General features: G+C 40.4%; 2 protein-coding genes across 2 annotated transcripts; one reads left to right on the top strand and one right to left on the bottom strand.

Annotated features, from left to right (window-relative positions):
• Nucleotides 1-30,846: 30,846 nt before the first annotated feature.
• On the bottom strand, nucleotides 30,847-46,787 carry kcnj19a (potassium inwardly rectifying channel subfamily J member 19a). Its single transcript, XM_061090165.1, has 3 exons — nucleotides 46,122-46,787; nucleotides 34,643-34,859; nucleotides 30,847-31,514 (listed from the first exon to the last, which is right to left on the bottom strand). Exons 1-3 carry the CDS (start codon nucleotides 46,785-46,787, stop codon nucleotides 30,847-30,849), a joined length of 1,551 nt encoding a protein of 516 aa, XP_060946148.1.
• A 5,602-nt stretch (nucleotides 46,788-52,389) lies between these two features.
• On the top strand, nucleotides 52,390-61,611 carry znf281a (zinc finger protein 281a). The gene is made up of 7 exons (XM_061089989.1): nucleotides 52,390-52,498; nucleotides 54,018-54,468; nucleotides 56,785-56,886; nucleotides 57,355-57,481; nucleotides 59,487-59,570; nucleotides 59,702-59,820; nucleotides 59,947-61,611. The coding sequence occupies exons 2-7, from the start codon at nucleotides 54,067-54,069 to the stop codon at nucleotides 61,519-61,521; spliced, it is 2,409 nt and encodes an 802-aa protein (XP_060945972.1). The 5' UTR covers nucleotides 52,390-52,498; nucleotides 54,018-54,066; the 3' UTR covers nucleotides 61,522-61,611.
• Nucleotides 61,612-72,089: the final 10,478 nt, after the last annotated feature.

Raw genomic sequence — 72,089 nt, 5'->3', positions numbered from 1 at the left:
GACAAAGGATATATTAGTCTAATTTTCTCCTCATACATTTTGTTAATTAAAGTGCCTTCCTCTGTTGTTATATACACTTTCCCCTAGGCTATTTGATGATGCCATTTACAGTGATGTTTCGCGGGCAGACAGATGTTTCTTTGAAATCCACCTGGCTGGCAATAGACAATCTACTATTATTGCTTAATGAGATTAAGTCTGAGCCCACGCACACACTAGATTAATTTGAAATATCTTCTCAACTTCCACATTTTGTGTGTTATTGAAGAGGAAGCTCACCCACCAGCGACAGAAGCAAGCCAAAATGTCCCGAATCTTCTCCCCTCTCCTTTTTTAATAACATTTCCTTTATTGTCAAGAAATTATTTCCGTGGCTAATCTCCTTTTGAAAGGATAGAGAGAAGTCACAGAGCGTATTATACTTTTTTAGAGTTTGATTTAATTGGGGAGCCGTGGCAGGATTACATTTTATTTGGTCCAGGGCAGCAGCCTGTCCTGGTGAGGCGACAGAGGAAATTGATTTTGTGCCCCACATCCTTTCCTGCAGCTCCTGGCTCGCGTTCAGATGGCACAGCACAGTGCCATGCTGGGGCGGAATCGGATGCAATAGTCTCTCCTATGTCTCTTTATCTGTGGAGAAAAGCCTGAGTGTCCCACTGTTTGGAGACATGAGGCAGAGGGAGTCAAGATAGTGGGTAGAAAAAGACCTGCACTGGATTTCTTTAGTGTAGGTGCAGTTTGTGGACTTTGTGGATCTGTCTGAGAGTTAAGAGCCTATAAGTGAATCAAATACAAATACAAATAATTTTTTGTACATCAGCAGATAATTGGCTTTCTGAACATGCAGAAAGTGAAGGTCTTGCATCTGTAATGGCCAAGACATTTTTTTTTACCTTCGTGGCAGTAGCTTTCTTATACTCATTCTCTATTTTATTCCTATTAGAAAATATACCTACAGCTTTTAGGAAAAAACCCACATTATGGCCCAATGCAATTGTGACCAGTATCAATCCAACTGATGTTGTTTATTTACCATAAAAAATATTTCTACTCTGTCAAAAACGGGCGAATACTTTTCGATTATAAATTTTAATTAACTGGACTGAGCAGCGTCCTACATGTATTAAAAATCTATTAATTTGTGCACTGGTGACTTTAGGTTTCCAGATAACACAAAATGCAAATGTGAAAAAAAATTCATACATAAATAAAGCAATTTTAATAATTTCCAACAGCCTCTGATGTAAACCTTGTCCCCTTGCCGTAATTATCCAAACACAGATTGTGATGTAAAAACACTTTTTAGCGGTGTGTTCCCCCCCCAGACACTCAGTTAGACCGTGGCATTTAAAGACCTTTGCCACACTTAACATGCTTTACAACTGAGCTCCATCATCATCTCAGCTGCTGTGCATCCAGTTTTGCCATGTTCAGATGGCCAGAGGACTCGTTTTGAATTTCAACGACTCCTTTCCTCTGAGCCTGAGGGAACTTTGGGCAGGGTAGATACCTCAGGGCCTCTTGGCAGGCTCTAAATATCGCGGCCAGCGGTCACCTGGGGCGTCGCTGAAGGGCTGAAATGTGCTAAGATGACCTTTTTGCATCTAATTAAAGTGTGTTTCATGTAGCCAGATGTGGCTAAAGGCCTGTATTCTGTCTGCGGAGAGAGGCTCCTGCTCATGTGGCCGCTCCTCGCTGCAGCTCATCTGCTTCCCTGTCACTTCTATCACACCGGTGTTTGCTACTTTAATGAGGTGTGAAGTCCTGTCACCCGTCTGATTACTGCATGGGTCGCCATACAGGAGGAATGTTAAGTGCACCAATAACACCGATCCAACATCCAACAACGCAGAGATGCGTGGAAAACCCTTCGCATAAGTTGCGTGTGCAAACCCACACGTACGGTGCACATATTTCTACACACAGGCTGAGGTCATTGTGGACGTGCTCCGCTTCTCTTCCCATTCACTTTTCTTCACATCAGTGGCAGCTTTGAATTAGAAAGACAAACCATTTCTCACCCCATCACACCGTCAGAGCAGTTTGCCTTGGGAATGATCTGTGACTTCGGTATACGGCTGCACTTAGTGACGGATTTGTCATCGTAAAAAAAAGAAAGAAACAGGATGAAAGAGCAAAGAGAGTGGAGGAAAATGATACCCTCTCATTTAGCATATGTCGAAACATCAAACAAAGCTGAGCACCTGTCAGAAGTTCTTTGATTCAAACTGATGCGGCTGTTCTTCTCCACTTAATACCCTATATAGCAAAAGTGGCATCTTCATTAGTTCTTTATAATGACGAGCTCATGTAAATTGACTTTTTCTACTAAGGCCGTCGTATCTCATGCTGTTTGAAGAATCACAGCGAAAGCTTTGATATTATTCTTTTAAATTGAGCTTATTTGCAGCCCTTCAATCAAAGTCAGGATCTGCAAAGAGAGTGAAACATGTCTCTTTTTCTGCTTTCAGACGTGCACTGAAGTCTGGAGGGGAGGGGCTGCATGTGAGAAAGAAAATGTCCGAATTAGTTGCTCTTGACATTTTAGGGAGCTTTTCCTGCCAGCCCCCCCGAATAAAATTTCTGGAAAATGTCAGAGTGAGCCCATGTGAGAATATAGCAGGAAATTGTCAGGAGAATTCGCAGAGAGTAAACAGGTGCGTTGATAATGTTTCTGACACGCGACGGAGGCAAATCTGCCCGAATACAAACATCTCTGGTTGAAAAACAATGAGCCGTACACAAAGCAGAAGCAAACAAAGATGTCAGCTTGAAAGACAATGACATACAAGAGTTTTTGTTGATAAGAACCACCTCTGCTTTGCAAACACAATGTTGAAACGGTTTTTCCCTGCCGCTGCGTGTGAGATTTATAAAACCACCTTATCGCCCTGGTTGCAGCAGAGAGCAGGAGGGCTTTGGTAAGCACTTTTACAAGGAAACTATCTCGGTGCTTCTGCTGTGGTCGTGTTGGGACTCGAAGGCGTCAGGAAAGAAAGATTGCTTTTAAGAGCGCTCACACATTTTACACAGCTGTCACTTGCAGGAGTGTTGACAGCTGACGGCTCGGTGGGAGTGTGACGCTCAGAGAAGCAGAGACTGCTAAGATTGCGCTTGTCAGAGAGGTTGAAGGTGGACCAACTTTCCCACTGTCCCATTAACAAGATTCCCACGTGTGTCCTCCAGCGGCAGCTTCTGACACTCCTCAATGTGCCGTGACTCTACCAGACGTTAATATCCATCCAGGACCAATGGATTATAATCACACAAATCCTCTACAGCTTCTGAAGTTCAGGCATAAAATCACCAAGAAGATGTGATTATCCATCATGACCAGGGGTGACGATCAGAGACACACGGCACAAATTGAATGAACATGTGTAAATGTCTCCAAGTTACACAATCACACACAGACTCTTCAGTAGATCCATTGCTACACCACATACAGTACAATTTGTAGAATAGTTATTAATTATTGACTTATTATAAATTATCTCCGCTTCCTAATCTCAGTGAGAGGAGCTACAGACTTAAAAAGCTAAATTCTTCTTCTAGATAGAACTTGATTTCCTTGAATCACACAGCGATGTGCCAAAGTGCCTCTTTTATATCCTTTACTTAAGCAGGATATGGCTGATGGGACAATGAAGGTCACTTTCCTTTCAAATATGAGAAACGCAGCAGGAGATTGTGTGGGTCAGACCTGTTCACAGCTACAGGAAAATGTCCAGAACATCGGAAATCACATCAGAGAGATTCAATAAGTGCTTTTCTGCTTTTCTGAAATAATAATGCCTGATAGGGAATCCACAGGTTTAATATGATATGAAATATTGTCAATTATTATCTGGTATTGTCACTACAAAGATGGAATAGATATTTTGCGTGGTTTCATCTTTTAGTTTGACACCTATTTGATCCTGTGTTCAATTCCGGCAGCTTTAAAATTTTCTTCTTTACCATTCTCTCTCTTATGCAACTATTTTATTTTACCTTGAAACATTCCTGGCGAGTCATAAAGCAGTCAACTTCAAAGTATGAGACAGAATGTTGATGTTGTATATTAACCTCCCAGCAAGTCATCCCAATTAAATGACAAAAATGGAGCTGGTTCAGGCAGCCAACTTGGAATGCACTGCTCCAATCATGTGACATACCTCCCTCTCCACAATCATCTATAATGCACACCCCCCTTATTAGGCTGTCTATTTAAGCAGAGAACATTTCCCATCACTCCCCTTGCTTGCCAACCCTTGCGGTGTCAGCCCCTCCAACACCCCAGCATCCACCTGTAGGCTCTGACAGGGTGTTATAAGTATTTGCTTATCACTCCCATCATATCTATGTAATCATATCTGGGGGAGTGATTTTGTCGCAGCCTTGACGCCAAACACTAACATGTTCCTCCAGACATCACTACTTTCTTGTCTACTGACCCTGCTAGCAGGACATCAACTGTGTGTTTCTATATGTTTGTCATGCCCTCCTCCTCACCTGCCTACTAGGCTCTCTCTTTCTCCCTCTCTCTATCTCTCTCTTGGTGTGTAGGTGGCGTGGCTTATTGCTGATGTGAACATGGTGTGCTGGAGTTGGGGTCTTGCTTGACCAGCTGCCTTCAAAAGCTCCACTCCTGCTATCAGTCTGCGCCGGACTATAGACTCAGTTTATGTCAGTTCCAGCATCCGCTAATCATACTATTAAGATTCTGAAACGTCCTGTTAGTTCCGTGTCCTAACCTTACCTGTCTTCCTGCTCAGGACCAGCAGCTGGATTATTGCCCGACTCCAGCTCCTGAGTTCTGCCTGCCTGCCTGCCTGCCTGCTTGCCTACCTGCCTGCTTGCCTACCTGCCTGCTTACGTTATTGGACATTTCCAATAAACCTCAGTTCACTTAACTCCTGTCTCAGCCTCTGCCCTTATGTCCAAAGCCTGGCCCTTAACAATATTAAGATGATATTCTCAAAAACTGTGTCCTGATGTCACATAGCTATGGTTTAGGTTTTGTTAATTTAAGAAGATATTTTAGGTTCGGTTCAAAATAGCTGCTTTATTAAGTTTCGTGATAAAATAATAAGAATTGAAACCCCAAAATGGGACCAAAGTCTACGCAGAACCGTGAGATCGAGGTCCCGCCGATACACGTGATCGACCAATCGCAAGTCAGTCTCTGCTGTCAATCACGATGTATCACCTCGGTTCTATAGCATCAAATAAATAATTTCAAACGAAACTTATTTGAAAAATTGGCACTTGAACAAACATCAGTGTGATAACAACTAGAATGGGAAATGGTTTGTAATTTAAAACTTGATTAAGATAAGAGATCGTGTTTGTTGTCAAATCAGAATAATGGATTTGTATTTGTATTTATATAGTGCTTTTCTAGTCTGATGATGACCACTCAAAGCGCTTTACAGTACAGTTTCACATTCACCCATTCACACACACATTCATACAGTGCATCTACTTGCAGCACTTTGTTATTCTATGGGGGGCTATTGATAATGTATAATAATATGTCAACACTGTTAAATTATTAGTTAAGAAAATCACCCAAACATGTTGAGTAAAAGAGTGAATAGTGATGAGTATCATCTGGATTTTTTCAGATACCGGTGAGAGCAGAATTTAAGGCGAATTTGAGGTTTGAATTTAACATATTAAGTTTAAAGAATACGCAATTTAAATATAAAAATAAGTGTAAAATTCTTTACATAACAAAATCACATAATTAACGAAAAGAAAGTGAATAAAAAAACTACTGGATCTGCCCCGAAATATCATAGACTCTTCACCCATGTCCCATCCTTCCACTGAATTATGTGGAAATATATGAAGCGTTTTTTTTGCAACTCTTCTCACAAACAAACCAAAACAAATCAACCAATGGTTAAGGGGAAAACTTTCTGCCCCTTGAACCGTGGACGCACACATTTCCCCTCTTGTCTGCACGAAGGGTCAGATATCGTTTTGATCAGTTCTGAATCAAATTGATCACTTGGAAAGAAAATAGAGCTCAACAAAGATCTTACGGCAATTAATAGCCACCTTTACACAGCACAGGCACACGCACACACACACACACACACACACACACACACACACACACACACACACACACACACACACACACACATGCATTTCATTCTGTCTGGGACCGTTGTCTCACCATCAGATCAGTGTGCATGGCCTTTCTGTTATTATTAGCTGTAAGGTCAGACTGTGTCACACCGTGGCAGCCAATGGCAGGCGAGGACGACGTGTTCCAGGTTGTCTGGAGGCTCAAGAGTCTGACAGGAAGAGCAGAGGACGGGGGCATCACTCACTCCTACACAGACACATCAAGGATAACTGGCTACATTAACTCTGTCCATTAGTGGCTGTCTCTCGCAGACAGGAAGTGACTGATTGAGGCAGATGTGTGGGTTTTATTTATATCTCGGCTTATTTAGCCGCTCGCTTGTCAGGCTGTGATGTCCAGGCGTTCTGTGGCAAACAGGCATATGTAATGAGTGTGTGTGTGTGACGTGCATGTTAATAACATCTGTGCGTATGTGCTTTTCTGTGCGATTGTCTGTGTGAGCCAAGGATGTTAGTCAACTCTATCTACAATATGCAAAAGAAAACAAACAGACGAAGGAGGAGAAATGCAAACAAACCAAAGCAGCCATCAATACATGCATCTATTATTTTTAAGATGATCAAAACCAAATTATTGACGGGGAGTTTTGAGCTGTTGGCGACTGTGAATGTTTTTTCCGTATTCGGGACAGAGCCCCTGGGTTTCTCTGAGCGACACAGGCTGACTCTGTGGTGTGGTGCTCTGCTCCACTTCAGGAACCGGAGATGTGAAAGGACTCCAGTTTCTCCTGGGTGCTCGCAGCACAGCACAGTGGAGCCGATAAACAGACCCAGATCGGATCAGACCCAGCACTGCCTCCCATTGACCCAAATACAGGCTTACATCAGGCAGGACTGTCTCAGCTGAAGTTTAGTGAAATTTGTGTTTTTAAATTGTAGAGGTACACCATGTGCTCTTGGAGATGTGGTAGTCAGATTTTCCAACAAAGTCTTTACTAAAATATCTGAAACATTCTGAAATTCCAAGATTTGCAAGTAGCTCCAAATCCTAAACACAGAGAACATGATAGATTTGATACATAGGATGAAAATGCTCTCACTAATTGTATTTTCCTTCATTTTCACTCAATGTTTAATGCCTGTGTTTATTGTTATTTGTCTCTATTCTGAAGTCAACATTGAATCCATTAACTGAATAATTTTAAACTTAATTTTGAATGAGGAATAAAGACTTTGATTTAACTCAGTTGACACAAAACGAAAATACATTTTTAGCTCTTGTATAAAAAACTTGATTTTAAAGATTTTATCTTCTTACAATCATGTAAATAATAACAATGAGAATAACATATAATACATTATATGTATACAGCACCTTTCATGCATAAAGTACAGCTCAAAGTGCTTCACAATTAAATCAAAGACATGTAATAAGATCAATAAGAACACATTAGCAATAAAACAAATACTTAGGATAGAAACATTACACTATCAAAAGTGATTCTGCGTACAGAGTCTGAGCAACAGGTCTTAACTTGTTCATTTCCTGCAGATCAGTTTTACAGTTTCCAAAATAAAACAGAAACCAGCATCACCACAGGCCAAGATCAAAATTGAACATGCTTCTCTGAAGTTAGTCCCTTACCTTCATAAATAAAATAAACTATTGTTAAAAATATAGCAACACTGGAAACACATACATTTAGAAATATTTAAGACATCGACACATCTGTCATTAGTCGATATCCTCTTGTTGACAGGCGTGTTGTATTGAGTTCTGTTTTTTAACCTGGTGTTAATATCCGGAGGACGATGCTACAATCACAGGTTCTTCTGTATGATATAAAACCACGTCTGCATCTGCTTCTTCTCTCTTGTCCCGTCCGATTCCTCTCACTCTCTCCGCATTGACAAGCATCATAACACACTGAAAATTTCATGCCAGCAGAGAAAGAGCCAAAGCAAATATGACAGGCTTTCGATAATATTACAGCTACTTCCCTCCTCGCTGCCTGAGGGCATATCCGTCTCTGCCTCTCTCTGACTCTCATCTCTCTCTGAAAACTTTATAGACAACGGAGATGCCAGTTGCTTAGTCTTGTGCTCAGACTTGTATGGTTTAACAGATGAGACGCATGTCAAACTAATCACAAAAAGAGAGACTGCAGATTGATGACTCAGAGCTTTCCTTCCCAGCTCTCCTGAAACATTCAATCAAGTTTATTTGTATAGCCCACATTCACAAATAACAATTCGTCTCATAGGGCTTTAACATTGTGTGACATCCTCTGTCCTTAACCCTCAGCAAGAGTAAGGAAAAACTACTAAAAACCCTTTTCACAGGTAAAAATATGTAGAAACCTCAGAGAGAGCCACAGGTGAGGGATCCCTCTCTCAGGACGGACAGAAGTGCAATAGATGTCAGGTGTAAGAAAACATCATCAGGATTTTTAGCAGCATCGATGAGGGTAAACATTTTTCAATACTATGTGTCAGGCAGTCCCGCTGCAATCACAGTCTCTGGCCAGCAGCCAGCAAGACCACGATCCAGCATCAGGATGGGATCCACTATAATCCACAGTCATTGTCCACCGCCGCCAGTTAGAATCCATTATCAGCTGCCGCCTCGGTCGTGGTCCCTCATCATCCGATGCCAACGCGACAAAGGATCCTCCATTACAACGACGATCAGCTGGCACGATACAGAATCCACCGAACTGGATCCACCATTGCGACCTCTGACGCGCGATCCACAATCGTAATCCATGGTGTGGCCACATTACTTTCTATATTTGTGACATTTCAGATTTTAAGTTGTTATATAAAGTTGAGTTGCACTCAGGGAAGATGGTGATCTATTTCTTTAATCACAGCAGATATAAATCTTATTTTTTCATCATAAAAGCGTTGTAAGAATATGTATCATTGGCCATATATGTAAAAGAAAAAAAAGTCTATATTTTCCCTATGCTGAAATTGGCCTTTATTAGCCATTTTTATTTTGCCCCTTAACTGCGGAAACAAGCAGCAAACATATTATTATTCAATATTATAAAGTCGAGATATTACAACATTATAGAAACAGTTCCCACAATGAGCAAACATAGATATAAATCAAAGAGCAGAACCAGACTCAGTGTAGGTCTGCATCTGCCTTGACCAGTTCAGGGGAGAGGAGAGAAATAGGTGAGATAGGGGAGACGGGTGGCAAGAGGGGGGGGGGGTGGAGATTTTGAACCTCTGAAGTTGTCTGTAACACGTTCGATAGACAGAGCAACACTATGATTTATTTGGAGGCAGGTCCAGTAATCACTCTCTTTTTGTTCTGTTTTGGGTTTCAAACTGTTAAATGATCCACTGTGTTCACCAGCTAGTTGTTAACTTTGTCCGCTTGCTGTCTGGTGCTTATTAGGTTACTTTTTAAAGGAGGAGCCAAGAATTGATAAACATCCACTAACATTTCCAGCTCTGCTGTGGTCAGAGAGACTAACTCAGTTCTGCGACCGATTTTTTATTTGTCATGGCCATATCTCTCTCTCTCTCTCTCTCTCTCTCCTTCTCTCTCTCTCTCTCTCTCTCTCTCTCTCTCTCTCTCTCTCTCTCTCTCTCTCTCTCTCTCTCTGTCCCTCTCTCTGTGTCTTACTCTCCTCACTTCGAGATGTATTGTTTCCAAATCTGGAGTTCTGATCCGACCATGACTAAAAAGCTTCAGTAAAAAGCTGTGTTTGTTGTTGTTTTCCCTAAAGGTGCAAGAAAAGTGACACCTTCCCAAAAAACCACAGTGTAATTTGAACTGTGGATCAGGTAAAAAGTAAAGTGTTATTTTAAAGTTATTTTACTACAACTCAAAATGCAGGAACAGTCGTCCTCTGCTCTGGGGTGTGTGCAAAATAGAATTTGATAGTTTCAACACTGAGGTCAACTCTTTCGATCCACTAAAAGCTGCTTGGAGGTGTGTGTGTGTGTGTGTGTGTGTGTGTGTGTGTGTGCGCGTGTGTGTGGTTTTTACGTTGTAAAAACATCCTCAGCATCACTTTCTCTTCTGCCAACGGCTCACGACCTGATTCCCAGGATGGAAACACGTCCCTCCTCTTCATCCTCCTCCATCAGTTCGTCTGATTGGAGATGATTGAGCCTTAATCCTGTTGTTGTCAATTGTTTGTGTGTTGGGTAAATAGGTTTTGTTTATGTTTGCAGATCACCATGAAACTTGATGAACAAAATCAAGCATGTTAAAGGGACTGATATTTGTGAGTGTGTGCAGTTTGGTGCAGCTTGATTTGATTTAAGGGACTACTTGTGCTTGGCAGAGGATCGAGCTGTGATTAATGCCATCCTAGTTTTAGTTGTGGGTAAAATGGAGTCCGCCACAAATGTACACGGAAAGCCATATTCCAACAAAATGCTTATCATATATAATGTTCACATGGCTGTGTCTTATTCAGACTATTGTCAAGGAAGCGGATTTCATAAAAAGGCTTTCATTAGTGTCCATTTTGCCGTCTCTTGTCCCACCTCCCAATAAAGTGAATAATAAGAAATGTAAATCTACTCACATATCTTGTATACTGCAGACATATTGAAATAATAAGAGGTGTTTAGTAAATACAAGCTTTTACATCTCTGTCTGCTCCACCGCCCACTCTTGCAAACACCTACCTATACTTTCACTTACTTCTTCCTCACCGCTGTCTCTCTATACGGTTCACATCGGGAGATGTGTCCCAGCGCCTCATTTACCCTCATTTGTATCTGTCAAATTTTAATGAATGCTTGGGCCATGAATGTTGCATGACTTGGAGACTTAGAGACTTAGCATTTGCATACTTAGAGACACATGATTGATTAATTATTTTTGCAACACGGCGCTGTGTAGGCTTTTGTAGTCCAGTTAATAAAAGGGTGCACAATGCTTAAATATACACCAACTCACATTATTTGGATGTTCTGCACACACAAATACAACCTCTGACAGTGCGTCAACTTAATTAGTGTTTACACTGTTTTGCCGAAGCAGCTTCCACTCCTGAAATGATAAACAAATGTTAGCAGCGGGGAAAGGTCTCTGCACACAGTGTACCCACTGTGCTTGACAGGGATGAATGCAGGAGACCTGTGGTTTTGCCTCTTTCCCCACAGACCTGTCAGGATTATTAGGAACCTGACTCTGGTTTTATGGTGAGACACCTTGACATCAACTCAAACGCTGCATTTAGTTTTCTCCCAAAGCGAGGACCCTGCCACAAAAAAATAAGCAATAAAGAAAAAGAGACAATAGCTTGTTTACTTCAATCAGGCACCAGGTGTACAGTCGCTGGCAGAGGTTTGAGCCTCGCTAAATAGATCTGATAAAATCAGGGATTGCTCCGATGCTACGACTCTACCTGAAACTCTATTTTCTCCCTATGAGCACACATACAGTATATCAGGTCAGAATAAATGAAAAGAGGGCATCACTGATGAGTCTGAGATATTCACAGTGGTGCCTTTCCAGAGATAGAATAGAAAATGCATAGTTTCCTGTCTAATGTCAAGACCCTAGGACCCCGGAGACATGCTCTCCAATCAGTTCATACTGTCCTGGAGTGTGCGGATGTGTGCAGCGAACAGAGAAGCCACTCAAAGCCTGTATTTCTCACAAAGCTCTTTTCTTCAGAGTTGATAGTGGAACTGCTGTTATTATGTTATGTTTGGTTAAAGTTGCTCTGAAACTTGTGGATTAGGTGTAACAATGTGGAGATCAAATTCCTCTGATCTTTTGGAAACAAAAATGTGTATATAGCATATATAAAAACTAAAACATAGACTTTCAGATTTCTGGTTCAGTGATATACTCTGGTCTGCAGGTAAGCAAATTGAGAATGTAAATCTATAGAAAGAGCATTCCATATTGTTGGGATACCAAAAAGCATCCTAATTTTTAAAGCTGTGACAACAAACATTGATCCCTGTCATAAAATGAGGACAGAGTTATATTTAAGTCATTTTAAGGCCATTAGGGGATTTCATGAGAAACCTTTTGATTATGTTAATATGAGGAAGAAAGAGTTTAATGGGGGTTTAATAAGCTACTGGACTGGGACTTTAGTTGTTGATCCCTAAAAATCTGTTTCGGAAATATTCACCTCAGTCAAGAAAGTTTCGCTTTAATTGTCATCTGACTGTCTGGACATGACCCAAGGAAGAACTCATTAAACTGTTGTGCAGACCCTAATACAATTAAGGGATCCAGGAATTCTGGTCCACTGTCTTTCAGATTGCGGGTTGGGGCTTTAGCCTTGGCGGAGGTACAGCCTCTCCGAGTGCCCTTTGAATCGATTTCACTTTCGACTCTCTGCAATTTCATCTTTACTGATTTGTTGTATAATTCGTTGTATGTGTGATCCCCTGTCAACCTGACTTATAAAGACCAATAAACCAAAACATCTATTTCTGACTGTGTTTGCATTACAGCTTATTTTTTATTACAGGATCATCTCTAAAGCTACAGTGAACAAAATGCACCAGCAACAATTAACGTGCTCAAATGAGAGCTGACAGCAGTCATATTCACTCATTACTAATCATTTATCATGAGTCTGTCAGCTCATCAGAGGCAAAGATTCATACTAATATACGTAAATCCATTCTGACTGCTCTCCAGCTTCTCATGGAGAGGCTTATTAGTCCTGATGGGTGTCGCACTCTCCAGATTTTCCATTTGCAGGATGAAGGTGGTCACTGAATGATTCGATGAGCACTGTGATCAAATGTCGCTCATGTCGTAACTTTCTTCATCAGCCTGACGAAAATGTATCCACTGCTTTGCTACATACAGCTAACCCAAAAAATTTTGATGATAGCAGAACTCACCGAAATTCAGCACTTGTTCAATTTCCACATTTTAATGAACAGCTCTTTCTTACTCTCAGAGCGATGAAAGGTCCATAAAAGCACGTTTTTAAAAGTGGCCTGAGACGAATGTAGTGATCAGGTGAACATAATATCCTCAGGCAGGCCATTACTGAGCCTCAAGACTCTCACCACGTTTCCTGTCACCTCACTTTCGTGCTGTTTCCATTATTTCGACAGGAACACTCTGTTTACTTGGAGGGAGAAAATCTGCTTTCTCGACACTCGCTGTAGCTCAGTGTACGTTTTTTTTGTCTGATCAGAAACTCTAGGCAACCCCAGGAAAACTGGATTTTTCCCCCCACAATCTGTAATCAGCTGTTTGGAGAAACAGTAAAAGAGTTTTCTTCATTCTTCTTGCTTGGATTACACACTGTACCTATTCTCCCAGGGGCTCATTATGAATCTGAAAAGTTGTGTGTCTGTCTGTGCTTGCATGAATGTGTGTTTGTGTCCCTGATGGTAAACATCGGGGATGTCTGGGAGAGAAAAATGATCACCTGAAGAGCCATCTGTCTGTCTGTCTGTCAGACAGCAAATGTTTTTTTGTGTGCGTAAAATGCCAATATGATTAAAGGACTGCCTGTCTGAGCTGAGGAGGTCCAACCCCACAATCACGGTTCTTCTGTATATTTAAACAGGAAGACAAGTAATTTTTTAACATTCATGTGGAACAAACAGAAAGGAAAATAGCTCATGACAGATTAAAGTGACATGGCATTCAATCGCTCTCCTTCTTTCTCAGTTTTGCTTTTGGCAGCGTTAGGATTTAATCAGGAAGTGTTTTGTCCACTAACAGCTTTTGTTTTCTCATCTCACTCAAGCGACAGAAGTCCAGGGGAACTTTTCAAACTTTGTCTTCAAACATTTTGTTTGTCCTGAAGGTATTGTTGTTTTTTTTTAGGTTTGTCACCTTCAAATATGCAAATGTTGGAGGCATGATATGATTCCTTTGTGTAAATCCCATCATACAGCAAGAAAACCGGTATCGTCCCTTATAAACAAAAGCTTTGAATCCCGTTTCCAAGTGGAAGCCGACATTGGGGTCTTCTACATTGGGGTCTTCTACATGTACAACATCCATTTCCATACCCAAATTATAGCTGTGCATTCTGTTGACATTTCCCTGCTGTATACTTACATGGGCTCACTCTGACATTTTACCAGGGGGCTGGCAAGAAAAAACTAATTGTTCAGTTCACAGGTTCATTGTCGGTGACTTTGTACTTCCATTTATTTTCTAAAGTTGGGGATTCACTGGCAGGGACTGTTGATCTGATTATGAGTCTGATCTGGCACAGGGTAGGTGAGGGGTGGTGTAAGGTTGAGTCATCCCTGGCTGGGACTGCACTGGCCTCGGGAGTGAGATGTTTCTTGTGGCCCCATTACCTGTTTCAGGTTCTTGATCCTTTGGCACTTTTATATCCTGGATGTTGATACCCTGTCATGGTTTACGAGTATTTTACTTTCAAGCATTTTACTGTGTGTAAACAACTGTGTACTTTGTGTATGTCACCATGTTGTTATCAAAGAGAATAGTTGGAGGTTATAGAATCAGAATCAGAAAGGATTTATCAGAAAGGAACATAGTACATGTTGATCCAAAATGAATCCAGCTGCACTACATCTTTGTATTTTCTATGCAGTGAATCATACAAATATGAACACAGGCAAAGCTCTTAAGCTTCTGCTTGACGGTTACAGGGGTTACTGATTAACATGTCAGAAAGTTTTAAACACTCTTCATTTGAAGTCTACTGAGACCTTCAGCTGTGTTGTTTGAGGAACAATGAGTCCCTGCAGTGTCATCCTGCTGAAAAGATGCATGTTTACCAAAGCAACCCGAGGTCTTTATGGTGCAGAGAACACCCCACCGGTGGGATTTAATTAATCCGCCTCTGTGATATTTCAGAAAATTTCTGGGGCTCCTTTTAACAAGCGAGTTGGCAGACTGACAGAGGGCCAGATGTTTGGAGTGTCTGTATTCTTCTTTTGTTGGAAGGGGCGGCTGCTGTGTTTGGCTGCTTTTAGAACAGACGCGGTGCTATGCAGATTAGGAGCAAGCTGTGCACTCGTTGTGTAGTGGGTCAGGCAGGCAGGCGGACAGATTTTACATATCAAAGCCAAGGCGTGGTGATCTCAACTCGGCTCTATATACGTTGAGACACAAGGGGCCAGAAAAGAAAGGTTCTGTTGATGATTAGCAATGCACTAGGAGGAGGAAGGATTTATTGAACAGGAGAAAAGTGACCCTCTTTATCTACCGTTGACTTATTCAGATTTGTTCTTTATCTTTTTGTCTAAACACCTTGTTCAGCATCAGAAACTACATTGTGTCATTGTTTTGGTCACCATATAGGAAACCAGCATTTCCTGATGGGGACCTTTTATGGCTATAAAACTGCTGTCTCTCTGAAGCAAAGACACTAGTACTCTAATGTTGTGATGGCACTGGGGTAGTTGGATTCTAACTGTCCTTGACACGGCAGACAGCTGCTTGCATCTCATTACCATGGAGCATAGACCTTGAGCAGCAGACTTAAGGCTCCTTTATGCTACTCCGTTTTTCACGGACACGGACAGATAGGACCGCCATATCTGCCGTGGAACGCCCTCTCCGAGCGCCTCGGAGAGCTTTTCATGCACCTCTGATTTTTCTAACTGTCCGTGTTTATTTCGGATAGCCTACGGACAGCCCTTGGCTGTGATTGGTCCGCTAACGACATCATTCCGTACGACGTCATTTCCGGACCTCAAACTTCCTGCTTCTTTCCCTGTGTCACAACAAACCCAAACACAACTATGATTCTACGATTAATGTGACGTGTGTGTTAAGCCAGCGGAGTTGTCCGGCTGACGGTGGCTGCTGAGAGCACTGACGGCATTTGTACACGGTCACATACGGTTATAACAAGCTTTCATAACAGCGCTAGCGGGCTAGGCTAGCCACCATGCTAACTGTGGTGGTAACAGTGCAAAAACACGCTGTCACGACTTTAATTCCACTTCTATCATGATACTGTTTCTACAAGACTGTCAGGTTAGAAGCAAACACTGCGTAGTAGTTAGTGTCGGGAGTCCCTGCTGACTGTGTGCTGAAGCTGGGGTTGAAGCTAGCTGGGGGGGAAGCTAGCTAGCTCCGTGTAGCTTCAAGATACATGTAGCCTCAAGCAGCTTCAAGCTGTGGGATTAGCAACACAGTTCGGAAACAAGACCGGGGAACCGCTGCGCTAAGAAACAATTACATCAGCATTTTGACCTGCTAGGTGTCACTTTATTTTATTTAGTTGCCATCGTAGCCTACACTGTGTGTGAGGAAAGTGGGGAGTAAGTAAATAAACAGCGTGGACTTCTTCTGATTACTGGTGAGGTAGGCTTCTCCAAGCTTGTCTTCCGTTGCGCCACCTACTGTTCTGGCGGTGAATTGTTTTCAGCACGTAGAAGTATAAATGAAAAAGTGTCCGTCCGATCCGTCCGATCCGTCCGTTCGTCCGTCCGTAACGGATTCGGAGTAGCATAATGGAGCCTTTAGGTTGCAGCTATAATCCTATTGGATGCAGTGATACCTTGAAAATGCTTTGTTAAACATTAAGCTGTGACCTATTCGCGACATTAATTTCTGAACGGTATAAGCTTTAGACTGTCTCTCTGGCCCTATTATTTGCTGAGATGATTGTGGAAAATGTGTTTTTCAGTTCATATTGTTGTTGACCACAAACTTGAGCTTGACTCTTGACTGGTCAGCTCCCAAAGCTAATCATCCAGAGATACCCTCCGTTGTAAGATTCCCACCAAGATTGGTGAAAATCCATCCATGCATTATTTAGGTATTCTGTACATGCACACACTCACACAGTCACTGTCTGGTAAAAGCAATACCCTTCTTTTGCCGGCACACTGGGTAACATGGTGGTTAAAAAGAAAACAACACTACAAATGCGAATTGGTCTGCTGTGTTTTGTCTACGAATCCGTCCACCCCCAACCTCTTCCAACAGTGGACTTTGTTATTCTATACATTACCTGACTTCCTCCTTTGCTCATGTAATGGAGGCCATCAAAGAAACATTTTTTTAACAAGCTGCTTGCACTAATATGGGGTTTTTGAGGTCAGAGCTTTTTCAACGGCTGCTGCAGCTGAAAGCAACAAACTGAGAGGTGGTTAGAGTGAAGCTGAGGGCTAAAGAGCTTTTTATATACAAATCTCTAGCAATCTCCCTCTTGCTGATGGTCGCTCCAGATGTGAGTGATAACTTTGTAGGGTTCATAACTGTGAGGTTTCACATCCTCATTTGATACATTGTCATAAAAATCAATACAAATTGTAAAAATATTGATTATAGCTGGAAATGAACACCCAATGGAAATCTCTGGTGGTTTAACTCACCTTGCTGCAGTGATGTAGAAGTGTACGCTGGGGTGTGATCAGTAGACCATAGAATCACATTTGTTCAAAAGAGCTAAGTTATGATTGCACCTTTAATGATTTGAGGGCCTGAGGTGAAACTTAATAACCTCAATAATACTGTGTAATTCATATTGGAAGGCAATGACCAACACAAAACTAAACACCCGAAATAAAAAGGCTACTGTTCTTCGACTTTTTTTTAATCAAAGTCATAACTCTGGTATCCCTTGTATTTTTTTGTAACAAATTTGCTGTGCCTCATCAATTTTATGGGCATAAAAAAGCAAATATGAGGTCTGCAGTTAGACAATTTGTGTGAAAAAGCTGCTGCTGTGATCTTAAAATGTTCCCCACGGATAGACTTAAGCCTTGTTTATTCTCAACGTTAGATATGTTTATGGAAACGGGAGGAGCATTCGGTCGCTACACTGTGCATTTCATCCATATTTGTGCAGGTCTTCTGATAGCTTCCAGATACGGTGGTATCTGGAAGGTGGTACGGACCCCGTACCACCAGGAATCATGGGGAGGCAATAGTTAAAGGCAATCAAAGAAATTTCGACAATGCTGGAACTTGGTAGCAAATTGCTGGCATCTAAATGATGTTACTTTGCCGCGGAACAGGGAAAAACTCTTTCTTAAGAGGTACAGCATCGCAATGTTTGTTGTTGTCAGGTACTCTGACTCTGCGCTGCCCTCTAGTGGATGAATTGCTAAACAATAATGTCAACAAAAAGATGCATGGAAGTATGTGGGCAGTGACAGTGACATTGAAAAGGACATATCTCTTTTCCTATGTAAAGGCAGCGCCGATTAGCCTTTTGGGCGTTTTAACACCTGAACATTTTTGTTACATTGTTTACGTCTGATCCGGTTCGTTTTGGCTTCACATTGTTATTTAGGGAGAAGACTAAAGAATTATATCACATACGTACGTCCTGTGGTCATCCCCTACGCTTGACATTGATTGGTCTGTAGTCAGAAGTGCATCTTACATCAGTGTGTTAACACTTCATCACGCATAAAAATTTATGAATTATTTGATTTCTTTAATTTAGTTAACACTCTAATATTATGATCGTATTACGATCAGTTTTACAGACTGTAGGTGCATTTTTACACACTAGTTACTGTCTAGTTAAAATGCAATAAAGGACTTCCCTCGTTGTTCAAACATTCTATTATTGAGGCGAACACAGTACAAAATCCTATGAGCCAAGGAAACTGTTTCCTCTTCTATCATTTAATGCCGTCTCAACCTCCTGCAACTGGTCTGAAAGTCTGAACCATCCAACAAAGAGTTTTCACACTGCAAACAAACAGAATGGTTCAGTTTGATCCGGACAGAGACCACCTGTTTGAGTCTGACTAAGTCTCGGTCCCTTGGTCTGGATTGTGGTCCAAGGCACGTTTCACACCTGCTTTTTTGGTTCAGACTAAAATGAAATGTCTGACGGTCCGGACCATAGCGCATTACATGTGTAATTTATCAAAATTGTGGATGACTGAATCCAGTGCAGAACAAAAAACACCTTAAGGTATCCTATTGACAGGATTTTGCTTGAATGAAGACAGAGCTTAAAATGGCAAGTTGAAATTCCAGAATATAAACTACTCAACTGTTAAATTTGAAAATGTATGAGATGCTGTATATGAATTATGCGCCCCTCATGCATCAATAGGGTCCAATTGGTAATTTATTGCCGAGGGCCCAGTTTAATGCAGCAATGCTCACCATCACCTGCCTCATTATATGAATAAATCTTTATTTTAATTAAAGTGATTAACACCACCTATGTGTCAAGTATTACCAGAGGAGGAGAAGCAATCAGACGGTCCAAATGAGCGATGGGTTGTTCGCCACTTTCTTAATAATTTCATCACCTCATCCTACTTCCATCCTACGAAATTGGCTTCATCTATGAGTTGACGCACCACAGAATTAATGTTATTATTCTCCATGCAGCGATGCAGTTATGCTGCAATGACCATTAGTGGGTGACAACAGGAATTATTATTTCCCGTGGAGCCCTCACCGACTATTTGCTGCAGGGGTCGGCTGAGCTGGGCAGCACTGGGAAGAGACGGAGCAAATCAATTTAGGTCCTAAGAAATTTTCCCCCTGACAACCCAATTAAGTCTCTGTGGGGAAAGACAGGGTGATAAGGGTCGTTTTGTTCCTTCTAATGGAGCGACAGAACAGATGCGTGCAATGATGGAGTCTCTTTTTAATCTCTCGGCTTTCACTCACTGACCACATCACTGCCAGACTACTCCCTTCGTCTGTGGGAAAAGTATGATTAAAAGTCCAGTGAAAGAGTGTGATTAAAAAGTAAGAGACGTTTCAGGGTCTGAAGATTGATTTCAGATAGAGCCTCAGAATAAAGTTCTCTTGCCGTCTCAGGGGGGCTGTGAGGTGAGGTAATGAAAAGTGAATAACAAGGAAAGTCAGGGGGAGGTGTCCACTCCCTTTGCATTCGAGCCTCCCATGTGGAATTGTGTGTGCGCATTTGTGTGGATTTGTGTGATCATATTTCGTTTACGCTCACCCCTGCATGTGACAAGTACAATTTCACAGAAGAGGTAGCATCAGACAAACGATTTGTCCGGGGAGGAAAAGTGCTTATCCGGCACAAAGTAGCTTGGACAATACAGCCGTAGAAGAGCAGAACAGGACCAAAACGAAATGCATAGATAAGGAGAAAGAAGTAAAAAGATGATTGGAGCGTGGAGGACATCAATTGCTCAAGTTTAAAGTTCTGAGGCTCCAGGTTTTCATTTATGACAGACAGAAAGAATTCTAGTCTTTACATTCTAGTCTTTAACCAGACCTCTAAAATGACGATGTTTTGGCAGAAAGTTAGAGGGGCCTTGTTAGAAGGTTTCTAAGTTTGGTGTCGTTGAAGCCTGTAAATGCCGATCATAGAATTAATCATAGAATTAATCAGCCATATTTAAGGGACTGATTTCTCTTTGGAATCCAAATCCCAAACATCCTGAAATTTCATGCAGAAAAATATGATTTGCAAAGCAGGGATATAAAACTGGAACCCCAGTTTCTTCTTGTTTTAAGCTTAAGTTCATTATTGGCAGTCATCAAACCTGGAGATATTTTCTCAGTTTCTGCTGCCCAGGCCAAACTCACATATTTTTGCCTGAACTGATTTTACATGTATGTGTGTTCCTGCATCCTCTAAAATGTTTCTCATGTTCAACATTACCACATTTAAAATCTCTCAATTGTTCTTTAATTATTAAGTTGTGTTTACATCCATGATACAGTATTTTATGAATATCTGTTTAAATTTGTCCAGCTGCTTCTTTTGTCGCGGATGTGTACAGAAAGTCTTTTTGTGTCTGTAATGGAAAATTATTACATATCATGACACAACAAGCAATTATCAATTCTGGATGTTTAATTCAAACCGTCTGCGGACGGTTTACAAAGGTCAAGTCACGACAACAGACTTGACCTCAATGGCACAGAGCTCAAACATCACGGTGACAGATATGAGGGCAATGGCGATGAGCTCTCAAAAGTACACTCCATTTATACAATCAGATCCCTCCTCTCCACAGTAAAATACATTTGTCCAATCAGCTTCTCTCCATGTCGTTACAGGAAGACCAGACATTGGTCTCTGGCGGTCTCTTTGAAGTTTGAACAAGATGCTAAACGCATCTTGTTCCAGACCCTGTGAGTTTCTCAGAGATCTCCTGTCTCTGCAGGTCACACCTATTAGCCTTTGAAGCTCCCTGCTGCAGAAGACTTAATTGGCCCCTGTTGAGAAACCTTTTGTTCACACTAGACTGAGAAGGCCACGTCTATAAGGCCCTTCAAGAGTATTATGCATAGTGTTAACTTGAGCTAAACTCTGACTATGAGTCTTGAACCACCAAAATACATCTTTCAGTAAACTTCTTTCTATATAAATGTAATCTGTTACATTTGAACATGTCTAAATACAAAATTCCCATCACAATTCCTCCCTTTTTATCCATCTGGGATCAACATCTTTATAACATCTCATCATTTAGATTGGGAATTTTCCAGGATATGTGAATTAAAGAAGTAACACTAGTCTTAGTGCAAAAACAATACAACAGAGTTACACAATTGAAAATGATCAGTTTCTACAAACTTCAATAACGTATTTTACAATTATTAACATGATGATCATCATATTATCAAAATGTTCACTGTATTGGTGCCACACTTCGTCCTGATCGTGTGTCGAACACCTCCTTGTTGAAGAACATCTTGTTTCAGAGACATCTTGTATGCTCTGACTTTGATGATCAGAAATTTGATGTTGTTCCTGCCAAGCATTCGTGAGCAGGGAAACCATCTCTTTTCCCTTGAATGCTTCTCAGTCGTATAATCATGTGTTGCTGATCTCCTGTTGGTGCGGTTGTGTTCAGCGTGTAGCTCTTCAAATGTGTTGCCTCTCCTTGCAACACCTAAAAATTTCAGACTGAAGCTCACACACTGGCACAAAGCACTTCCCGTCCTGTAGATCCACCCCTGGCTCTGGAAATCCTCCTGCGTTGGCCCTCATCTCCAGGTTGACCTCTGCGACCTTCCTGTCATCTGTGTTGAGAGGCATTTGGCTTGCACTCGTTCCATCGACGTCGTCTTCTTCTTCCATCCGCACGTCCTTAAGCACAATCCAGTCTCCTGGTTTCAGGTCACGCAGTCCTCTCTCCATGGATTTAGATAGAATCTCCTCGTCTGCCTGTGGATTTTAAAGAGTACAGGAAACAGTTTAAAACAATATCTACCAGTTTGTTTTTCAATGTGTTTTTCAATGTGTTTGTTATGTTTGTTTTTTACTTCCTTCTCTCTCCACTGTCCCATCCCTGGCGGGATGTGGCATGATGTTGCCTTGTGTTAATACTCATACTCACCAGTATCCATAATGCTATACTTATGAATATGTTACCCTTGTCAGCGGACATCCTTTTGAAATCTTCCATCATGGAATGAGTTCTCCGAACAGTATCTGTTTCACCGCTGGAGAATCCTGTTTAGATGTTTGGGAAACACTTCTGCTTGCATAGAAATCATGTCATAAAACAAAACAGTATTTATTTATTTCCCTAACCTACTTTATTTAACTTAATCTTTATTAAACCTCTCTATAAATGATTAAACCGTTTGTTTTGAGGTGGATGTCAATCTTGTAGAATCTGGATGTCCTTATTTTATTTGTAACTCAAATTACATAACTCTGTTAAAAAAGTTTTATTGAATATTATTTAGAGTGTTTCTTGTGTACACCCAATAACCCAATTCATCTATATCCAGCATATGTTACTCCTCTCTCTTGACACACTGACTCCAGTCATGTGTCAATCCAACCTAATGAGAAAACATACACAGGTTGAACAAAATCATCCATATCCCACATCAAAAGTCCATCGACCACCAAACAAAACACAGTCTATCAAGACTACTTAATTCCTAAACTAATAAACCCAAATCTGCATTCTAAAAAAATTTAGTTTGATGTAGTCTTGCTAACCGCTCCTGTAACCCACATTAAATGTCAGTGTTAAGAATCATTCAAATGCCTTCCATGTCCTCTACAGACTGCATACTGTTTGCAACCAGTAACACAGTCAAGGCAAGACAATGGTGTGAAGTCAATCTCATGAATTTCTTCTTCAGCCCAAATCACATGCAGAACCCCCATGCAAACAAGCTATCAGTGTAAATCTTGACACTCTCGCCACTAGCATATTTGCATCTCTTTGGTCCATGCATGTAATGATGGGGACGGTTTTCCTTTGTTTCAAACAGAGTCGTAAAACCCCTCTGTCATTCGTTATCACACTGTGATGCTGAAAACCTGTCATCAAACACTTCAGTTTCACAATATTCAGCTGTTAACCATTTAAATCTGCTCTACTGATAAAGTTAAGAATTTCCTAGTTAAAAACTTTCTATTTGTAAATAGTAATGTCTATCATCCAAAACAATACTGTATCATAGCTGAACCTCCTAGCTGTTGAAAAGTGAACGTTATTTTCTCAAGCAAATATCATTGTTACAGCATATGACACTAGTAGAGTCTTATTTCAAAGTATCACACATATCACATTACTCTGTTCTCTCAGAAGCTGCCATTGCTCTGAGACTTGCTTGAAACTTTGCATCTGTTGCTTTTCCCCTAAAGGAAAAAGTTTTTCTGTTTAAACAAAAGATTACTCATATTCCACAAGAAGATTTCAGATATTCTTTTCTATTGCGTCTGCTCTTCTGATCAGACCAAAATCATATATGTGTCCGTTTCACAAACATGATAGTACCTGTTATCAACTCAGAAAAATCAATAATGTTTACAACAAACTAAAAATGTCAATCAATTACATCAAAGAAATACATTTTCATGCAGAAATGTGTTCAGAAACCCCAATGTGATTTAGCATGAAAGAAAATCGTTTGCGATTAACTTTAAACCTTCCTTTTAAAATCTTTTAATTTGATTAAATGTATTTTCTTTTCTTATAGCCAATGTATCTATCAAAAACTACTGAGACAACACCGTATTTACTATTGTAAATGCAACCAAACTTATTTTATCCTTAATTTACTTACTATATAACCTTTTAAACTAAATTTGTCTTACCAAGTGTTTAGATAAATCTAAGTAAATACCATTTGTGCTCTAATTTGATCTCTCCCCTTGCTCTTTGCAAGAGGATGTTAATTTAGAGGTGAGAAATTTGTCTCGGATCATCCATTGATACGCTTGTGTCAGATCCCCCTTTCTCGTTTAAATAAATGCAGATGTTATTCAACTCTGTCTTCCACTACTGCCCTGCTGTTTTAAAATTTAGCATACTATTCTATCTTCCCCCTAAATTTTACCCAGCAGTAAAGTGACAACAGAGATAAATGTTTGTCTTGCATTTAGCCTCTAACCACATTATTAAACCCCAATGATAAAAATGGATCTATCTACAACTTTTGCATATGTTTTTCTATCATTATGAGCTATATAACATTCATTCTAAAAGTAATATCACACTATTCACACATGTTTACTGGTGCTTTTAGTTCCTGAACCTAAAAATAGATTTAATTTGTGTGTTTTTAGCAATTAGTTTTATTGATTTCTACTTTAACTATAATCATGTTAACCATATGCTTTATGTGTAACATTAATTCACATGGTGTCTGCAGCTGTGTTCTTACTTATATGAAGTTTTGTTGAACTTCTCTCTCTCCATCATGGTCTGCTCTTATGTTGACTTCAGTCAACCAACACTCAAATGCTCTCCAGTCTGGCACAAATAGCTCCACATCTGTCCCTGTGTCTTGTTCCTCTTTGCTTCGTTCTTGTTCCACGAGCAATTTGATCTTAAGCTGCTTCAACTGATTTAAAGTTATGTTCCCTGTGTTTGGAAAATCATAGTTTTTTACCCACAAGCCAAACTGTGTAACACTATAATGACCATACTTCAGAACCATATCTTGAACTGTAGGAGAAGAAATCTGTGGTAAATTCATCTCTGTAATGGTTGTTTATCAATTTAAACTCTGATTTATTCAGTAGAATACGAATCTTTTGGGAATTTAAGTTCTACTGATATGGAAAAGACCCTAATGTTTCAGAATTAATTTCTAAAGCCAATTATTTTCCTATTTCTTAAAAAACGTCTATTTTCAAATTCGTTTTAAGATTGATCTGAATCTTTTTCTTTTTCTTTTGATATAAGCCTTTAAAACTTACACATTTATCCCAAATATGATTGAAATTATACTCACCTTATTCCAGTGTTGAGAATTCCAAGAAATCCTCTCTCACTCACTCCTCACTTTTTCTTTTTCAGCTGTAATTCTCAGATTAGTCTCATCAAATCATGCATGTTACTTGTATCAAATCATCAACATTTGTGTAACGTTGACAGTAACCTTTCACCTTCAAAACACTTTTTAAGAGACAATGAGAAAAACCCCTTCAGTTATAATATTGCCACTGTAATCACCTCTTGTAATTACTAAGTTTTAATTTTAATTCCTCTAATACAATTCTAAAACTCTGCATGAATCAAATCGCCTTAGAGAAAACTTAATTTCACATTTCTCTTAAACAAGACACATGCAGGTATAAAATGTATGGGAATTTATCAGATTTTTCAACAGATAGCTATGCTGAGACGATACAGACCTGGCCTAGGTCTCTCTGTCACAGCTTTTCCTCCATTTCAAAATAATAATACTATGATATATTTATATTCTACTCTTCTGCTTGTTTACAATAACTATGAGCATGCCGCAGCGCCCAATATTAAAGTAATTTAGCATTAAACTCTTTCGCTAAACCCTGTTTAACATTTTGATCTTTTTTTGAAAAGAATCTTAACCTATTAAGCTTATTGTGAATCCTACACCGGTCTCTAAGACCTCCTTAGTATATACACGTCTGTAACTCACTTCCCTGAATGAGTGAATTTCTTTGGACCTTTTTCCTTAAAAGATCTAAAAACAAGAATTATACTTTACCAGAATGAAACTGCTTGCCTGTCCCAGTCGGTTCTTTAGCCCACCTCAGTGAGCACTCCGGATTCTCAGAACATCAGGCCCACTGAAATAATAAAGGTTTAGTTCCAAACGTACTGCCCCGGCGCAATTACCTACCCTCAGCACCGAGAGCCAGAGTCGCTCACGTGGATGTCACTGCCAACAACAGCCAAATGTAATGGAAAATTATTACATATCATGACACAACAAGCAATTATCAATTCTGGATGTTTAATTCAAACCGTCTGCGGACGGTTTACAAAGGTCAAGTCACGACAACAGACTTGACCTCAATGGCACAGAGCTCAAACATCACGGTGACAGATATGAGGGCAATGGCGATGAGCTCTCAAAAGTACACTCCATTTATACAATCAGATCCCTCCTCTCCACAGTAAAATACATTTGTCCAATCAGCTTCTCTCCATGTCGTTACAGGAAGACCAGACATTGGTCTCTGGCGGTCTCTTTGAAGTTTGAACAAGATGCTAAACGCATCTTGTTCCAGACCCTGTGAGTTTCTCAGAGATCTCCTGTCTCTGCAGGTCACACCTATTAGCCTTTGAAGCTCCCTGCTGCAGAAGACTTAATTGGCCCCTGTTGAGAAACCTTTTGTTCACACTAGACTGAGAAGGCCACGTCTATAAGGCCCTTCAAGAGTATTATGCATAGTGTTAACTTGAGCTAAACTCTGACTATGAGTCTTGAACCACCAAAATACATCTTTCAGTAAACTTCTTTCTATATAAATGTAATCTGTTACATTTGAACATGTCTAAATACAAAATTCCCATCACATGTCTGAGGGCATCACATGACCTGCTTTTCCAGATGTGGGCACGACATCAAAATCCCAAGGGGGTTGGGGGAGGGGGGGTTGCTAGTTTGTGTGGAAAAAATGAAAGAACAAATAGATGTATAAAACGAGCAGCCATACCCAGCACAGCCTAGTCCATGTGGGAGAGAGTGACACTTATAATTCTGTGTGACTTCACATACGTTTGCTGTTGATCCATGTGAATCCTAGAAAATGTTTTTGCTGATGGCGTGACATTGATTTCTGCTGTGTTTCCGAAAGCTCTGTGGCTGAAGATTATATTTGGATTATTCAGACGCTGAGGATGTTGGACACAAGCAGAAGCTCAGCCTCTGAAGCTGACAGGTGTACAGCTGAAAACAAATTACCCTAAATCTTCTACTGTACAGCAATGATGACTTGTAGGTAGCTGAACCGACAGATGCGGAATTCCCTGTCTTTTATCACTACACCCTGGAAGAACCGTAATTCCTAAAAGATGCTGTATAACACAGAGGAATGCTAATCTGAGATGACATATGTGTCCAGCATGTGTCCAGAGCTCAGCAGGAGCAATCATTCAAATCAAACCCCCGTCCTTCTGAGCATGGAGGCTGTTATTGAAGGATATAGTACGTTTCTGTTACTGAGAGTCTCTTGCGAGTGTCCGCTGTGATGAACAGAGATCACAGCTATTGATTTCTCCTGAGGGGATGTGAGGTCATTGTTCCAGGTTTGCACCAACTTCTCTCTGCTGGAGATGTAGATCTGTCCTACAATCCCTCCTCACACAGCTTTCCCTGGAGATTCCATGTGATTATGCGCGGGCCTTAGCATCAGACTGCATTTCCAGTCAGGGCCCCGGTTTGCGGCGGCGAGACAGGTATTGATTGGTCCTTCGATCTTTAGCCTGGTTAGGTTTGGCAGGGCAAAGAGAGGGGCGTCCCCAGAGGATGTACCTTTTATACCTTTTTCCCCCGAAGGTGAACTATTCATTCCAGCCTTTCAGTCACAGACGCTGTAGCTTTAAAGAACCAATATTTAGACATTCCCCCCAAATAGCCACGGGCAAATATTATGGTAATGTAAGCATGGAAAAATCAATGCAGTCAGCCATTCCTTATTTTCAAAGCATGTCACCAGTGTTTACCTCAATTGTAAAGCAGACAAGTTGAAATTAAAATGCTACGCGCAGAAAGATGAGCGCCTGATGTTATTTGCCGTCTTTCTCTTTCTCGATTCCCATAGGATTAGTCTCCTCGGGTAAGTAGGAATAGGGCTGCGGATGAGACGCTTGATATCTGCAGTTTAGATCAGCTGTCCAACTCAACTGCAAACACCACTACCTATACATACACACACACAGAAATACACACTCACATTTTAAGTGCTGTGGATGAATTTGCTTAATGAGAGTGGGGTAAAAAGAGGGGGATGAATAATACAATCATCATCTCTGTCACAGACACACACACACACACACACACACACACACACACACCTAAGCTGTATGTTTATCCCCACTGCTGCAAGGCAAAGGGGTTTGCGTGTTGCCGTGGTGACTGTGGTGAAAGGAAGTGGCTCGCTTCTGATTGACAGCTGCAGTGTGTGTGTGTCTTGTGTTTTTGTCTGTGTGCGTGGGCACACATGTGTGTACAGTATCTCAATTAGGTGGATCAGTCCGGCACATTTCCCTTTAAGACACCACAAGTGGCCTAATTAGCCACATTCACAGTTGTTGCAGCTCAGCACAAAGACATGATGAACTGTGGGTTGTAAATTAATCTCTATGTCAAAACAACAACACTCATCTATCTGGGGGGAAGAATGAGAGATTGTTTTGTTTGTTTTTCTGTGTTTTGAACAGAGATTAAACTGACTTTCTTTGTCATTTAGAACTTTTTCAACATCATTTATAAGCTTATATTAACACAGTCTGATTTGAGATGGTGAATAAAGAAGTCATAGATTTATGATTTAAGAGATTCTCCATGCTTTGTCTTCTGATTAAGTTTCCATATTCCACGTATTATTAATCTGTGGAGATGTCAGTGTCAGGGTTGGTATTCAGGTATTTACATTGTTGAGATTTGAATTAGCCTTTTCCTAAATGGTTGTCTATATGTGTTGTAGTTGTGTTGTATTTGTGTATGACCTTCTTCAGTTGATTTTTGAATATGCTATTTAACCACACACACAAACGGGTAAATTAACATTTAACCATAGTGTTTTCCAACTGTTTATGGCACAGTGGGTGGTTGACAATTGACAGTGGGAGCAATAACGCCCTGTATCAGATCCTAACCACTTCATCTTTATTGGTGATTTAAATAAGTAGATCACGTAATGAAAGCAATGATTAACTTCGAACAAATAGGTGAACATATCCAGTTTCATTACCATCTGCCTGTGTGTGGTCTGAGGTGCACTGAATTGCAATGAGCCCATTTTGTTTCATTGTCATGTAATTTGGCAAATCATACACAGCATGAAAACATTGACAAACCATGTGTGTGGTGAGTAAGTGTAGAAAACACACACAGCACTCAGTATGTGGCTAAATTACAGGGATGGAGTGTGAGGACCAGTTAAGACAATGTGTAAACTGAGTGGGTGGTCGAAGCTGCACAATGGTAATGGGGGAGGGTCTCTGCAAGTGTGCAGTTGAAGCAGGGAAAATGCCTCCATTGATTTTTCTGTTTTTGCTGCGGTGGAGGTGAATTAAGGCTTCGCTGCTGTAGACACTCGAGATGCACTGATCCTGTGCTGCTGAAGAAGCTTTTAGTTGTGCTGAGGTTGAACCTGGATTTAGTGAAGCTTGTGTTTTCTGCTTTTGTGTCTGTAATCGGTTTTCGTAGAAAACAAGTTCTTGCCCTATACTGTAACTATTAAAGTTCCTTTGACTGGAGATACCATAGACTATCTATACAGATGGATGACACATCTCCTCTTCCTCCCACTATATATTAATGATATTAAAATTTAGTTAAATTATCCCAAATACGAACACCGCCACCTGGTGCATTTGTAGTCAGACTGATACACATGCTTGTCTAATCCCGAATCAGTCAACCATGAAGTTACAGAAAGTTGAACACTTGAACATACATCAGTGTGATAAATAACTACATAAAATGACCGAAATAGCATCTACCTTGAATTTGTAGATTGGTCCATCTCCCATGCACTGCCATGGAGGAGGCAGGGTTTATGACTGGTGATGGAGATGCTTTGGCTTCACTTTTGGGGAACAGGACCTCATCTATGCTTGTATACAGTCTATGGTAGATAACGAAACTGACCAATAGTTAAAAAGAGTATCACTGCGAAAAGTGTCCATGTGTTTGAATATGCATTTGAGAAATGACCACATAATACATTGATTGGATGTGTTAGTGAGACATGATATCTCAGTTCGCACTTTACTCTGTCTGGAGCGAAGCTTTGACTCTAATCAGCCTCCTTTCTCCAGTAAACACCCTTCACATTTTCTCTCTCAGCAGCAGCTCATTGCACCCCCCCCCCCCTCTCTCTTATATACACTGAGGAATTATGGGATTGTTCCTGCATTAAGTGTCGCTTGCCAAGAACATTCAGTTCATCAAGAGCTGCCTATTAAAACTGCATTGCGTTTCACTTTAGGTTTACTTATCGACATCTGGCAAAACTGTTGCACAAACAATTACAATGCGTTCATAAACCAAACATTGATTATTTTGGAGTGTGTGTCACAACAATAAAGACACAAAGGAGGCTGATGATCAAACATCATTTATTATCATCTCAATATAATTTATGTTTAGATAAAACTAAGATTGACTATATAGTATAGTGGCCCATTAAACAATGGATTTAGTGTATACATGCACAATTCTGGCAGAATGATCGAGTTTGGATCAAGCATGAAGTTTGTGTTTTCTAGTTGTTTTGTGTGTGACAACGTCTGCATGAATCCATGAAATATCCTATGAAATACAGAAATCACAGTTATTCCAGTAAAGGTTGCGTCTCAAGAAAAAACGAATCAATAAATTGTCGGTAAACATTTTTTGTTTTTTCTTATCAATGGTAAAGTTCATCTCTGGATCTGTCTCCTCCTGTGTGTCGGCAGTCGGAGGTCACAGGGAGTCTGTTGTGGATCTTAGCGGTCGGCGTTCATCCTCCGCAGCTTTGCTGGCAGGTTGTCCTCTGCCCTCCCTCCAGCCGAGAGCAACGGGCTTTGCATGAGGACCGGAGCAGGGGACAGTGAAGGTTGAAGGCTCTGCTGGTACAGGTCTCCAGTAGACTTGGTCATGGGTTCGAAGCCCACCTTGAGGGACTTGAGTTGCAGCCGATTCTCCGCCTCGGGTACCGGGGAGGTGGAGCTGAGGCGCTGCAGCTTCAGGGGCAAGTCTCCTGTGCTGCAGGCCTTCTCAGAGTGTTGGGAGCTGAGCAGAAGCACCTTCCTCTGCAGGTCCTCCTTCCCAGAAGAGCTCATCCTCTGCAGCTTGCTTGGCAGGCGACCCCCGGCCCCTGAATGACGACCCCTTTCGTCTAAAGTGTTGATGTAATCCACAGAAAACACCCGGTCACGCCGGGCGCCATGGCTCTCGCTGAGTGCATGGACGGGAGTAGATAGAGGCGAGGGCAGTGAATTCTTCTCTTCGTGTTCCTTGACGCTGTACACTGGTGTCGGCACCTCAAACGTGCTGTGGAACTGAGAGTAGTCTACACGGAAGAAACCCTCCTCAAGGGACATCACTGGCAGGAAGCGATGGCCCCATAAAACCTCATCCTCGGTATAAGACGTCCGTGCCTGGCATGTCATACCTACAAGAGATGAACAGGGTAGTACTTTTTATAACTGTCATTAAATAAAGGTCAAGCTTAAACAAAACGAATACTGGCTGATAAGAAGATATGTGAAAGGACAGCGTTCCCTCCCATCTTCTCTCTTTCCACTTTCTTTGGGAAACGCTGCCTCATGCCTCTACCTATAGTTCAATTTTGTCACTTACTGGAGATGTAAATACTTTTTGAAAAGTGAATTCACAGGCCATAATTCACTAAGACTAAAAAGCTGTTACAGGCAGTGCAGTGTCAAAGCTAAAGGAAGGATAAAAGCTGATTAGGTTCTGCTCCAAGATCATTGGAGTCCAGCAAAAGGACCTGTGCTCCCTCTGGAAGAATCGAGTGACCAAGAAAGCAAAAGGAATGAAAAGCTAATGAATCATGTTCTCTCGAGGGAGTTTTCTCTATGTGGCTACTCGTAAAAATAAATTGTTGCTTTGATTCCTTAATTCCCTCTGCTATCAGGCTTATAAATGCTTAAAATGATTGGTTGTTGTTGTTGATATGTGCACTGGCATGTTGATGTCTGATTGTGGCTACTAATTAATTTATTCATTATTCATTATTATTACATAGATGAGTGGGTTCGATGGTGAATCGAATGACCCTTCTGGGATTAAATTGTCTGGATCTGTAGTACTTTATTCCTTTATCATACTTAATGTTTTCCATAATCTAAGTGTGTCGCCTCCAATATAAACAGAAAAAGTCAGATGGTGGCATGAGTAAAGGACATCTTTACATAATATATAAATAATCTTTACATAACGCTAATACATTCAGTGAAGTCTTGTAGCAGTGCTGTTCTCGTTCCCATGAACTGGTGAGCGATTCACACATTTTGTGCTGTTATTACAAGTGAAAGGCGAGTGATGCTTGTCATCAGCACGTCTTGTGTTGGTTGTGATAATTGTGCAATCCGATCAACAGAATTAGTAGTTGCCCAGCACCATTGTCACATCAATATATCGATGGCAGAAACCATCGGACTTGTCTTTACGTGTATTTATTGTGACATGTGGTGTTGATTTTAATTGTAGGGGCTTCAAATCAATTATCCATTGATTTCCTGATGTCTTTTGGCAGTTATTTGTTGGTGTGCATATTAGTCATCCTTTATGCTGACACCGTGTGTGTCTGCATAAAGGATTAAAACAGCCTCCAAGTATCCAAAACACACTTTTTAATTTGACCTCAGCCCTCGGAAAAATTATTTTCTTGACATTCGGATGCTTGCTTGGAGGTCTTTTGCGATCAATGAACACTTAGACAATTTTTTTTTCTGATCCAGTGGCTTTGCTTCAACCTGAGATTTTCTTTTAAACACTGCTCACTAAACACTGTCGAGTAAAAGCCTGATCCTGTTCCTCTGAGGGATGGTATGTGCAGTGTTATGTCACAGCCTGATGCTATTCCAGGCTCACGACTCATCTTCATCCACAGAAAACCTTCAACAGTCCACATCCAAACAAAGGTCAGAGTATTTCTTAATTAGCCCAGTAGCTTTAATTACAAGAGTGAGTCTGGTATAATTTTCCAGTTGTCTTCTTCTGTAGCCACCAGCAGAATGATACACAAGTATTGGAAGCTAGTAGGTTCAGAGCCTGACATGCAAACCAGTTTTGTTTCATCATTCAGGCATCATAGGCATATTCAGCCCTGTGCTTAATGTTGAGTGGATCGTGCATGAGAAGAAAAGCCCTCAGCACAGCTATGTAAAACACTTGGCAGACATCGAACTGGGTGTCACTGAAGAAGACTTTATGCAAAATTCCTGGCTGTAGCCTTTACTGGCACTGGCTAGAGAGCGTATTATGGTGTTATGCCTTCTCTATGACTCTTTTTAAATCTGAGCATTGTAACTAAGTAAGAATCTAAATTATATCACATACATAGAGGTGTTTGTCATTGGCATATTAGTGAAAGTAGAAAGCAAAAGAGTAAAGGGACTAAAATTCAGACATGCTTACTACCCATTGGTTTACAAAGGTTTGACCTAGGTCTTGACTGTTCTTTTGGTTCTTAGGAATCAAGATTTCAGGGGCAGGTCTCCAACACATTTTAGGTCGATAATGCTCTTATGTGGAAAAATGGAACCAATTCTGCCTCTAAGAAGTGAACTAAAACTGACAAGTCACAGAGGGGCTGAGTGGTAATATGTCAACTCTGCTTGAACCATAATGAGAATGAGTTGGGGAGACAATGAACAAGCTGCACAGCTGTCTCAGCAGCCGATGGATGTGAGGGGATATTTGTTCTTTAGTTCACCTAAATGGGATGTTTGGGAGTGTGAGGATGATGGGATATCGTGGCCAATTGAAGGTGATACTGCCGGAGCTTCCCTCCTCTAGCCCTCCACTCTGAGTGCCACAGCGCTGAGACTCTAAACTTCTGTCTGCACCCTGAATTAATCGTATTATCAACAGAGCACAGACCGTGTTGCCTGCCCGCCTCTACGCCTCCCTGCTGATCCCCCCCCCCCCTGCTCTAAGCCTGTTCAGTTCTGTGGTTCCCTCTACAGCTGTGACAAAGTGAGGGTTATGGAAGCTAGGCTGAAAAGAAAAGAGGGAGTTGGATTTACTTGTTTTGGACTTAGGGGGAAAATTATGCTGTTAAATATGCAACAGAGAGAGAGAGCGGCGTTGATGCTGAGAGTACTTCAGCAAGGCTGCATGTAGTTTACAGTGGTGGGTGAGGACCAATGTCTCACAGTCTCCGTCTCACCTCTGCTCTCAGCCGTCTGAAAAATGGAGTGGAACTTCGACTAACATCCCATCTCATCTATCAAAGTGACACATGCATCTATGACCACAGGATTTTGTTATGCATAGAGTGGGCATAAACCGATTCTGGCGTAATAAAATATCCCTCATAATTCAATCATGGCGTCATTCTAATGTGTTGTTGCTATTCCTACTTTTTTTCCTGCATTTTTCCGACCATACAAAAGTTGGAAGGCGGGAAATGAGATCTCATAGTCTAGATAATGAGTATCTATTAGATAGGAATGTTATGTTGGTTGATATCGATATGGGAAATTACATGTAGATTAGGAGTGGGTACAGGATACAAAGAGCTGAAAGAAGTGGTGGGTATAGATTCCTCACCAGTGGTTTCAACGATGCCCTCGAGGATTACGACAATCTCAAACTCTTCATTCATGAGGGAGCGCTGGGACAGGTCGAAGAAGGGGCTCTTGGGATTGATTTCGTGGCAGATGGTGAGAGGGGACACCAGGAAGAGCTGGTCTGCACCAGTCCCAAAACCAACGTCCAACTCGCACTGGTCCAGAGGCAGGAACTCGCCCTCGGGCGTCTGACGAGACTGAAAGACAGCCAGGAAATAGAGAGAGGAAGGAAGCGAAAAAGAGAAAAGAAGATTAAATGCACAGTGATTTGTAAAAAAGCTTTCTGCAGAAAGGATAACACAGGCAAGTTGAGGCTGCAAGTGTGATGAAATGTGAAGTGACTGTGCTCATATTTAAGTGTCTCTGTGTGGGCTACCTCCTGACCCCAAAACACGCAGATGGGGGTGTGTGAATGTATTGTTCTGTGTCTGGAACTTATCGTCTGAAAGAGTGTGACTGATAGGCTCCATCCTAAATGTGATGGAGAGGAAATAGTATCATGTGTGGTTAGGGTGTTGTGTTGTGTCAGCTGAGTTCTTCAAACAAAGGACAAACACAGTTAATCCAGAGTAGAGCAAAAGGTCACATGATAAGGTGATATCAGGAACAACCCCTGCAAGACATGAATAGACAATGGGCTCACATGCTAGACAGTAAATGGTTTTGTTTTTATATAGCGCTTTTCTAGTCTTGATGACCACTCAAAGCGCTTTACAGTACAGTTTTACATTCACCCATTCACACACACATTCATACAATGCATCTAATCGCAGCACTTTGTTATTCTATGGGGGGGGGCATTCAGGGTTCAGCATTTTGCCCAAGGACACTTCGGCATGCAGATGGGTCAGACTGGGGATCGAACTGCCGACCTTCAGGTTGGAGGACGACCACTCTACCTCTCAGCCACAGCCGCCCAGTGGGTGCACCATTCAATTTCCATTGAGTACCCTAGATGGAAGTGTCTGTTGTAAGCCTAAACTAAGAAGTTATTAAGTAAATTTCCATTACAAAATGCAAAGTGTTTTTATTATTTTATTCAAAGTAAGACCAAAAACAGAACAAAAAGAAAGTGAATGTTGAACACACACATGCAAATGAATGATTTTTTCGGTAACTACTGAATGTGGAATAAGCAACTGTTTGCTAAGGCCTTCACCATATCTACTTAAAATGTGATGAGATGTCTTTGTCGTGATGATAACTTTTTCTCCGTTGTTTTCATCAGCACAAAATACAGCCCATACAAGTATATTGCATTGTGAGTCCTGTATTCAAAATGTAAATTGAGTATTATCTTGGTGGATGCAGTTTTAATTGTAATTACTCCAATGGTTACCAGATGAAAAAAAAGAAAAAAACACAAAAAAGCACAAATCTGTTTTCATTTATTAGACGTATGAGACGGCCGTGTTTGGACAGGACCTGCCCACAGAGTGTGAAGTGGCGTGGAAGCATTTAATTGCCCTGATGATGTTGGAACTCAGCACCAATGGTTCCTGGGTGTATTTTTACCTTTACTGTCTTATTCTGTCTAATCCATCTGTTCATCCTTTCTCTCCCCTCACTTAACAGCCTGTCTTACACATTTCCGCTCATCCCCTCAAATTTGAAGCATAGTTGCTCACATCTGCTTCTCAGAAATGAGGTATGTAGCTTTTTCAACAGCTTTGATGTAAGTAATGTATATTATGTAGGTTATCAGATGTAGACGAAGCCTTAACATATTATTTCTTTGTAATTTAAGAGCAAAAACCATAAAATATCAGGCATTTAATCACCTTTGAGATCAGCAGTTGCTTTGTGGTAAGACTCTATCTTGTGTTTTTAAGCTGTCTTTCTTTTATACTTTAAATGGCACCAAACTTCCTTGTTAAGTGTAATTAGTATTTAAACACAATCAATAAAAGGTGCAGTGTAATCTTCAGTGGCATATGCCAAGTTTTTTTCTCTTTTCTCTTTTTCTTCATTGTTTCCACCCACAACCAATAATTGGGATGTGTCAGCCACCAGTCACCCACTCACAAAAACATACACACTATTCATGCACCACACAGGTTCGTAATTATCTCCCACACAGATTCACACACACACACACAGATTCACACACACACACACACACACACACACACACACACACACACACACACACACACACACACACACACACACACACACACACACACACACACACACACACACACACACACACACACACTGTCCCACCCCCTTCTTTACAAAACCTGCTTCTATTTCTGTATCTCACCATAGGATGTAGTTGTAAAAACAAATTTAAATAGAAGCACATTAGTCCCACAAAGACAATTTCCTGTTTTAGAGGTTTCATAACAGAATGTGTGTAATAGCTGCGCTGGTTCCAGTCCAAAATACGTTGATAACGGAATAGAAGAATGAATGGTTTTATTGATCGATTGATCCCAAGCTTTGTGTGGCTGAAACGATTTGTATGTCACAAAAAATACTCCAACAACAACTGTTTTTAATCGTTGTTGGTGTCTCACTTTCGTCCATTTGACAGTTTAATGTGTGTCGAACTACAGCCCATGCATATAGAGACAATTTAAGCTTGCAGAGCCCTGGTTACAGCTGATAAGTCATGATTGGATGATTTGTGTTCAGGTTCAGGATATTGTTGGAAAAGGTTTCGCTGATAAACTGGCTATTTTATTAAATAATTTAGATGAATTAAGTGAAACAAAAATGCAAATGATTCCTATTGCCAATAACTGGACTCTCAGTGGATTTACTACATCTTTGGTTCTGTTTTGTCTCATCGTGGTCACTCCTGTACTTTAGTCAGAGCTCATCCTGACCTCCCGCTGACATTGCCCAATTTATCCCTCCGAGTCAGAAATTGTGAATGAAGTATGAGTAAACATTCTTTTTTTTACATTGCCAGAAAGCATTGCATTCTATTTCTATCGCCTGTGAATATCAATGAGATGCTCTTTTGGGTTTATCTTGAAGAATGACTTTCATGTTGGGGAGGACATTGTTCACTTGTCGGGTGCTTACAGGCCGCTGAATACTGTTTGGCGGCGTTCCTCCATGTGGGTTATCTCATGCTAGCTTAGGGAAATTCTACTTTTCACTCTCTGTCTTTGTCACTTAAGATTAAGAAGATGGATGACTGTATGCAAACATTGACAGGCAAAGCTTCTTACACAGGCACTGCTGGCACTCTCCTACACGTCCTCTCGCACAAGGATACAGAGATGGCCGGGTTTGTCTCCTGTCTTTTCTGTAAATCTGACATTAAGTTCAACAAATAGACAGATCTGTCTCCCAGAGCTTTATAAAATTCAGACAGGGTGTTGTTCAGTCATTTATAATTCCTTTGGGGCGAAGTTACTGCAGAATGACTGGATGAGCATGTTGACATAGACTCATCACATTTAAATACTCACCAATTTAGTTATCAATTCAGAAAAATCTTTCGGTCGAAATGTCTGTCTGTATGTGGCTTGCATATCTCAAAAAAAAATTCATCTTATCAGCTTCACACTTGGCCTGTGTATTGTTAAAGGCCTAAGGAAGTGCAGGGTTGAATTTGGTGCAATGGGGACAAATGATACGTTCATCACTTATACGTTTTGGATAAACAGGCAACCAGTGCTGTGTAGCAGCGGCGGTTGGGACTCATCAACTTCAGTGACCTTGTCAATGACGACACCAGTACGTTCACGACTACAACTGATCTCCAGTTCAGGTTTGTACTGAGTCAAGCTTCAGGTGAGCAGTTCTTTTTGCAGCTTCTGGGTTCTGCAGCAAGCAGTATTACTGCAGAAAAACAGCCCATTCCAAACAGGCAGGTTTAGAACGGCCACTACACTAGTTATTGTAAAAAGGACGACATGGGTTTTGTTTCATGAACACAACAGCTGTGTCTCTGTGGTGTGAATGATGCTCATGGATGAAGACAGAAGAAGAATCAAATTGATTAGACCTGACGTGGCCTGATCTTCAATTAACACCACTCCATTCACTGCTGGGCTTTCATCAATCAGCAGCATGAAAGGAAGGTAGAGTTTGTATGCATTCAGGTCGAAGCCGGCCGCATCATGAAGCTTTCAGTTCTGCTACTGTTTGCATGCTCAGTACATCTATAAAGGTTGGGCAAGTCGAACATAATAAACAGACCAGCCTCAATAGTGTGGATAAAATGCTCAAATTGGATCAAGATTGAAATGAATTTGTCCCACAGAGATGGCCAGCCCATATTTCTCCTCCAGTAATAAAATGTACTCGCGTTTAATACATTATCTAGACTGAATCAACTGATTTCTGTTTACGTGAAAAAACTGTGTCCACAATATTGTTTGTAGGTTGATTTAGAAAAAAGACTTGTCTACAGAAACATCCGTTGTTGCCCCTCTTTTGGTCGCTCAACAACATTGTGCATCACAACATCTGAAAAGGAGAAACACCACCTTCTTACGTCCTCCATAATTCACCGACACTGTGTAATTCAGCAACTGTTCTCAATTAAATCTTAAATCTTTCTCTTGTCCAACTAGTAAACAAGCATAAAATATAGATTTAATACCATTTAAGTAACACATTTAGTTAAAGGAAATTGAGGAACCTATTTGTCCCAGCTGCCATCGGAGTTTTATGTAGACGTTTATACTTGTACGTTTATACTGTTTATACTTTATACTTTACTTGTCTGATGGTTGTGTGGTCACAGCTGACCAAACGACAAATTGAACAGCACAGGGATAATAAAGATTATCCTTTATCCATGAAATGTTTTAATTATTTTATAGCATAAAAGAGACTTAAATAAAAGACGTCAACTAAAATGGATTTCATGTCTCCACTTCCTCCATCTGTACAAAAAATGAAACCAAAATGTCTACCATATTGTGCTTTCCCTATTATTTGGAGCCTGCAAAGTGATCGTGGCTTAGAGCCTCTGTATCAAGGTCCTGCTGATACACATTCCTGACCAATCAGGTGTCGTCACAGCTGCCCATCGTGTCACCATATTTTTATATCATCATTAAAACCAAATAATTTTAGAAAAATCGATTTAACATATATTTTGACTTTTTAGGTTGGTCCATGTCCCGTCTGCTAACATGGTGGAAACAGGGTTTATGACCTTGAGTGCTACCAGACAGCAGGGGGCAACACTCCGGATTTGGCTTCATTTTAAAGGAGCAGTCCTCCATATTTGAGTCTTTGGCTCAGCTATTCTAAAAAAGTCAATCAGGACTTTTAGAAAGCAATAAAAAGAAAGATCTGGGCAAGCACATGGCTAATAGCCTTTTTTACAGTACGTTTGAACTTAAAGGGAAGCTGCTCAAACACTAAGTCTTCCGCCACAAGGAAATGTGCTTTTTGATGATGAGACTTTTTGACTTTATGTTGATACTGGACATATCTGCAGAATCCCTGATTATGTTTAATGCTGTATAAATGCCTGTGTTTGTAAAAGGTGAGGTATGAGTAAAGTTAGACATCTGAAACACTTATTTAAGATCGTACACAAGTCTTCCTTTTTAAATTGGTGTTGATTGTTCATGTATGAACTAAGACGACAAAATAAAAGCACAAGCACACCCTGACTACTCACTTTAACCATCATTCATTACGGACTGCAGACGATAAAGATAATTTCTATGGATACTAAGCTCCTTTCCCTCCGTCAAATCCAATTTCTGTTTTGCTAGTCTTGTGATTAGAAGACATGAAATCCTACTCTTAAGGTCCCTAGGGAGGCTCACACTCAACCAAAATGAAAATAAAAAATGCCAGGGTGGTACTGGGCAACCAAGATAAAGTAGTTTTAGACATTATTTGGAAATGCTATTCTTTTTTCCCCCCCTTGGAACGTGTTTTAATTCTCTCTGTGACACACAGAGACTTTGGCAGCAGTGGGCAGTGTCACAATGTTCTTGGCCAAAAATGTGTTAAGCTGTGACTGTGCTGCCTCTGATTTGTACTTGGGTGTTGAAAACATTGAAACAACTCTCAGATATTACTGTTGTCAAGAGCCTGAAGACGTGTTGTTTATCCAAGAGGAATAATGCTTCTCTTTAGTGCTTGTGAACTTCAGGTCTGATTTTAGGCAGCGGGGGTGTTATGCAGTATTGTTATGTATTTTTGCAGTGCATTTCCTGGATTTGGTTTAGCGAGTATTTATAGTGCGTGTGTTGCCAAATTAACTAATACGAGTGCAGTGCCTGTTCATGACTGCCTGTTTGGAAACGGCTGTTTGTTTGGACTGTGGTAATGCTGGTTGCAAATTTCTTTCTGAAAGTGATCATAAGTAATTAAGCCGTGAGAAGTTAAGACCGACTGCAGGACCCAGTCCACAGAACCCTGAAGCTGCTCTACCGCTGCTGCACAAAGAGCTTCACCTGTTTATTCAAAGGAGAATCAGTTGTCATTGCCGTAAACGCTGATCAACATCCCTTACATTGATGAGTCTCATCCACTGCTACTACAGAAAACTGGTTGTCTGTTTATCCAAAGGTTATTATTACTGAAAGTATCCCGTGTCTAAATCACACCCAATGTGACGCTGCACTTCCTTGGACCCCTAATACACACAGTAAGTGTGAAGCCCATAAGTAGATCAATTAAAACAGATGAACGGGTCTCGTGGTATTTGTTCCACATGCAGACAGACAGAGATTTCTGGAATATGCAGCTAGATATTTGTGATATTTTTTTACTTTCTCTGCCACCATATCAACATTAAAGACTTCACCTCACACATTCCTTCTTTAGGACGCATCACGAAAAAAGAAAAAAGGAACAAAGGTTAAAAATGTGTGTGTTCTCTTGCACCTTTCAGCATGAACCCTCCAACAGCAAAACATCCTACATGTAGGCTGAATAATTTAAGAAGCGGATACAAAGACAGAATCATGAGCTGTCCTAGGTTCACGGCTCTTGGGTTTGAATCGATAACTGGTGAGTTTCAAGGCCTTTCTCCCAACCCCCACAACCTGATAGCATAATTGCATCTCTATTCTTGAAAGAAAAGAAGCGGAAATCAATTCTACTTCTCAACTCTACTATATGCCACATTCTGCAATCCTTTGAGGTGATGTACACAGCTGTGACGATTACTTTCTAAGATCACTCAATTAAAAGGAGAACTCTGTGGGTAACACTTTTTACGTCTCCCCTCTCTTGCAATGAGACTCTCTCCAGCTCCGTCCCCACTTTCCATCACTTTGGTTGAATTTCTTTACTCTCTCTTTCTCTCGCCTTCTCCCACTCTCCCTCGCCACCCTCCGAGTAATATCAGAGCCGTATTTTCAGCTGGGATGTTCCAGCAGGATGCCCTGTGAGGCCGTCATGGATGCCCGTCAAAGCTCCATTTCAACCACTGACTGTGGGACTCAGGATGACAGGTCCCGTCGGTCTGTCTCTTCAATCTTTCCACTGTTATCCAGCAATCATCCGTGACAGTTCAGTGGAGATCTGGTTCACTGACATACTGTCCGGAACACAGCAGCGCCAACAAGTGGCTCACTGTCAAACAGGCTTTGTCCTCCAGAAACTCTTAAGATAAAGCTCTCATCTTTGGGGATCACTTATATTTGTGTGTGTCTGCTACTTACAACCAGTGGTGGGATGTAATAAAGTTAATTTACTTTCCTACTGTGCTAAAGTACAATTTTCATGTATCTGTACTTTACAAAAGTAGAAAAATTAATGTGGTTCTTAAACTGTTACTTTAGAACATTTTTGTCTGTTAAATAGCCAAGGCCCCACAATTCAAACAAGCTGCAGCAAATTCAGCACACTCATATATATATCAGTTCTCTAAACATGCCTGATTTTTTCAAATAGATACATGAATTACTCCCTGGGGAAACAGGGAAAATTAAGAAAAACGCGATATCAAAACATTGCAATATATCTATTTAAATTTTAAAAAATCTGGATCCGCCCACTGATCTGGATCTGCTCCACTTTAATGGCTTCTTCACTGGCCAATACCACTTCCCTGGTTTCACCGTGTTTCATGAAAACACTGTCAGTATTTCAGTTTTTGTGCAAGCAACCGGCAAATGGACAGGGGTGTAAACATTGACTCGTTGGTAGAGGTAAAAAGAGTAATGTCCCCAACCATTTCTGTAGCTTAATGCAACTGACAACCCCACCCACCCACCCACTCCTGTCACTCTTCATGTGAACGACTGAGTGCAACGTCTGTGATGCTGTCTTGGAGTGACACAGTATAAAAAGGTCAACATATGTTTGAATTAGTTCTGATTGAGCAAATATTGCATGATGGATATAAAATTTGACATAATAAGTAGCAACTGGCACCATTTGCCCTCTTGCCCTCCAGTGCAGGGAGAATCCTATTGAAAGTGGTTACAGCTTTCAATCCTTACGCTATGAAAACACATGGAGTCTGACAACAGGCGTCGCTAATGTCCTTTGACACATACCAACGCTGGAGGTGCAAGAAGATGCCACTGACTGTGAATTGAGAAACACCATCGAAGCACCATTCACAAATATTTAAATACTCAACAGTCGGTTAAGGGCAAAATGCGTGGAGGTTGGCAAAGGTTCAACTTCATACAATTGTGCACTGATGAGTAGGAGACAAAAGCTTCCTACGATTTAAGGTGTTTTTCTACTGCAGCTCTTTTGAATAAGAAAAGCAAGTCTCTGAGTAAATAGATTACTTTGACCTATTTATTGGCAGCAGGAGAAATGAAGTGCCCAATCAAAGCTGAGTCTGTAATTACATGCTCACCACTAAACAGGCCTGTGAGCTTCAGGTGCATGAGAGGCAAGAGAAGACTTTGCTGTGGCTTCACATGTGTAAACTGGAGGAAAACTGTAGTTGCTAAATAGTTTATAGAGAAACAGAAAGGCAATCAGCAGAGCACATACCCCTATTAAAAACCAACAGGTGCTGAAAACACCCTCACAATTTTAAAGAAAGTGCTCCTGGATCCGTCCCCTGATCCGGACCAAATTTAACTGCTTCTTCCCCGAACGCCACATTATTCATATTAGTTTCTTGGTGATCTTGCTTAACAAAACCAACAAACCAATAAACAAATGGACAGGAGCTTGGTGGAGGTAATGTGATAAAGACCATAAGTAGGCGCAGATCTTTAACGTCTAACTAAACCGTCTGTACTTGTTCATTCAGAGCTTCTTTTCCTCTTCAAGTTTGAGTTCCATTAAATAACTTGGAACGCAGTCTTGGAACTATAGATTTAAAAATTCAAATACCCCCAACTTGCGGTTCTAATCATAAACACGTCAGAGAATAATCAGAAACAAATAGTCCATGCTGGTGTCAGAGAAACTGATTTGTTTTGATTAATATGAAAATTTAAATGTCTATGGATTTTGAGTTGTTCATTTACTCTGTTTTAGATGCAACAAGTCATTGCAAAACCCTTTTCTCAAACTCAATGTATCCACACAGGATGAAATAATGTCGCTGAGTATTTTTTATGAGGCATGATTGAAGAGGGCTGCAGTTCAACAGCACCACCAGCATTTCTATACGGGGACTGCAATGGAAACATTTAGTCTAAAATATATCTACTTGAGTAGTACGTTTTAAATGTGACATGTATATGTAAAGGAAGACTATACATTGAGCCAAAACAAAGCTTTTGTTCAACTATGATGAGTCATTCTTTTCCTTTTTCTTTTTTTGTGGTCCATGCTCGGACAGACCTGTAGAAAAATTCTGACTTGAAAAGAGAATCTTTGAAGCCAAAGAATAAGGTTAGACCACAAAGCCTGAAGCAAAAATAAAAAAACCACTAAGGAGCACTCAATGGATGCTGCTTTTATTATATTTCACAGAGAGGACTGTAAAAATGATGTGGGCAGAGAGGTCTTGAAATTCAAACTGATTGTATTTCTTACAGTCCAGACTAGAATTTATTGCTTTTTCTATTTGTTCTCATCTCCTTTACAATACAACTTGCCTTCTTATTTGAATTCAACACAAAACCTGATTAGTTCTGTTCCAGTTTTGTTGTCAAAGCTATAAAAACAACCACATCTGTCAGTTTCGACACACTATTTATCACTCTGAGTTAGAGTGTGGTAATACACCACATTTATGGTATCATAAGTGTGTGTCGCAGGTGGAGAGTTTAATCGGGATGCTGAGAGGTTACTTAATTGGGGGAAATCATTGAAGACATGTGCGATTGTACTTTATGCCTATTGGCCTTTTCACTTCCTCCACACCTGGCTATGGACTCTCCCCCTCTGCCTGCACGCATCATTAATCTGACCAACGCTTTGCCGTGTGGACCACAGACATAAACAAGCTCCAAACACCTCACCAATGCTGTTTGTCTTCTTTATGGCCCATTTTGCACATTGAACACCGATGTGGCTGAAAGGAGCTGGACTTGAATCATTAAAGGAAGAGCCGGCCAACCTTGCTGCTATTGGTGATCTTTGTCTGCATTGCCGCTTGTTTTCAGTGTCCGCGGCTCATTAGCCATATTCCACAAAAATGAAAAAAATCTGCTGAGCTCTTCATTAGTGGAGTGTGGCAGCTTGGCACAATTGATGACGAGCTTCCAAACCCACATTAGTGGACAGTTTGATTAGTTGGTCCTGGGTTTTGCTGCGGCCATATTTAAACCGTGTGATGCTTCATGACACATTTTATAAATCAGGGACGGACAATCAAATTATCCATTAAGACACAATGATGCGTTTCCTCACAGTTGTCATGAATACCTTTCTCTCAGGAGTGCTTTTGTGCCCTCAGTGATCTGTGTCAGTGTGTGAAGCTCCCTCTCAACCCTGATTCACTGAGCCTATCTTTTCTTCCTCTGGGTGCCATCTCTGCCTCACTCCTATCTGTCCAGGTGTCACCATCTGAAGGGGAACAGATGCTGGACACAGTGTCCACTCTCCTCACTAAACCACTCGCCACAAAGACCCACCAGTGCCTTTGTTCCCTTATCTCCATGGTTTGGGATCCACCTGGCTGCCACTCAGCCTCTGCATCCTGCAGCTGAGGGATTATGGTAATACTACCTTAAGCCTGTTTGGTTTAACAAGGCACATAGTGTGGGACCTGCTTACAGTTGCACTTTGAATACAAAAAGAAGGTTAATTTTAATCATTGATGTGCAATGTGCAACCAACGCTTATCCCATGGAGGGAAATGGAGTAAACATTTTTCACAGATGCAAGCTGTCTGTCAAGAGCGCTCCCAGTGTGCCAAAAGGAAATCACTTTCCTCAAGCTTCTTCCATTTGCATAAACCCATAAAAGAAAGTTCCCCCCTGCTGAGATTCAAAAGAGCTGACCAGTGCAGCCAGATTAATATTAAGTTATAACAAGTTCATTTCCATGCGTGTTTTGTTACCCCTTTGATTGACTGTGAGGTTTAACTGTATGTTCTTTACTTGTGAATTATACGGTTTAGTTTTATCATGATCCCTTCTTTGTGAACTTACCTTTATGAGTTTGCACCTGATCTGAGCAGACACCATGTGGCTGTTGCGCAGGTTCCCCACACGGAACATGAGGCACAGTTTCCCGTCTCGCTGAGAAATCACCGCGTCCTGACTGAACATGAGCGTCTCTGCGCGTTTCTTGGGCTGAGACATTTTAATGAACATGCACCCGATGAGAAAAGCGTCCACTATGGAGCCCATCAGTGACTGGAACAGGAAGAGGATGATGCCCTCCGGGCACTTCTCAGTGATGTACCGGTACCCGTAGCCGATGGTGGCCTCGGTCTCAATAAAAAACAGAAAAGCTGAGGGGAAGTTGTAAACATTGGCCACGCAGGGTGTGTAGGTCGAGTCGTGGCCGTGGTTCAAGTCTCCCCTGATGTACGCGATGATCCACCACATGGATGCCATGACCAGCCAGGCGATGGTGTAAGTGAGGATGAAGATGAGCATGTTCCATCGCCACTTCAGGTCCACCAGCGTGGTGAAGAGGTCAGAGAGGTACCTGCTGGTCTCCCCGCCGAGGTTTCCGTGCTGCACGTTGCAGCGGCCGTTCTTGTCCACGAAGCGCTGGCGTTTCTTCTTGACCTGGGTAGCGAAAGTTGGGGCCAGGTTCGTGTTGACCACCTGGTAGTCCTCGCCAAATTTTCTGCGAAGTGCCGCCATTTGAGCTCTCCTGAAGTAAAGCAAAAACTTACTTTCCCTTTAATCCATGTTTTCTGTTTGTTTGAGCCCCAAAACACCGGTTACCTGCAGTGCGTAAAATGCGCCATGGCCACCTTTACGCGTACAAAAATCGAAGGAATTAAAAAAATAAAAGCACGCGTGCACCCTTGTCTCTACTTTTAAACCACAGGTGTTATTCTTTTATTTAAGAACATACACTATACTTCCAGTTATTCCACATGACACCAGCCAGTCGCTCTCTGCAGCTGTGCGCTCTGCTCTTCCTCCTCTCAGTCTGACTTGCCTGATGCTCACAAGCGAAGCGAAATACGAGGAGCTGCCTCCCATTCACAGCTTCTGGGGGACTGTAATGGATGGAGGGGTAAGTGTGTGTGAGAGAGGAGGGAGATATGTGAGGAGAGGGAGGGAAGGGGGCAGGGAGAGAGGAGGGGAGAGTTACACAAGACTGCGCTTGTGTGGAGAGAGAAAGAAAGAGGGGGATGGATGATGTGGGCTACCCTTCAGTGCATTTCATTTTAATCAGCTTGGGGCTTAACTGATGTATTAATTAATTAGTTAATTATTATATTCATTCATTTCTCTGAAGGTGCTTCCATTGCATTTCCACTTTAGCTGATCCTCCAGTGTGATGAACAGTCCATAGACTCGGAGATCGTAGCATCTTTGTGCTGTTAAGTTAGACTGTGCCATCTACTGGATGGACGACCCATGTGCATATTTTGTCTAATACCTGCTCTAGTCGGGCCACATGAAGGACATTGACTAATTGAATTGTAGATACGGCTCCAGCAATTGCCTCTGCTTCTGCTCAAACCTGTGCCAAATTGAAAGCTTTCAAATTGAGGTAATAATGTCTTGTACTTTAACTGTACTGGAAAATAACTTACAGTGACCGACTCATTAGAATTTTAAATAACTCCCTGAAATGTTTTCATTTTCTGGACTTGTTGCTTAAGATAGATACAATTTACTGCTCACTTGTCTCCAGGCTTTATCCATTTTAGGTCAGACATTAAATCTGTGCTTCTCCTCTTTCCTGTGAGGCCCTTGTATTGATTTCGACATTGGATGGCTACTACAGTGGAGCGTTTCCTGCACTAGTACTCTCCCAGAGGACAGTCGTAAAATGGACAGTCCGCCCTTGGATCCCCATTTGCCTTCAATTTAATCATAGAGGATCTATATTATATGTAAGTACTACTATTACTAGCAAATTGAGCTTCAGTCATGATGTAGTATGAAGACGTCCTTGATTTCTTTTCACTGCAGCTCTCATCTCAAGTGCTTTTTGTTCCGTTTTGCGATTTGTTTTGTGACCTGCAGTCTCTGTTGTGAAAGAGGTCTGCAGACATCCCTAAGTCAGTTCTGTTCATCATTTATTGATGAAACGCTCCCGAAGATAATCTTTCTAGGTATTTTGAGCACTTTATAAATAAACTATGTAAAAAATTGATTTTAGATCTTGGTGTTGCCCAAAGTGTTCTTCCTTTTTTAGTTGCTGTTGAGGAGGCAAAACACTTGAGAAAATGTTTAATTAAGCAACAGTTTTATCTTTATATTGAAATTTGCACAGACAAAGATTTATGGAGAATCTTTAATTGTAAACTCACAGATGTCAGTTGTCAAGTTTCTTTAGGTCAGTTTATTCACACGTCAGCTAAGGCAGACATTTTCTGTGAATGAAAAAGGTGTTTTCCTCATCGGTCCGTTAACTCCAGTCAGACCTTCAATCAATCTTAAATGATGCGTAGAGTTTTACATCACTGTTCTTACTGGCAGTAGTAGATCTAAACAAAATGCAAATTCTCAAATTTAAAGACCATGTTCAAGGCAATAATAAACTGTACATTATTAATAATCACTTATTCATTCAGTGTTTTAAATACTGCTCTTCGTGTCCCTGTGGTCACATGTGTGTCTCTAGCTGGTTATTTTATATTTCTTTGTAGTCAGTGTGTGTCCCTTTTGAGTTGTTTTACATCTCTCTGTAGTTTTTGCACGTCTTTGATGTTCTACATCTCTGTGGGTATTATGTGTCTCAGAATTTCTGCATGTATTCGTCCTTGTTTGTGGTGTTATAGCAACTCTCTGGCCGTTTTTATATTTTTATATTTTTTGTCTTTGTGATCATTGTTTCTCTTTGTTGTCATCTTGTGTCTCTTTCACTTTAACTTTTTTCCTTTTTTTATTTCGCCTTCACTATTGCCCTTGTCCTCTAATAAGGGGCTGCTAATTCTAATCACGCAAATTTGACTCTATCTCCATGAAATGACATGCCACCACACAGGTTTCGGAAGCTCACAGCAGACTTCTGTCTCGATAGAGTGAACTCATACACAGCCGTGATCCTCCAGACATCTGAGGATTAGATAGTCGACGGCCAGAATCACCATCTGTTGTGTTTAAGCATCAGACTTTCCCAGTGAGAGGAATCCGAATCAGCAGAACACAGACAATCACTGAACCTTGGCTCTCTGCTGTAAACAGTTTTCTTCGCTTCCATTATTAGATGACGAAAGACATTCGACTCATATCCAATTTGTGGTGCGTGAGGCTGGGATTGATTCACAGGAGGAGGGGGAGGGAACAAAGACACGCTGCACAGACTGAATTATTGATGAAGAGTTATAGACCTGATAATCATCTTGGTCATGTGATACACAGACATTAAATATTAGCCTGTTTTTCCAGTTTAACCTCTATCTTATAGCTGTGGTGTGTGTGTGTGTGTGTGTGTGTGTGTGTGTGTGTGTGTGTGTGTGTGTGTGTGTGTGTGTGTGTGTGTGTGTGTGTGTGTGTGTGTGTGTGTGTGTGTGTGGTGTGGTGTGGTGTGGTGTGGTGTGTGTGCATGTACAAATATGCTCACTCCTCTATCCCCTCCACATCGAGGGCAGATCAGAGCCAGCGGCAGAAGACACAACTTGTAGAGCAGGAGTCACGATGTCTACGACCTTTATGTCCCAAACACTCAGCTGACTGTGGGGACTGATGGAAAGTTGAGCCATACATCGGGCTCATCTAAATTTAATTAGCATTTAAGATTTAGAAGATGAACTTGAAGTAACACCACACTTACAGGATGTCCTCTCTGCTTCGAATAGTTTAACACACACATCTCAGTTTTTATTCATACCAATGATAGAGGATCCAAGTAGAATTTTAATGAAATAAAGGTTTTCACAACAAACTTGTGTCGTTTCTGTTTCCCGTATGAATCTTGAAAGTTTCACTATATTTTTCTTCTAGTCATTCTCTCTCCCTCTGCAGTGGCTCTTAACCCCCAAGGTTTAGATCCACAGTTTGACAATTTCAAGTTGTTACTTACTTCCTAATCAGTACAGCTACACCATACCAATATATCATACATATATATATTTCTAATCTTAAATAAAAACCTAAGTATACAAACAACAATTGTACAGTGTTAAAGCTATTCCCGGAAAGAGACATAACCTCATAAAACCTAAAAATCTTGTATTTTTATTGTAACTACCTTTTGTTAAAGTATTAAACAACCAAGATATCAAATGTAGACTAGAATGGCACTCAGTTGAATGCATACCGCCGCCAAGCCCCAACAGTCGCCTTAAATTCAATCAAGCTGCAATAAAATGTCACACACTGATAGATATCAATCCCTAAAAATATGCCTTGTTTTTTTTTTATCTAGACCATGAATTATTCCCAGGGAAAACAATGAAAATCAACACAAATGGCTTCTTCCCTGACCTATAATGAATGTATCCTTTTGCCAAGTTTTATGGAAATCTGTTCATTTCTTTTATGTAATCCTGTTTACAAAGAGACAAACAGACAGGTTAAAAGATATAAACTCCCCGCAAGACTTAATTAATGAGCTATAGCTTCCTTCTGTTTCCTTATGTCCTTATGCTATTATAGTATTAAATGTTATAAAACTTCAGTGAATCTGATCTGTCTCTTATCTGTCTCTTGGCTACACCAAAGCCGTAATGTAATTAATTTTATACCTGACTTGAAGTAACTCCTCCAGTTGTAATAATTGGGTTTAAGGTAGATCCACTTCATCAGGCAGATTAATCATCACACCATCATACATATTTAAACAGAGCATTTTCAAAGCTGTCATCTGCTTGGGTCATCATCATGGATATATGAAAGGAACAGGGACATCATGCATTCTAAGACCTTTTTTTTTTGCATTACTTCACTCTCTGCATTTCAATGATACTCGGTTTTCTGAATTAATTGGTTCATTAGTGAAGGCAATTAGGAGAGAGGACACGGGGCCTGACTCTGATGCGCTTTTTACATGTAGACAAAGTCAATGAGCGGGCAGATCTAAGAGTCTCTCTTCCACATCAGAATCATCTGGAGGGCTGGTTTGAGTCTCGCTCTGTTGCGCTGGAGCTGCAAACAACTCACCTTTTAATTATAAGGAAAAAGCTTGTCAGTGGAAATAAAGTTACTTTTACTTGCTATTTGTAAAAATATGTCAAAGCCACAACTCTGAAACCGGACATAGGTCTCTAAATATGAGCTCTACTGTAACATGTGTCTGGCTGTGGAGAGATTTAAGTGTAGTGTATTTACTGAACTATACTTAGGCTCTTGAGGGAGATTTAGATTATTTGTTCATGTAAATATGACATTTACCGAATGAGATTAAGGTTAACATTGTTGCGTTTTGGTTCCTGTTTTTGCTACTACAGCATAATACCTTTGGCTTCATAAAAAAGATGTAAGGTTTATATATCCCACAAACGTTCAGATTATTATTGTGACTGGTTTTGTTGGGGATAATGAATTTGTATTGAAGAGGCTATGTTTTTTGCAACAGAATATTAGAAAGTTCTACACACATTTTCCACATGGAGGGAGGTTTTGTTTTACTGTAAAAGTGTGGATAGATTACCAAACAGTGACATGTTTCTTTTTTGAAAGTCACAGAGGTTATTCAATAATACTATCAAAACGAACCCCAAAAAGAAGCAAAATAATCACGAATGGGAGCAAAACAACCATAACATACAAATTAACTGAAAATGGGAGCAAAATAACCACAAATAGATGCATAACAACCACACAGAGTTAAAATAAATACTAAGAACTAGGATATAAATAAATGCACTCAATGCAAAGCAACCAAAAATGGAGGTAAAATGAAGACACAAAGAAAGAGATGAAGACACAGGCAAATGACCGCAAAGCAATCAGAGACATAAACAAACACAAACCATGTGTATAGGGGGATGGAGGGCCATTAACTGTCTATGCCCAGGGGCCAATCTTAATTTTCCCATGTGCATGTATTTCTGAAACCTTTGTGTTAATTCAAATATTATTGTTTGGCTTTTAAAACAAAGAGCCTTATTCAAAGTGCTGGGCTATTGTATCCAACTGCACTCTTACATAATTGAAAATAGCTTCTTAATGTTATTTACACGTAATGAAATGTATTGCGATGATTTTTATTATCGCTGTTGTTATGCTTCTCATTGTTATTTCATGAACTCTCGTCTTTTATTATTTATTATTTGCGTCCCTGCTCAGGACGGGTCCGCCTGCAGCGGGACCCAGAATCCTCTGCGCCGAGGCAAGATGGAAGAGCCCAGCAGCTGCGGGAAAACAATGTTTTGGCTTTAGATGTTGAAACGTGGAGCTGAGGGCGAACCAGGCGAGCCACGACCACGGGCCATGCTCCCGCGCCGGTAAGACTCACACACAGAGCCGGGGTTCGGGGACGGAAGCGGCCGCGGGGCTCGGGGTGAACTCCTCGCACGGGACAGACAACAAAGCGCAGCGCTAGCTAGCTGCTAAGTTAGCCCGCCGCGGCTAGCCGGACGAGCATCATTGTTCGCTGGAGTTGTGCGGGCCGTTTGTTGTGGGTCGTGCCCGTGTGGTCGCTCCATCACCCACACACTCGCTCACTGTCCGGCACACGAAGCCAGCAACTCGAGGGAAAGCTACGATAAGAGCCGGCACACACCAAGTAAGACCCACCAGTCTCTTTTGTTATTAAGCTTAAAAGCAGCGATCGTCATTTTTCCTCGTTTCCCCCCACAGCTCTCAGGTTTGGTCCGTCTGCTCTCCTGTGTGTGAGGGCTGATCTGCTCCTAACATCACCAATGTTTCCTCTCGGGCAAGAAGAGTGCACAACTAACTTTGTGGGCGCTTTTAAGACGCAGACTTCACGCGTGGCTGTGCGGGCTGTGGGCTCATTGTTTGCTCGCTGCTCCGCGGTGATGATCGGCGCCGCTGTTATTGCATGGCCATATTAATTATTGCCTGATCCTGCATCACAAAGAAGAAGGGCCCCGCAAGAGTGGTTAGCCGGATCGTTAGCTAGGTGGCTAATTGCGATGAAGCGTGGTCGTTTTTCACAAGCCTTCTTGCACCACGGGGCTCTGCCGGGGCAATGTTCATCTCCCGAAAGGCACTCGAGAAAGCTGCAGGGACACACGGCTCTGGTTCGCGTGTGTAAAAGTTTGCTTTGTGTTAGCTCAGTGGGTTATTGCTGCTAGCTCACCATCAGAGCTCAAGGCATTTTGGCAGCAAGGCAGACAGCTCTCATTAGCCGGATGGCTCGTTCATGCGGTGGCTTTAAAACTAACTGTAGATGGCTTTTAATGCAGCCTCCAGGAAGCCGTGTTTAATCACAGCCGATCACTTTGCATTGAATGCGCATATTACCACGTTATATCACTCCAGCAAAGAGCGTGCACTTGATTTGTGGTCACATTTGCACCACCAGCCATTCGTCTGTGTCTGTGCCCTCTCATTGGCAGATAAGCCCATGCAAATAGGATGACTGGGTCAGAGACAGGTCCATCAAACAGATTAACACACAACTCCAATCCTCTCATTCCTCATCTCATGTTGTGTCTGGCGCTGCAGTCACTGTGACCTTTTCTGCCCCCGTGAAATACTCCCCATGCACACTGTAAGCGAACAGAGAGAATTTTGTACAGTGCAGCTCCGGCGTGTTTCTCTTGTCTTTGTGCCAGACTGTAGCCCCTTTGTTGACCCACAAACCGTCAGTTTTTTAATCCAACTAAGCGCCCAGTTGTGAGATCAGAGACCGTGACAATGATTCCTGAATACCAAGCTTAACAGGCGCTGTAATTGTTTTCTGATGTTTGTTATGTGTGTACCTCACAGGTTGATGACCTCCTACTCGTGCCTGCTTTAAAAGGCCACCTAATGACCTGTTTCCTACTTTCCTCACAGGATGACACTTATTACCAACTCATAGTTTTCCTGCCTGCCGGCTTTCACCATGAACATCATTCAAGACAAACTAGGAAATGAATTCCTGCGCTCCAACGGGGGTATGGACTCCAATTTCGGCCCTGGCATGATTATGTTCAGCCATCTCCCGCCGGTGACCAGCTTCACCCGGCTGGCCGCCCACTCCGTCATGCAGGACTTGCCACCGCATGAGATGATCCTGAAGAAGGAGCGCGACTCACCTGACTGCAGCATGGGCACCCAGGGTGGCTTCGGCTGTGCAGGAGTGGGAGACTATGTTCACTCGATGGGTATCAAGCAGGAGAAGATGTCAGAGCATGATTATCGCCTGCCGCTCTACCCTGGAGGCCATGGGAAGAGCACAGATCTGCTGGAGGTGACAGTCAGTAACAACCAGAGCCTGCTGGTGCATGACCTCAACATGGGCAATGTGAGTACCTCTGATGGGAGATCAAATTGTTGCCTGGAGTTTTATCTATGTCTGAATAAATGGCTTTGCTTACAAGTAGGTATAATTATTTAAAGTCTGATTTATCTGCAACTGTTTCAGCAATTAATTCATCGTTTAACTTTTATTTTCCAGGAAAACAATGCAAAATATTTGAGCATTTACTAGACTTCCAGTTGACTAGATTTCCACTAGACTGGCAAAACAAGACATTTGAACATGGCCGCAACAAATTATCTTTTTCTTATTTAAGATTTTTCCAATTAATTGATTCTATTGATCATTTTAGGAAATGGTGAAAAATCCTAAAGCTAAGGGAGAAGTTTTCACATTGCTTGTTTTGTGTCACTATAGCTGTCCAAAACAAAAACAAAAAAATGTATTATTAATATAATTAATAATAATATTGACCAATCAAGAACATAAGTGGAAGCCTAAATGATGATAAAATGGTTTGGTGCCCCTCTACAAATATTGCTCTCTCCTTTTCTGATACTCACATACAACCAAATGCTATAATTTCAGATAAAACAGAGAAAGAGATAATGCTGAAATCATGCGTTTACCAAAGAAGAAGTAATACAATATAAACTGTAATGGAGAAGAATAAGTCATATTTTAAATCCTGAACAGGAAGTGACAAACTAGTTGAAACTAGTTGTTGACATAATTTCTACGGATTACTTGAAATAAAAAAATACAGACGAGCACCCTTTCATGTCTCCTTCCGTCCCTCTCTCCCTCCCTCCCCTCCTTCTGTTTCTCTTTCTGGGTAGAAGGATGATGTCATCAGCCTCAGCATGAATGAAAATGTCTTGGCAAGGACACAGCTGTCTTGTTTAAGCTTGCAATTCATTGCCGACATCTTTTGTGCTCATTCAAATAGAAATACACACAACCACACTCTCCCAACAATAGCCAGTCTTCCGAGGTCATCAGGGCTGTAGATAGAAGTAGGTTGAAAAACACAGGGAAATATAGTCTGCACTGTGCCACTTTTTTATTTTGATATGGTCTACTACGGATACTTGATCACCTAAAGAAAACATCGATTTAAAAATATTCCATTAAGCTGACGCTGTTAGTATTTTAATTTTAGATTAGTACTGCAACTGAACAATTATTTTAATCATTGATTAATCTTATGATAAATTCCTTAATAAGGAATAATTTATTGTTTGGTCAATCAAATATCAATTTCTGCAATGTGCAAAGCGACTCCCTAAGATTTATTGTTCTGTCCATCTAAAAATCCAAAATGTTACGATTTTCAGTATACAGATGCTACTACAAATTATTTTTATCGATTCATCTCCACATTTTCTGGGTTAATTTTTCAATAAAATGCTGCCAAAAATCTCCATCACGGTTTCATTCAGCCCAACTTGATTTTTTTATAAATGTGCCTGTTTTGTCCAATCAACAGACCAAAATCCAAAGATATTAAATGTACTATTGAGTAAGCCTAAGAAAGCAGTATTTTCCTTTTTTAGTCAAAGCAGTGTTGCAGTTCTTAATTGGTTTATAATAATATGAAATAAAGAAAAGCAGCAAATCCTCACTTGTATGATGCTAAAAGTAGAGAACATTTAGCATTTTTTGTTTTAAAAAGGCACTGGTGATTTAGTAATAAATAGAAAATTGTCAAAGAATAAATTTGAGAGCTACATTGATTAAATATGCGCCGCAGCATGTTTTATTCATCTCCTGCAGATTCAGCATTTTTTTTCTTCATCCTGTTTTTAGCCAAAAATGTTGGTCTTTTTTTTAACAGCAGGTGCACCAGTATTTGTTTCGGCATTCTCCGTATGGAAATTAGCAGCAGAGTGTTAGCTGAGGGAGAGATGGCAGAGCAGGAAGCTAAACTGAAAGAATAAAAGGAAGATCAAGGCTTTTTTCCGAATTAACAGATTGTTTGCGAAGAGTTTTAGTGAGCAGTTATTTATTTTGTATGTTTAGTTTAGAATATGAGGTGAGCAGCTTGTATGTTTCTTTTGTTCGAATAAGCATGGCTCTCTGAGTAAATTACAGGCTGCTTCTCAATAGAGGAGCAATAAATTTAAGGCTTTGTTATTCCGCCCACTAAAACCACATCTCGCATGATGAGTCTCCAGCCCACAACCAACAGACATTGTCCAAGTGTTTTCTTCCCTTTTTGTTTGTTTGTTTGCGTGAGCGGAAAAACACGAACTTGTTTGTGATAGTTTTCGACTTAAGGTCCTTAACCTTCAGTCAAGTGATTTCCTTGTCGTGGCCTGCTCTCACGGCCCTCTCCCTCTCCCTTTGTCATCCTCACAGCTGCCGAGTCAGTTAGGAAAAGAGCCTGCTGGGAGAAAAGGTCGAAGGTCAAACGGTGATGGACAGGAGGGTAAACCTAGAAAGAAGAGAAGCGAAGCAAAGGTTTGTTCATTTCTATATCTCTGGGTGAAGTTTACCATATACCCTTACCAAAGCCACTCATGTACTTCAGCATTTACACAGTGGTTATATTTAAAAATAAATGGTAATCCATTCTTGTTCTTTTTTGTTAATAACATCAGGGAATTCACTTTATATGTACTCATTGAACATAGAATAATTTCTGTGTAGGTAAAATGTTTCGCTTTTGTCTATTGAGGTCTAAAAACAATGTGAGAAGCACTATATACATGACCAGGGCGGGTGGGATCTCCACTGCCCCAAGCTGAGCGTTGTTGGTCACGATCAAGGTTTAAATGACCTCATGTCCGTCTTGATTTTGAACATTATCTCTAAGTAACGCCCTGAGGGAATCTCTTCAGATTTGGCAAAAACTTGGATTCCAGAGGGATTCACTTGAGAAGGATCCGAAGTATCTGACCCTTCTTTTTCTCCTGTATCATTCTACAGCATTCAATGATGCTGGATGGAGATGGAGGCAGCCTGTCACCAGGAAACAAGCCTCACATCTGTGAGCACTGCGCTGCATCGTTCAGAAGCTCCTATCACCTACGCAGACATGTCCTCATTCACACTGGTATGTTTCTGTGCTTCTTTCCACAACCACCACCATCATCTTAGTGTCTCTCTGGCGTGCTCGCTCTTATTTTTTTATAGTTTTTGCTCAAGGAAGAAAATGTTGATGTCATCAGTTAAATATGTAATGTCTCATTACAATTCAAGTTTTTACAACACTAGCTTCACATAGTTTTTGTGTGTACCTTACAAGAAAACAGCGAAAAAGCACCATCTCAGTGGCCCGTCCACAACCAAGTTTTGTCCTCGAAAGCAGTTTTCAGTACTGTTCTGCTTATTTTTCCACACATTTTTAATCTTGTGGTCACAGATTTGAACAGACCAGGTGTGGGTCAGCACCTTGAACATATATGACGTTATTTAAACCAAAGGAGAGGACAAAACACTGCTTTTTTGCTATTTTGTTCTCAGAGTAATGCAGATAAATATACTGTAAGCTGCAAACTTTAAAAGCCAAGTTTTAACAAGTCTCAAAATTAATGGACTGTGATGGAAACTGAGGTCAGTGTGACGTCGTACAAGCACAACTTATTTCTGTTTGGTGCGTCAATGCTCTCAGCTCCAGTACTGAATGTTGGCAACGTTGACTAAACTGCTCTTGAACCAGATAGTTTGTCCTCTTCTGCAGCAATGAAGAAAGATTTGACTCATCAAAGAAAAGTATTGATGGTTATGTAATGAAGTGAGCAGCCGAGTCTGTGGGTGGGCATAAATGATAGGGGTGGGAATTGGCAAAAATGTGACGATTCAATAGTATTGCGATATTTGGGCCACGACTCAATAGTATTGCGATTCTGCGATACTACAAGTATTGCGATTCGATTCTACAATATATTGGGATTCATGTCCCCCATATTATTCAAAGGCATTACAAAAAATGAGGAAAATACGACTGCTCAACTCACTTCAAATGTCACATTTCATTCTGTGAACAACATTGTCTTCTACACATTAACTGAAGTGCAAAAACTAAGAAAGGGTAGTGCAAAAACTTTGTCCCTGAACCTTCTGGACACAGGACCTTTGTAATTATTTTCTGAATAGGAGACCTCTCACATGAACACTGAGCTCCCAGCTCATAACTTACAGTTATGTAAATACAATACAGTAACATCAAGCAGACCTAATAGAGTAACATAAACCTGAGAATAATCATATAAATAAGAGTAACATAGAGCTTCAATCAAATTGAGAAAAATAAACAAATGTGTACTACTAGAGTCCAGTCCAGTTGGCTGCAAGGCCATGACCCAAAATGTTAAGTTCATTTGGGAATATTGGCATTTTTGTTCAGAAAAAGGAGTTGGTCAACATGCTCAGATGTTAAAGTGCTCCTCTGGGCTGTTACCATATCTCCTTCAGTGGAGAACATCCTTTCCGCATACACACTAGGTAACTTTTAAACTCTGAAACTATCCTTGTCATGCTTTGCCAGCCAGGGGCTGTTACATATATAATTGTAAATAAAGTATTAACAAAAAAAATTGCAATACTTTGTGCTACAGTATCGATATAATCGCGGGCGCAAAATATCGCGATACTGAACAGAATCGATTTTTTCCCCCACCACTAATAAATGAGTGCGCACATTATTGGCAAACGTACAAACACTTTTATCGTTATTAAATTCAGATATGTGACAAAAACCTTCTCTAAATTCAGACTATGATGCTGTGTAGATACATTTAAGTTTTCTTTCACAAGTCTGGGTTGTGTAAAGACTATCTCACAAATGCTTCTGCAATGCATTACATAAGCCTCATAACACATGCTCCATTCCAAGTGTTTGTTTATTGTAGGTTTAACTGTGTCCCAAATAATTAACACAGATGAAATATTACCTGTGACAGTAATAAAAAAATCTAAATAGAGTAATAATTATTGCTTTGGTTTGTGCTACGGTGTGCAGGTGCTTGTTGTTCTGGTCTTGGCTCCTCACAGAGGGGTATTGACCATCAAAGCGAGACCAGATTGTAACTGTGAGAATCTCTGTGGTTTTATTTCAGGTGAAAGACCCTTCAGATGCAACCAGTGCAACATGAGTTTTATTCAGAAGTATCTTCTCCAGCGACATGAGAAAATCCACAGTGGTAAGTATCAAAAGACAACTGCTCAAACCACCAGCCTGACAGACAGCCTGATGCAACTCATGAGTCATTGAGCGTTTGCAGCAAACTGGAAGATAAACTAACCCGGAGCTGTGCTGCTTTTTGTGTGGCAGGAGAGAAGCCATTCAGCTGTGACCAGTGCAACATGCGATTCATTCAGAAGTACCACATGGAGAGGCACAAGAGGACACATAGCGGAGAGAAGCCGTACAGATGTGAAACCTGCCAACAGGTAAATGAACTTAACATGCCCTCCGCTTTTGCTACTTATCTAAAGCATTACTTTACAGCAAATGACAAAACTGTAAAATGTAATACTTTATGTCATTACTTTAAAATAACATTTTGTTCTCTTCAGTATTTTTCTAGGACAGACCGACTGCTTAAGCACAAGCGAACCTGTGGAGAAGCCATAAAGAAGGGGCTGGATCCTGGGATGATGGACCTGGGTTGTGTTGACATGGGCCATGGCAGCTATGGAATCACTCAGGGAAATGTTGGGAGTACTGGCAGAAAGAGGGGGAAGTCTAAAAATGGTGGAGAGGGAGGGGAGCGCAGAAAGAAGAAGGGGGATGCAGGAGGGGGAAGAGTACCGCACATTCACGGTGCAGCGTCTGGAGGCTACAGCATCCATGACTACTCTATGGAGAATCAGACCGTATCTTCCTCTACCGAGCCGGGGCCCAGCATGCAGCAGAGCCACCATGGCAGAGCTCCAAAGATGGCCTTCAAGAGGGCCAATCGCAAGAGTCCGGCCAAAGCAAGCCCGTTGGAGCAGAGTGTGGGCATGGATGGACTTGGCCTCATGCAGGGTAATGGAGCCAAAGTAGGCACCAGCAGCAGCAACTACGACGACGCCATGCAGTTTCTGAAGAAGAGACGCTACCTTAACGCAGCAAACAATGCAAACCCATCAGGGCCTGTGGGGGCCGGGGTAACCAGCAGTGAGTACGAAGTCGGCGTTGGTCACTTGTCTTCCCAGCCATCTGTCGTACAGGGCGTCATTTCCAGTGTAATGGACAGTGACTTGCCACTGAGTCTCGACAAGTCAGGGATCCCTGATGAAGTGCTGCAGAGCCTCCTTGACCACTACTCCCAGAAACATGATGGCTCGCACCACGACGTTCACTTTGACCTCAGTGACCAGCACGTGGACCTTAACTCCGTCTCAGCTGACAGTCCTGACATCGGCCACGGCACAGACACCTCCAGCCCGTGTGGAGACAAGAACGTCATGATGCACGAGTACTCCCGCTTCCTGCTGCAGGCTTTGGAGCGCACCAGCCACACCACCAGCTTCCCTCTGGGCCCCGGGCCTTCCCCCTCAGGACCGTTCACCAGTTCCCACCAAGGCAACCCCCTCTACGCTGACAAGAACATCTACACTACGTCCCCGCTGGAGTGTGGGTTTGGCCAGCCGGTGGCCTCGCCTTCGCTGCCCTCATCTGTGCCAAAATCTCACTTTGCAATGCTGTCGGGCTCCTCGCCACAGCACAGCTTCCACCTGAGCGGCCTGGAGCCCACACACCAGCAGCTCACCCCGTCTCAGGAGCTCACCGACCAGATGGAGAAGCAGCACTCCTCCACCCCCCCCTCCTCCTACCAGATCAGCCCATCTGACCTGAGCAGCGATAAAAACCACCCGCCAGTGAAGAATGGCACGGCAGTCTTCCCTCTGGCCCCCTCGCAGAATCTGGCCCCTCTGGACTCCTCGAAGCCTTCCTACCAGATTGAAAACTTTGCCCAGGCCTTTGGCTCCCAGTTCAAGTCAGATGGCCGCGGCTTGTCTTATGGCACTGACTCTGGCGGGGAGGTGGATCACAGGATACGGACGCCTGTGTCTGAATTCTCAGGGTATACTAGTTTGTTATCTGATGTCAATGAGCCAGTAAGTACAGGTTCCAAAACTCCAACAAGCCAAAGCTACAGATGAGAGCCTGAGAGGGAGAGAACACACTGTCGTTAAAGCTGATGTTCTTATTTTAGCTTTTTAGTGCTCCTATTTTATTATTATTATTATTATTATTATTATTATTATTGTTATTATTATTTTTTTAAGTCTCTATTTTAATTATACGGATGCTCTGTTTTTGTTCCCACTCCTCTCCACAAAAAGCCTGCAAGGCTTCTTGCAAATGCATTAAAAAAAAAGTTTCTGTTATTTTTAAGTTAAATATGTACTGACTGTTTATTATCGTCATTTTAGTGACATTAGGTTTAGTCATTATTCATGAACTGAAAGAACTGTTTGTTTGTTTTTAGGTAAGAGAAGTAGTAGCGCCGGTCGTATTTCTTTTCCAACGAGCTGAAGTGTTTGAGCAATCAACTTTACAACTGTAAAAAAAATAACAATGGAAATAATGGCAGGGAATAGCCCAGAATCGAAATAGCAAAAAGAAACATAGAAGTTGTTGTCTGTTACAAGGTTAAAAGTATTACTCAGGAAAAAGTGGAAAAGGAGAAGCCTACGAGGTGAAGTGAGCGCGGTTTTCAGAAGTGTGAGGAATTTTCTTATGTTTTGTTACTTGTTGAATGAGTGTGACATAAACCGACTGCTGCCAGCTCACTTGAACACTGAAACACTTTTTACTTGGCTATATAGAGATTATGGTACTTTCATGTCAATGTGAAACTCATGTTTTCTTCAATAAGGGCCATATATATATATATCTATATATATATATATATATTTATAAAAATATATATTAATGTAAAATAACAGATTTAATCATTCTGGGGAGCTGCCAGTTAAGTACTGGGAGAACGAGGGTCGGTCCAGGGGGTAAATGTTGTCCGTGGTATATTTTTGGAGAACAAAAATGATGTAGGGCGTTTCTTTGGCCAATAGAGGTTGCTGTTGGACAGTGATAGAACGGCCTTCCCTTTTTCCTGCCCTCTTCTTCCTCAGTTCTTTTATTTCTTAAGAAAAAAAATATCCAATTAGCACTTTGAGCCGTTTTCGTACATCGAGTACATTACCCCGTCGGATGGAGGAAGCTCAAACGTCAGGAATGGACTGGCTTTTTGACTGAGACTTATTGTTTCTGTATATGCAGATGGAGGTTGAACATATTGTGGGTGGATGATAGGGATACCCTTTGTTTGGGTAGCATGGGCGGATGGGTTGGGTTGGGTGGGGTGGGGTGGGGGGGACGATATGTGAAAGTGGGATTTTTCATTAACATTTTCTCCTTTTAGGGATTAGTGAGGGAGGTAGGGGCTTTTAAAATATGGTGACATTTAATCGGGATAATGTAAATGTAATTCAAACCCCTAGTTTTAGTTTTTGACTTGTTACCCAACTTAGCAGCTTTGCTTTCGTAATTGAATTTTTGACAAAATGTGTTAGTGATCAAGTATTTCTTCAGCTATAACTGAGGCAGCCATATGCAGTAAAAAAAAAATGGCTGACCAAAAATTTTTATGCATTTAGACTTTTCACATGTGCTTGCAGCACCATGCATATTTGTCCCCAGTAGAATGAATTGGGTGCCTATATCTGAGAAGAGCAGGTGCAAGATATTGTCTAGTAAAATGTTAGATGTAACTTCTTGCTGATTTTTAAATGTATTTATGCTGTGCGTCTTTTTTTTCTTCGTAAAGACGACAATAATCGCGCTGTCTTCCATAGCTAGTGCTGGAAATGATATCACTCTGCTGAATGACTCTTCAGACCCCTTTACACCCCAATGGCCTGTTGATTTAAGCAATCATTAAACATGGTGCGAATGCAATACTGTAATATCTTAAAAAAGTGTGATGCCATGTCGAACGGTTGAGGCGTAAAGCAAGAAATCGCCTCACATATACCTCATATCACAATAAAGCAGGGACAGAGGAGTGAAGGATTGATGCAAGTAGCAGAGATGCTGTTTTATGTGTTTTTAAAAAAAAGTCTCTGTGTGACTATTTTTGTGAACATGACATTTATGTGACCCATTAAGACAACGTCGCCTCAGGGTTTCTGTAAATGTCTCATGCCAACCAGTGTTCAGTCTCTTCAGTTGGACCTCCTCTCCCCTCCACATCGTATTTGCCATATTGTTTCAATATGCTTTTTGTTTACAACAAAAATGTACAAAACACTACATCTTGCTGTACTTAATTCTGACCCCTGTATACATTTTATTTTACTATCTTTCTTTCCCTTTTGAAATTTTTTTTATCACCGCCAAATTTTGTAGCTGATGATATCTTCCATTCTTATGTTGTTTCAGGTTCTAGTGACTCGTTTCACAAGACTGTACTTGTCCAATGAATTTAAAATTGATTAGGGAGAAAACAATAAAAAAAAAACGTATCAACAAGTCTTTGTAGTAAGTGGTGTTAAACATGTTTTAGTGAAATGTATTTTGTGTTTACACTAGATGAAATGTGTACTTTCCTATCAGACAAGTTGATGGGGATATTGTTAAAGGCCGAACATTTGCTCGACTGCACAATAATGTGTTGGTGAAGCTTAATATAGCTGTATTTATTTTCACCACTGGGTGGTGATCATGTCTTCTTAAAGAAGAAAGACATCATTTTGGCTGTGGCCTCCGTGATTTAGTTATCTTAAGTTAACACTTAAGGAGTTAAATATGATTTGTTATATTAGTGCTGTTTAACTTTGTCTCTACATTTTGTAGATGTGTATATGTTAAACTTAATTTAGCTTTTTCAGGCCTGCTTTAATTTACATATTTGGGCTGAAGTCTTTCTTTTATATACAGTCCCTGACAAAAGTCTTGTCACTTATCCATTTTGTAGAAACAACAGCTTATAACCTGACTTTTTATTAATCCATTGGTTTTAGAAATGGCTCATATGAAAGCTAAAACCCTTCCAAATATGTTTAATATACTAAAATAAATTTGCTTCACTGAAGAAAGATTGATCATTTAATGAACACAGAAAGGTCAGATTTTGGCAAGACAAAAATGTTGTCGCCTACAGAGAGTAATGTGAAAATTGGACAAATAATTTACTTAAAATACAAAAATATGTTGCATAACATCAGTGAATTAAGTAGTGGTTCTGTGAGATCCATATTTAATATCTTGTATGACTTTCATGAGCTTGAAGGACTGCATCCATGCGGTTCGACAATGATTCATACAATTTATTGATGAAGTCATCAGGAATAGCAAAGAAAGCAGTCTCACATGCCTCCCAGAGTTCATCAAGATTCTTTGGTTTCGTCTTCCATGCTTCCTCTTTCATTCTACCCCAGACATGCTCAATGATGTTCATGTCTGGTGACTGGGCTGGCCAGTCCTGGAGCACCTTGATCTTCTTCGCCTTGAGGAATTTTGATGTAGAGATTGAAGTATGCGATTGGCCAACAAACGGTCCTCCCAAGCAGTTGTCTTGCAGGGTCTGCCGGACCTGGGCTTGTCAAAAACATCTCCAGTCTCTTCAAATCTTTTTCTTATTCTTTGTACTTGACGCTGAGACACATTGAAGGTGTCAGCCACCTCAGCAGTGGATCTGGTCTTCAGCCTCTTGATAATCAACGCTTTGGTCTCAGGGTGAATCTTAGGCATGTTGTCAGAGGTCAAGTTGCAGTTGATGTGAAGGTCTGGTGTGCTGGGGTTCTTTTTATACACACCCACTAATTGATTGATCAATTATTGATCACAGGTGAGGCTGTAATCTAGGATTGGGTGCATCATATGACAAGGCGACAAGACTTTTGTCTTTGCAAAAACTGACTGGGCTTTACCAAGCTGTGAATGTTAGAATGCTTTTCAGCAGTTTCGTTTGGCACCAAAACATTATTTCAAAAGCTGTTGGGATTGAAATTAGCCATTTCTTGTAAAAAAATTACATTACAAATATATTTGAGGGGCACTTAAGGTCAACTGCTACCCAAGCGACAAGACTTTTGTCAGGGACTGTATATACAACACAACATAAAACACTGATGTTGCAACACAAGTACTAACTAGACCTTCCCCTCTCCCATGTTTAAAGAAAAGATATTTATTCTTCCTTTCCCTTTCTTGGTTTTCTTGACCACTCAAATTTAAATCTAAAAATGAAGTGAAGATTCATAAACAATACCAATTGGTTGCACGTTGATCTTACTGTATGTACTAACTCTCATACAACACCAGGTTTTATTTAGTGATTTACCGTTTTCAATTTGGAACTCAACAGAGAAGATTTGAGTTCTTTTTTTTCTTTAATTTTCTTCCATGCAAATTTCTAAGAGCTTCCTATCATAAACTGGATTTCAACTCCACCAGTTCATTTTTAAATTCTCAATCAATATCAAGTAAACAATACCCACATGTCTCTATTTTGTTCTCAACTCTTATTCAACAGAGACATAATGTCTCTACCACAAATGATATTCCTCAGTTAAGGGTTAAAATGTGAGCGTATGTGTGTATGTAGAAGCTTTAATGACACCTCACATATTATCTGCGATATTGTGTACTAGTTATTGGAAGGTTTCATCCCATTATTTATAAGTATGTTACATTAACCAAAAAACTTAATGAGTAGATGCTTGCAAAAGAAGCAGGTTTGTTCTTGAAATGTAAAACAAGAACATTGCAGAAATGTGGATAAGCCAGTGAACAAATATTACCAAAAGGCGTGGAGATATTTGGAAAAACCCTGAACCAAAGCGGCCCTCGTACAGCCAACCCCGCATATCCACTTGAATTTAACCTTTAACTGGTAATGTGACATTGTCTAATTTCCTTCTCTGTAACTGCAAGGGGAATTAAACTTGCTTCCTGATATCAAATAAAGAGAAGCTGTCCATCTTCCCGTCACTGCAGAAATGAAACCTATGCCGTGAGGACCTTTGGTCACAGACATGACTTGCAAACTGTTTATGGACTTTGTGTACATGAGTTCACACCCAAAAAGCTGTATGATTCCTTGCCAATCCCACTCATCTGTTAATGAATGACTGCATTTTGTAGGTAATGGTAATGTAATACGTTGCCAAAGTTTCTGATATGTTCTGTTGATTTTCTTGTGTAAATAATAATTTATTGGGGCGTGACCAGGAAGGGTTGACCAATATATATATATATATATATATATATATATATATATATATATTCATATATGACCTGAATGACAAAGGTCTGAGGGGTTTTGGGTAGAACACCCCACAACAGAGACTCAGTCCAGGCCTGACCAACAGTTAGTTAGTTAGTTAGTTAGTCAGGTTTCTGTCTCTCAGTGCCTGTTGACAGAGTAGATGTGAGTGACTTCTATGATTATCGTCACAGCTGGGACGATATTGTGTACACAGTGATAGTGAATGAGGCCCAACAGCAATAAAAGAGACAGAGGAGCTTTGATGATGCTTTAATATGGGTCACACCTAAAGAGGAAAGACGACAGTTCATACGTGTGGTTTTGAGTAAACTGTTAATTTAGTAAGCCCTAACTTTTCATCACTAGTACCATCGTCATTACACAAATTAAGATAATACAATTATAATTTACTTACATTTTCCTGGTGTAGTGTAGTTCAGCGTAGTGCATTTATACTCTTTGGTCCAAAGAGTTTCATTTTATGGAAAAGCTAAGAATAGATTATCCTACACAACAACAAAAGAATCTAAACCGTGGGTTTGTATAATATTAAGAATGATAAGACTTCTTCCAGGAATCCTCTCCTGGAAATATGACGCCATTGGAATTAATGCTACTCCCATTATCTACATATTACGTATCTGTTGCAATATCTCTGAATATTTGCATGAGATAACAGTGAAGCCACAAAGGTGTATTCGTCAATACACTGCTGCTCTATATATATATATATATTTGTATTTCTGATATAAATGAAAGGTTACAGTAAGGAGTGAACCATCAGTTCAGTTGAAGTCCACTCCTTAGTTAAACAATAATGCAACCTGTTATTCATTATTCAAGGAACTGGTAGATCAATACTTCCTTCCTAACTGGTAAAGAGGTGTAACATTACATTTCAACATGCATAATGATTATAATTATTGAGGTAAGGAGCAGTTTTTTATAATGTACAATACACAAATAAGTCTTACAGTGTATATGAAAATATTGCAAAGCTCATGAAAAATCAAACGAAAATATGTGAGATTTGTCAGTTAAGAAAACCGCCACAACTGTTTGTTGATGTCGATATATATGAGGTTTTAGTTTTGTGATTGTAAGACGTTATTAATCAAGCACTTTCAACAGTTCCTGACTATAGTCACTTTTTAAAATGTACGCAACAGTGTGTTTGAAGTGGGAGTTGTCAACATGACACAATGCCTTATCCACTAATTTAGAAACAGTACCATTAGTCAATAATTTGTCAGAGCTCCATTAGAAAAAAAACAAAAACACTTCTTTAATAACAAGAGGAAAATGTTGTCAGTCATTGTTTTGTTGTTGTCATAATGATCAGGCTGGCCTTGTTAGGAGACATTCTGTGGGCCCTCAGCTGCGTCCTTTCAAAATTCATGATGCCATAGAGCTTTTGGCATCTTTTGGCATCTTCTCCATCTTTACTGCTCATCTTGCCTCTTTATTGATGCCCGCTTTCCCGTGCGTCATCCATAATAAAACAAATAGGAAAACTCATGGTCAGTTGGGTGGTAAAACTTTCACAATACATTCATGTAACCCAGTTGTAAGGAAAAGATGCGCCCTGGAAAATAGTCCCTGACGGTAAATATTTATAATAAATAGTTTTCTAAAAATAAAAAAAAACACTAAAACATTCACGCACAAAAGAGACAAATGTGTGGTAAGAGCGACATTCATGTATGATAACTTCAATCATTCGTAACTCCTCTTACAATTAAGCAGGAGGTGTTTCTGTGAGGATATGACAAGTTAAAAAAGATATTAGCTCCAATGTAAAACCAGGATCTTTGACTAAAGTCACCAAAGTTAATACATTTGAATAATAAGTTGGCAAAGAAGCGTCTGCCTTGTGCAAGAGCTCCAGGAGGAGGGGCAATTAAATTTACTGATTAACTTTCTGAATATGCTCTGTGGGATGTAAGCAGAAATTTCAAGGGAGATAATTTTAATAAGTTAATAAGTTAATTGTATCTGCAGTACAGTCAAAATATTATTGATTTATTAGCTATGAAAACAAATCAATTGAACTATAAAGCCTGGAGCCTGAATACAGTCTTTCTATCTGTCTTTCCACAATCACAAACCATTTTCATAATTGTTAATAAAGCGTATGGACATGCACACACCCTGGCCACTTTCTGAGTTGCAAAAATGCTACAGTCACTAGGTGAACAAATGCATTCAGAAAGGAAATCTTTAAATAACCTGAGCAGTTGACTGCTGAAATGGATTTAATGATATTTTTGCTTATGTTATGCATATGTTTTTTTTTTATCTACTGGTGAAGTGAAAACTTAAAAAAGACAAAAACATAAATATTTTACTCATATTGTGGCCACATTAGACTTTAAACATTCAAGTCAAATTATATTTATATAGCCCAATAAGATACAGACAAATAAACACAAAAACAATGGAAAGAACTTCATGAAAATTAACACGATTGAACAAGATCCATAGATATTAGACTGATTAGTCATCAGAAATTAGTAAACTTTTAACTATCAACTACTCTGATAATCAATTGTTGTTTTTAAAATGCTTAAATTTATTTGCCTCCAGCTTCTGAAATAGTTTTTTGCTCTTTTTCCTCAGTTATTTGAGTATGTTTGCTTTGTGGACAAAAAATATATATTTGATGAAGTCACTCTGGGCTCTTGGAGATCGTTTCACACAAATCATTGGTCCTTCCTCTCTAAAATTCAGTTTCTCATCATCAGTTTTCAAAGGGATGGTAGCAGCAAAGAGCTTAAACCAAGGTTAAGTTTAGTGTGAAAAAGTTGATTTGAGTGAATTAAAATTTAAAGCATTATTCAAAGGAAGCAAATAACAAAGGGGCGACAGCGATGACATGTTTTGTTTTTGCTTCCTTCATAAGGTTGTCTCAGATCTTACATAACCCCAGAACACATAACAGAATAATGAACAAAGATCCCTTCTTTTCATTTCCCAATGAAGCCAATTTAGTCTGAAATGTTTGAGCCCCTTCAGAAGTCCACAATAACAATAACATGAAAAGAAAAGAATGACCCTGAGGAGGATTTATTAGGTTTTTTCCTTCTGAAATGCTTCTATGCTCTTCTGTCTTCATTTTTTGGACAGTAACATAAAAAAAAGCTTTGTCAGGGGAAGTAAATGTCTTTGAGAGTGAATGTGAATCGCTGTGAGTCTAAACTTCAATCCACAAAACCTATAAGAAACACGGGTCTAACAATTCTTCACACTTCTTGCAAACCACATCCCACCACCACAGAGTTCCATTGCTTAAAAGAAACAAGCTATTTGAGTATAAAACCACAGAACTCCAATATATTTCAAAGAAGCATTGACCTGGTTAAGTTTCAAGATTCAAGTTTCAAGATTTTTATTGTCAAATGCACAGAGATAACATGAAGCAGTCACTGTCAATGAAATACTTGGGTCACAGGCTCCCTTTAAGCAATGCTCAGTAATTTCAACACAAAAAAATAAAATAAAAATTGAAATAGTATAAAATAGAATAAAAAAGAATAAAATAGAATAACAATAAAATAGAATATCAAAAATGTAAAAAAATGTAAAATAGAAAATAAAATATATATATCTAACTATATATATCTTTACAGATTAAGAGAAAAATAGAGCAACAATAGTTCAATTTGTGCAGTAGTGCAAATATTCAAATATTAAGGTCTAATGCTCGATGATAGAGGCCAAGTTTTGATCCAACAACTCAAAAAGCAACTGATCCTGCATCCTAAATAAGTCAATTGAACTGTAGAATTGGAATATTTTATTGAGAAAATTTAGATAGTTCACGTAATAATCTATTACAATGTAAAAGTAAGTAATATTTAATGGTAAAAAACATTATCATTATTTGATTTAACGCATTATTTGTATTATGGGTTGTTCATTGTTTGCCAGCTATTGTTGATATGATAAAATCAGGCAAATACGATTGGAATTTTCACGGTTCACTGAGTACATAGAAGGACATTGATATTTTTCTTAACTTTATAGATCGTGATGACCTCAATGTATCACAGAGAATGAGGACATTGGGTTCAGATATTAATTGCAGAAAAGATAAAGCCCGCAGCCTGCAGGTAGTGTCACCAGTAAGTCAAACGTGTATTTTTCTCTTTAAAATATTTCAACATCTACAATGGAGCTGTATCCACCAAAGGTGCAGCATTTAGTACTAATATGTATGAATCTCAGACAATGAATCCTAATAACTTTGGTGATAACTTGGCCTCTAGCGTTATTATGATTTTGACTGTTTAGATTTTGAGGGAAAACTCACAACTATAAAATGAATTGTTATGAATTTCTATATGTTCACTTTCCGACATCTATACCTACAAAACTACCGATTAACTACTAATAAGCGACTTACTACTAGTGCCATTTAGAAAATGTAAGTGTGCTATCAAGCTAAACTATGTTAAATGCGATAGTCTCAGACTTCATGTGTGAAAACAGCTTTGGTCTATGCTAACAACATTAGCAATGCAGCTCAGTTTGAGTTTAACCCCTGTTTTTCCGCTGTAATGTGAATATTGTTTATTATTGCAATCATACAATGTATTTATTCCAGCAGTCTACGTCATAATACGCATTTGTCTTGAAAAAGCTTTGTTTAGCTAAATAAATATCCTTGTGGATTTTTAGGGCACGATACCCGGCACTGACGTCATGGTGCCCTGCCCAACTGTTCTTGAGCAAGGCACTGATTTACTCTCCTTGTATATATAAGTAGGTTTTCAGCTAAAAATAGACCTGTATTGCACAGCACCTTTGTTTTTTCTTTTATACTGTTGGTGAAAGGTTTACAGTCACAGCTGTGACCGGCCCTGGGTGGAGGCAGAGCCAGTGCAGCTCCAGTAATGATGAGTGACAGGAGAGCTGGTCCAATCAGAGGAGGCACTAAAGCTTTTAATGCTGTCAGTGGCTGTAGCGCTCAGTGTGAACCACCTTTGTCAGTCTGGAGGAGAGGTCTGTACTGCACCGTTATTTTTACCCTGACAGCGGCTGGACACAGCACTTCACCACAGGCTGCTTCTCCACACACCTACGGGGGACTGGAACCATGTTTTTGTTATCTGTCATCTTTCTTCTGGCAGCTGTCGCCAAAGGTGAGTGGAGTTTACTTTCACAGTTTTTTTTAAAATATCAGACTGAACTGTTTATAACTGTGTGTTTCCATCCACATTAACATCCACTCAATGACAATTATGAGCTGAAACCTGTGAATACATTTTTAAGTTAGGTTAAGCTTAACTGATCACATTTAAATGTCAGCTTTGCCCTCTTAACATTCTGACATAGCACTGCATACACTATTAAAGTAAATGAATGAAATAAAAACTACTTAGGCAATAAAAATCTGTCAAAAAATGACTTGACATGTTCATTAACTTTGGCCACATTTTGTCTGCTTTACTC

Source organism: Limanda limanda, chromosome 17 (assembly GCF_963576545.1).
Source record: "Limanda limanda chromosome 17, fLimLim1.1, whole genome shotgun sequence".
Classification (NCBI taxonomy): domain Eukaryota; kingdom Metazoa; phylum Chordata; class Actinopteri; order Pleuronectiformes; family Pleuronectidae; genus Limanda; species Limanda limanda.
The sequence above is the reverse complement of the archived record's forward strand: the minus strand, read 5'-3'. Positions and strand labels throughout refer to the sequence as shown.

Bases quoted from the DNA above. Each gene is read 5' to 3' on its own strand.
- kcnj19a (XM_061090165.1), bottom strand. From the start codon at position 46,787: ATGGCGGCACTTCGCAGAAAATTTGGCGAGGACTACCAGGTGGTCAAC. The intron at 34,860-46,121 runs GTAAGTTCACAA...GCTGTCTTTCAG, and splicing joins TCAGGTGCAAACTCATAAAG to TCTCGTCAGACGCCCGAGGG. The intron at 31,515-34,642 runs GTGAGGAATCTA...CATCTCTTGTAG, and splicing joins GGGCATCGTTGAAACCACTG to GTATGACATGCCAGGCACGG.
- znf281a (XM_061089989.1), top strand. From the start codon at position 54,067: ATGAACATCATTCAAGACAAACTAGGAAATGAATTCCTGCGCTCCAAC. The intron at 56,887-57,354 runs GTTTGTTCATTT...ATCATTCTACAG, and splicing joins AGAAGAGAAGCGAAGCAAAG to CATTCAATGATGCTGGATGG. The intron at 59,571-59,701 runs GTAAGTATCAAA...TTTGTGTGGCAG, and splicing joins ACATGAGAAAATCCACAGTG to GAGAGAAGCCATTCAGCTGT.